General features: G+C 44.3%; 1 protein-coding gene and 2 long non-coding RNA genes across 3 annotated transcripts; 2 read left to right on the top strand and 1 right to left on the bottom strand.

Moving 5' to 3' along the window:
* On the top strand, window positions 9,846-10,255 carry LOC110430421 (skin secretory protein xP2-like). Its single transcript, XM_021448097.1, has 2 exons — window positions 9,846-9,883; window positions 9,973-10,255. Exons 1-2 carry the CDS (start codon window positions 9,846-9,848, stop codon window positions 10,253-10,255), a joined length of 321 nt encoding a protein of 106 aa, XP_021303772.1.
* LOC110430515 lies at window positions 33,572-34,993 on the bottom strand. Its single transcript, XR_002447859.1, has 2 exons — window positions 34,654-34,993; window positions 33,572-34,151 (listed from the first exon to the last, which is right to left on the bottom strand). It is a non-coding gene; the product is annotated as an uncharacterized LOC110430515 (long non-coding RNA).
* On the top strand, window positions 41,816-42,597 carry LOC110430138. The gene is made up of 2 exons (XR_002447403.1): window positions 41,816-42,078; window positions 42,346-42,597. It is a non-coding gene; the product is annotated as an uncharacterized LOC110430138 (long non-coding RNA).

Below are 72,089 nucleotides of genomic sequence, written 5' to 3'. Positions count from 1 at the left end.
TGGTCGACGGCAAGCACCTTTCGGTGGCTCCGCCGTGGGGAAAAGGGGGTCAATCGGTTCACTAGTGTCCTGGGATCACGTTGGTGTCCTAGGTTTGGTTGGAGACCTCGCCGTTGCGGAGAAATCACCGGCGAACTTCGTCTCTGTTGGATGGAAGACGAACCTGACATGTGGGTCCCTCTGTCAGCGACTCAAATTCCAGATTTTGTGCAATCTTGCAAAAATCATATCTTCTGTTTATGAGCTCCATTTTGTGACATTCCTTGAGATGGCTAGTTTTTAATAAAAATATAAAATGTGCCATGTTTTCTGTGAACAATAATTGTTATGAATTAATCTTGTTATTTCCAAGTAAATTCATATCTCTTGGTATACTGCTCCAATTGCTATGAAATTTTTATGCTATGCTTTGTGTGGTACTAGTATGCTTTGGTAAATATCTTATGATTTTCGAAGCAATGTATCACTGATATGTAATTTATGTTTGTATTATGGCTCTAATCTTTATTTAATTCATAGTAAATGTTGTATGCTTATGCTGATGCTCTTCTTTGGTGTTAATTGTGGTTATGGTAGTAGTATCATGTAAATAATCTGAAATCTGTTGTTTGACACTGTTTAACCCATGTTTCTTAATTTATGTAATAAGCACCTTGTCACATGTTAATTAGATATCTTAGGTTTAGCAAGTGGAATTGCTCTGAAAGTTTTATGGTGAGGTCCAGGTGCCTTGCTTGTGCTCTTGTAATTTTTATATATTTTTTTGAGAATCCTTGCTGATATCTCCTAATTATGCTCTTTTATGGAATTAAATTAATAAAGGCTTCATAATTAAGGATTTAGTAGCTAACATGTGGTTTTGTGGTAATCTTGTATCATGTTTGTTCTTATGAGTCGCTTGGTTGACAATAAATATGTAACACTCTTAGTGTTAGCTTGCATGTTAACCATGAGCATTGCATCAACATAAGCATCATCATGATCACTCATGAGCATCATACCATGATCACATGCCATTTGCTACATATACTATGTGATTGAATTGCTATATGACTTGCTATGGTTGATTGTAATGGGTGACCAATGCATACAAGTGTACATTGTCTTCCAATATACTTTAATCATGTTTAGAATAACATTTTGAACAAAGTTTGTGTTGGGGCTTTGTCCAAAAATACCCCTAAGTCATGGTTAGCCCTAGGTTGACCTAGTTGACCCCCTAGACCTCTTTTCAAAGATATTTTATGAAACTAATGTTAGAGATCTTGCATGTCCATGACATCTAAAACAAAGTTGTAGTAAATTTCATAAGCTACAAAAGTTACGTTGATAACTTTTTATGAAAAAGCTAGGAACACATTCAAAAGTTGCTCACAAGGCAAAAATTAGGGCTGATTTTACACTTAGCCAAATTTGCCTAAGTCTGTGACAACGCAGTTTCGAGGTAGGTCACTTGAGAGCTTTGTAGATTGAAATCCAGGCTGAGTTAGACTTTGATCCTGTAGACAAACTTGTAGATCTCATGTAGCTCTAACCAAAGAAACAAATTGGAGCCGAAACCGTCGAGTGGATCAAGAGTAAAACGTCGATGAACTTTAGGTTTCACACACGGTCGACGACGACTGAATCGCTCGATTCAGTTTCGTCAGTCACCGGCTGGCCGACGCGTGGACGACCCGTGGCGGCCGTACGTTGACGGCGACCCTGCCTGTCAGCCCCGACGCCTTCACTTGGACGCCACGACGCCACCCCGAGCCTCGGCCATCCTCATTTCGCCTCCCTAGAGCTCCTTCTCTCCTCCATTTCTCCTCGGCGAGCTCCGCCGCGAAACAGCAGCCTCGCCCGAGCTTCCCTCGCCATGTCCGGCCAAGCCAGCCTGCCAAACGCTTCGCCAAAGCTTCCTCTACCTCAGCGTCACCTCCTTGGCCACTGTCGAGCACGGGTAAGGCGGCATTGCCGAGCTCCCGGCATCGGCTGAGCACGCCGGTGTATCGCCCGCAGCACCGCCGAGCCGCCATTCACGCCGGCGAGCCCTCTAGAGCTCGGTAGAGTTAGGGTTTCGCACCTCGGCAAGTCCGCCTTGGTGAGAGGGTCACGTTGGTGCCCTCGGTTTCCCCGGAGACCTCGCCATCATCGAGCTTCGCCGGCGACGAGCGTCTCCCCTGTCTCTGTCTCTCTGTCACATGGGTCCCGTGTGTCAGCGGATCCCACCTGTCAGCCACTCACTCTCACATCCCTGGTTCACTGTGTAGCAGATCCTTTGCTGTTTTTGAAAAATTCATATCTTGAGTTTTACAGATCCAAATGATGTGGTTCCAATTTTGCTAGGTTCTTATGGTAATCTAGTTTTTATTAAAAATATGAAACATGCCATGTTTTTCAAAAATAAATAGATATAATTTAATCTTGATTTAATAGGATGTAATTATATCTTGAGATCTATTAATCTGGTGGCCATGCCAATTTAGGGTGTTGTCACTTATGACATGAATAGGCTCTGATAAATTTGTCATGAATTTGGGAGGTCTGATTGTGAAGTTATAAATATTTCTTGCTTAAATAGGAGTTTCTTGTGGTATTTTTAGTAAATAGATTATAGCTCCTTTTATGGTGATACTTGTAGATTGTTGTACTCATATGTAAACAAAAGCTAGGAAAAATCTGAAATCTATTGTTTGACACTTTTTGATAGGGTTTCACATTTATGCCTTGCATGCCCTTGCTAGCGTGTTATTTTAGTAGCTCACAATCTGCATGTGCAAGTGCCCGGAAAATTTTACAGTAACCTTATGATAGTATAGATAGCTTGCTGTAATTTTATTAGGATTTTTGGAGCACTTGTGGTGTATGCTCATTAAATCACCTTAATAATTAAATAAATAGAAAAGGTGATAATAGAAATGAGTCTAGAACTTGACAAGATGTTTTCTAGTGTTTCTTAGACATGTTCCATCTACTGGTGCATTTGGTTTGAACTAATGTTACATTCTTAATATGTGTAAAATATTATTTTTGCTATTTATGCCTTTCCTAGAGCAATTCTGTGTGGCTGATAGCAACTGTTTAAGAACTACTTGAAGATTATGTTTCCTGGAAAACTTGTCTATAACAAACTTGTAGCTAACTTACTTATCTACTTCATGCCCAAATTTCATGACATTTGGTAGAGTAGTTTAAAAGTTATGAGGTTTACTAGTAGCTGCTGCAAAGTGCTTGCTCACTGGATTTTCCAGAACAGCCAGCCAACTTTGTATGTTTTAGCATATTTCGGTTGGGAATCCTTCTGGGATGTCTAAAAGTGAATTGTAGATAATTTGCTAAGATTTCCAGAAAGTATCTACTTGCTAGGTTTGGTCACCTGATGCTTATGTTATAACGAAAACATGTGACTGGTTATCTGTATGTGACACCAGTTGCTATCTGGAAGTAGCTCAAGTTGATTGACTTGTCTAGTTAGCCTCTCTACCAGAGAAGAAGTATGCACTTACTGGTTATTCTGTGATTCAAGTAATTTTAGGAGTTTATGCTCATGTTTATACCTTGCCATGTGCTCCTTTGCTCAGCATCATGACATGTTGCATCCTATGTGCATTCCCTATGTTCATCACTTGTCATGCATACATAGGTGCACCCAGGGGAGTAACGGTCTTGGAGTACAAGCTGCCGGAGCCGGAAGAACAACAACAGGAGCCATCTCAAGGAGCTGAGGAGGAGGACTTGCCGGAGTGTCCCAACCACCGCCCATCCACCTACGTTGAAGGCAAGCCCCGGAGCATTGTAAGCCTCCTACTATTTTGTTATCATGTCCAGCTATCAATTGATTATGGTTATGTATTGTTGCATTAAGTGTTAGGCGTTGATATGACACCCTTGATGCATAATTAACTACCTTGTCCACCTCCTATATTACCTAAGTAGGTCCAGGATCGAAATGATGCTTAGTCATGCTTAGCTCGGTAGAAGCCGGGTGATTTCCTGTCACCTGCGAGAGATAGGTGGATGCTGATCACGGTTGGCTATATTTGCTATCGTGGAAATAACCATGTGCTAATAATGAACTTGAGACCGGGCGGGATGACGATAGTGCAGCAACAAGGCATGGAGGTCTTGGGTGTGAATCTATCCCCATCCGTGTCGTTTAAGGACCGAATCACTGTACGTCCCCATGTCATGTTGAACGCATGCCTATCACTTAGTTGGCCGGATAAGTCGTTCCGACCGCGAAGCCTACGAGTGCATCTCCGGTTGGATACCCCGTTCTATATGAGTGCGCACCCCGGTTGGTAGTAAGTATGTGCGGGGAGTCAATGGCGTAAGACCGAGGTGTCAGGTTAGAGTCCTGACCCTGGCAGATTGGCGGTCCCTGGGGGTGCGGCGCTGGGCGGACCCTCGAATTGGTCCGGAGTTGTGCTAAAGGTGATCTGAGCTGCCGTCATGAAGTATGCTTGGGTGAGTGTTAGGAATACCCGTCCAGCTAGATAGGAATCGATTCGAATCGCCGTCTCTCCCGGATAGTCAGAACTTGACTTGGGCAGCGGCAATGTAGAATTCACTAAATAAACTTGATGGTTATGATGAGAATTTTGATAGTTAAGTGATAATCCGGATATGGTTATTATTGTGAAGCTTAAGTACCCAAGTGTGGGCTTAGAACAGGTGCTAATCTAGTGAATAGTTGTTAAGTAATGACCTGCTGCTGAAATGCTATAAATATGTTACTTACAACTAATGCTTTTTATGCAAAAAAATGAGTCCAACCAGTCCACGAAAATGAGCCTTGCATACTCCTTGGTGTCACTTTATTTTTGGTTTATGACGGGTAAGTCTAGCTGAGTACATTCTTGTACTCAGGGTTTTATTTACCCCTGTTGCAGATGATGTCGTTTATCACGGCTATTGTGCTCACTGTCATCATCCGGCTGCGAACGATGAATAGATCATGGGCATGATCACCTCCTTTATCTTCGGTTGTGCTTTTGTGTGGGTTTGACTATGGAGCTGGCATGTAATTAAACTGGGTGCGTGATGTTTCAAAACTACTTTGCTTCCGCTACTAAACTGGGTTGTAATAACTTTGTTTAAACTCCGATGTGTTGTAAAACTATGTTCTATGATAAATGGATGTAATCTGTGATGGCGATGCTTGATCATGTACGATCTTGGTTGTATGTTGGTTGAATCGAGGTCTTTTGAGATTTCGTCGGACTACCGGGTTTATACGGGTTCAAGTCCATTGGCTGGACTACCTTGTGGTCGCTAATTCACTTGAATTTTTATAAATTGGACGGTTCTGTTACAGCTGGCATCGGAGCAAGATTAAGCATTTAACCATCATAGATGTATTTAAAAACAAATGAATTTGTTTTCTCAAACTAATTGACAAATTATATTATACATAGGGTTGTTTTAGAAATGTTTCAATAACATATACCATGCTAATGGTCATACCCTTTATGCCCATATAAGGACTTCTAGGTGGCTTAATATTACTAACATGGGGTGTTTTTTCCTTTCTCGTCCATATGGCGTGCAATAATATGGATGCACTTACTTAAGTGGTAATGAATGGATCACATACCTCTACGCCATAGTAAGCAATGTTTGTTTTCTTTCGTCGTCCATACGGCGTGAAATTGTATGGATGCCACTCACTTGAGTGGTAATGCATGGATCTATATACCTCTACGCTACGGTAAGTGTGAGCTGTGAGAGCATGACCATCCAACCGTCGGTCTAGGGGAGTGTTAGCTGTGGTTACTGGAATATTTACATGTTTCACATATGTATATATGAAGGTACTTAATTGCGGGTAGTAGGTGCAGCCATGTATACATGCTTGATGTATATATGGATGCATCCCAAATGTTGATGATTGGACATTCATTTCTGCATATATACTCTTGTGGGGTTGGGCCGAAATGAAATTTTCTGCAGGTACACTAACAACGAAACGTGTAGACCGTGTAGTGGCGTATAAAGAGTGCACGTATGTATGCCACCGACTATACCGATAGAACTTTCTTCTAGGAATGGAAAGGACGTATGGAACGTGCATGCATCATGAATCATTCATACCTTTCTCATGCACTACTCAATTCTTATGATTCAGAAACTATATCCAAATTATCTTCCCTTGTAATTAATTTCTCTTACTCAAGTTGTGGTCCTTCCTACAGATGGCAGCCCCACATGCAAGTGAGACTTTCATGGACATGTTTGGCACTCCTACTTTGTTGTGGAGGGTGCTAAGTTAAGTGGGATATGAGGAACCACCTAAGTACACTTGGACAGAGGCCGAGCATGCAGGATCTTTACCTTGGGTAGATGTCCAAATTACAGTTCTCCGTTGTCTAAATAACCCACAGTGGCTAGGATGGATAGTAGAGTCCGATGGTCAAACTCCCTGGGAGGGTGCCCAAGTAGCAGCTTTAGAAGTGCTGTTGGAGATATGCCAAGACTATGGGGATGAGCTGATTAATGGCCCAGCTGGATCAATTTCTAGAGTGAGTGTAACTGACACTTTTGTGTCCCAGATAGGAACTGAGCCTCTAGAAATGAGAGAAACCATGCTAGCATATAGCTCTAGCCCTGCCATGAGTGCTATGCTGGCGGTACTTAAGCTGTACTATATACGCCAGGACACCTACATAGAAGCTATGCTAGCACTCCAGCAAGCTCAAGTTGGGCAGCGCAAACTGCGCAAGCGTGTGCGTAAGCACCGCAAGGCCTTTAGCGATGCACAAGCTGAAATCCAAAACTATCACTGTCGACGAAAGCTGGTCGGCAGTCTACCTTGGGGTATACCCACGGTAGTAGTTTATCGGTAGACGGTGCGCAAACTACGAACTCGATGGTGACGCAAGACACAGTCAAGCTTTTTATCCAGGTTCGGCCGCCGAGTTGGCGTAATACCTACGTCCTGCGTCTGATTGTATTGATTTGTGTTGAGAGAATAATGTGTCCTAGGAGGGTCCCTTGCCTCTCCTTATATAGTCCGGAGGGCTGGGTTACAGATCTGGAAACTAATCCTAGTCGGTTACAATTGCCACAAATAGTTCGATATCAATCCCTATTCTAACCGACTAGAATCCTGCTTGATCTCCATGTCTTGTTTCCTTGCGCGAAACTCAAAGCTGTCGGATCAAACCTTGAGCTTGTCTCGTAATGGGCCAAGCCTCCTGGCCCAAGTCTAGCCGTAAGGGTATAGGGGTCTATACCCCCATAGCTAGTCCCCGAGCACCATGTATTGTGATGTAACACGTCGTCTTGAGCTTCTTCGATCAGTGAGGCTTGACGTCTTCAGTAAACAAAAGAATCACCCAAACAGTTGCAACGGTACTTTGACCAACTCAAAAGACAGTTGATCAATATTGACATCGAAGAAGCTGATTGTTCGAAGAATGCATGGTGCTCTAAATTAAAAAAGATTTCTTTCCTGGTGAAGTGTGCCCACTTTACTTTTAAGAAAAGTATAAACCTCAAAAAAGCAAGCATATTCACCGCAAGGTGAAGTGTGCCCACTTAGTCCCCGAGCCTGGTAGTAGGTGACGTAGGCACGTGGTGCCAGGGTCAAAAGAAAAGTCCTCAAAGAAAGTCTGGAACTGAGATGCATCGCCAGATGCATCGTACCGATGTAGTCCCCGAGCTTGCTGGAAGGCGAAGTATGAGCCTTGTAGCAAGGTCTAAAAAATTAAAATTGAATTTACTAGTTCATCAGCAATTAAATAGACTAATCTTCCAGTCCCCGAGTGTACAATTGTTTGACAGCCAATCCCCAAGCATCGAGCGCTCAGTGGTCGGTGCGATATATTAAAGTTCGGAGCTGATAGACTGGGCGACCAGTCCCCGAGCATCAAATGCTCGGTGGTCGGTGCAGTCCTTGGCGTCCGAGTTGATAGACTGGGCGACCAGTCCCCGAGCATCAAGTGCTCGGTGGTCGGTACAGTCCTTGGCATCCGAGTTGATAGACTGGGCGACCAGTCCCCGAGCATCAAGTGCTCGGTGGTCGGTGCAGTCCTTGGCGTCCGAGTTGATAGACTGATCGACCAGTCCCCGAGCATCAAGTGCTCGGTGGTCGGTGCAGTCCCCGGATTGTTGACTCTCTGCCATATTTGTCTTCTTGTTTTTGAAAAAATCTTTCCAGTTAAAGTTGACGTGACGAGACCTTCTGATGGTGTGTCAGATGGATGCATGAAAAGTTGCGCCTGGCAACTGTGCAGCCGCCCTTTGCGTGGTTTGAAAAAAGGAAACCATCAATTGGTACGAAAACTCCTCCGCATTAATTGTCTATAATCATTGAAAACCGAAACGCCGCATCCGCCGCATGGCCTGCCCACTTCCCGAGAATACAGGAAGTGGGAGGGGTGGAGCTGCGGGTTATAAGAGCTGGACAATTCCGCCTGCACTGCTTACCCTGCCATGGCCACCAGGCCTTCCTCTTTTGCCTCCTTCAATCACCTTCATCTTCGTAGCCCAAGTCCACTTCCTCACCTCCAATGGCGAAGAGCGACTCCAAGAAAAGGGCCGAATTGATGGCCAGGGAGTGGAAAAAGTCCCACAGCACCACCAAGTCCCTCGGTGACCTCGTCGAGATGGGACTCCTGCATAGCTCGGAGCTCGGAGGCTGGAGAGCGCCGGAAGGGGAGAGCTTCCCCGACCCTCGTGCCGGTGAGATCGTCGTGTTCGAGGATTTCATTAAGAGGGGCTTTGGGGTTCCTGTTCATCCCTTTCTTCAAGGTCTTCTTTTGTATTATGAGATCGGGATTTGCAATCTGCACCCGAACTCAATTCTCCTTATCTCCACTTTTATCCATCTGTGCGAGGCCTATGTTGGTATAGAGCCGCACTTCGATCTTTTTCGTTATCTTTTCTGCTTGAGGAAGAAGGGAGCGGTTGAAGGCTCCAAGGTTGCAGGTGGAGTATACCTCAACCTTCATGATGGAATGAAGAACCGCTACCTGCACTGTCCATGGAACACTTCCTTGACCGAATGGTATAGGAAGTGGTTTTACATCACGGAGGAACCGGGCAGCTGCGCGTTCTGCGACGTGGGATACATTCCTGAGAAGAGGGTAAGCTGGACCGACTGCCCGGAGTTCGACGGTCAAGTGGTGGATCTCATGAAGCTGATCGACTGGTCGCACCTGGACGGGCTTGGCGTGGTCGGCAACTTCATTTGTCATCGGGTGATGCCCTGCCAGAAGAGGGTGCACTCGGCGTACGAGTATGCCGGAAGCGTGGACCCGACCAGGATGCGACCGGAGATCTTGGAGAAGGCGGAGGTACAGCAGCTGTTGAACGAGCTGTTCAACTTCACGGATGGAGCCTTCATCCGTGGCAGTGATCGGGTGCAAGCCTTCAAGTTAGGACGACCAGCACCAAAGGTATGTTGCAGATTATTTTGTTTTAGCATTCGTATATTGTCTGCAGCTGACTCATCTTTGTTGCTTTTGCAGATCAGCGATGTCGACCGGTGCACAGTGTATATATCACTGGCACCGGGGATGGAGAATCCTGCGGGAGAAGTCCCGCCAGAGGAGGACGCTGCTCGGTGTACTCATTACACCAGCAGTGAGGAGGAACAAGCCCGCCCTGTCCCGACCACCGAGGAAAGGGTGGCGGGGAAAAGGCCAATGCCTGCGGATCCGTCGCCGGCGGCGACACTGCCGGCAGAGAGCAGCCAAGCGCCGAAGCGCCGTCGGCTCGTGCGGATTGTTGACGACGACGACGACGACGACGAGGAGGCCGCACCGTCGCTAGTTCGACGTCCTCGGAGCCGCCCAGATAGTGCACTGGCCACTACTGATCGGGTGGCCAGCGACCCTCCTGCACCGCGCGTTGTCGAGATGGGAGCGCAGGTGCCAGCTGGCCGGACGAGGAGGAGGTTCACCGCGACCCACCGTCGATCGGACCTGTAAGTGTTCGAATTACGTATTTTGGCATTTGTTTTTTATTATACTTTTGTTCTTTTAGCGCGGCGTCGGATGTCAACCCCGGCCATGCCGCCGGCCAGGGGATGGGTGAGCCTGCCTGCGCTGCTGAAGATGCGGCGCCGCAGACCACGGAGCAGCCTGCGGCTGCAGCTGTGCCTGTGAGCACCGAGGAGCCCCCTGCCGCGGCACCGACCACGGCGAGCAGCCCGGCCAGGGCTGAGGAGGCTACAGGGGCACCACCCCCAGCGAACACCACAGAAAGGGAGGGGAGAGCCCCAACCCCTCCTCCCGCCGAGCAGAGCGAAGTCCCCACGCCGCCCTGAGCAGGGGCCGCTTCGACTGCTGGATCCCCGGGTCTGGCCCGGGGGCCAGTAATGCCTTCGACTGCTACCGGGGGCAATACGACGGTTGAGGAGGAAACCCAGGTGACCTCCGACGACGAGGTGGAGGAGATTGAAGGTCGTCCCCGCGATGGCCGCCAACACGTGTATGTGTGGCGCCAATGCGGGGATCACTTCATCGGGCATGAGGAGCTCGCCGAGACCGAGGAGGCTGCCAGGGTCGAGCGCGCGGCCAAACGCCTCGTCGACGAAGTCAAGGTAAGCGGTTCTTTGCACTATTGTACATTCTGTGCGTTGTCTTGCTTGGTTGTCATATGTTCGTTTTGTAGGGCGCGATGAAAACGGCAAAGTACCGGAAACGGTGCTTCGACCAGATAGAAGGCGTTGTGGCCGAGAACAAGGCCCTGGCCGCGGAGGTGGACCGGCTGCGATCGGAGGTTGGGGAGAAAGTGGCCCAGATGAATACCCAAGAGGAGCATCGTCTCGAGCTTACGCGTCGCTTGGCCGACCAGTACCGTCAGCGAGAAGGTTAGTCACGTGCTCCGAGCACCTGCGTGTATCTGTGTAGTTTGCTTTGCTGACTAGGTTATGATTTATTTAGACCTGGAGGAGGAGGAGACGCGCCTCCGGCAGGAGAAGGAGCAGCTCAGCCAAGAGCTCGCTGGTGCGCTGGAGTCCGGGCGTCGAACAGGAGAGGAGTTGGGTCGTAAGGACCGGGAGTTATCTGGTAATACGCATCGCCTCGTTATCTGCCCCTTGTCACCCCATTTGTCTTTTGATATGTCGAAGATAACATCCTGCTTTGACTTGCAGTGCTCAAGGTGAATGCCAAGAAACACCTGGATGAGCTGGTCAAGGACCGGGACTCCTGGAAGGTCAACTGTTGTAAGATCTGGAAGGGAGTATCCCCGGTCCTTGATCTGATCAGTCCCGAGCTCCCGGAGAGCCAGCCCCGCGCGCCGAAGTTGACTCCGGTGGAGAAGGCACAACGGGCGTGGGACTGGCTCCAGCAATTTGTGAAGGACGCTGGGGAGTTCGCTGGCGCGCATGTCCTTAGCATGGTGCGCGCCCACTACCCCCTGGTCGACTTGTCCAGGCTGGAGAAGGGGTACCCCAAGGAGGTCGACCCGCAGGAGGCGGACGAGCTTCGGGGTGGTCTATTGGACTTGTCGTCGATGGTGATCGGCGACATCAATCTGTGCGGAACGGCCACTCCCCCCGACCAGCCAGGCTCAGACAGGTCGGCCAGGGAGCTGTCGGGCGCGTCCGTTGCGGGAGATGGGCGGTCGACGCCTGCAGTCTCGACCAGCCAGGCGCCGGTGGCCCCGACCCCTTCGTCCGGGCAGCAGGGCCAAACGGGTGATCAGCCCGAGCAGTTAGGCCGATAGGGTAGTCTGTAGGAATAGACTAGCGTCTGCCCGTCAGGGTATTTATTGTAAACTTTGTATGTAAAGTTTGTAATAAAGTTTGCTTTTGTCATGACTGTTATTTTGAGCGCTGTACAACTTTCTGAGTGACGTGTCACCATATTCGACTTTGTAGTCGCTAGGAGCTTCCATTGCAGAAGGTTTGCCAAGAGTTCTGCGTGCAACAAAGTATAGGCAAAAAATAGAAAACTTTATTATTGACAATTATAAGATATTTACAAGCGAAAGTTATTAGAACTTATGGGTAAAATCGTCGAAGTTTGTCTATATGCCAAGAGTTAGGCACGCGTGTCCCGTCTGGGTATGCCAATCTGTAGGACGTGGGTCGTGTGACTTCGGCGACCACGAAGGGTCCATCCCAGGGAGTGGAGAGCTTGTGCATTCCCTCTTGGCTTGTTCTCCACCTAAGTACCAGGTCGCCGACCACGAAGGAACGGTCCTTGACGTTCCTGTGGTGGTATTGCCTGACTGCTGCGAGGTACTTTGCTGTTCGGAGACAAGAATTCAAACACTTTTCCTCCATGCAGTTGATTTCGAGTTCTCTGGCGTTGTCGGCTGTCGCCTGGTCAAAGTGTTCGATCCTAGGAGATCCGAAGGTTATGTCAGACGGCAGGACTGCCTCAGAGCCATAGACCATGTAGTAGGGAGATACTCCTGTGTTTCGACTGGTCTGAGTTCGGAGGCCCCAGACCACGGCAGGTAACTCTTTCATCCATCGACCGGGTGCTCTGTCATTTTCGGTGTACAGCCTTTTCTTTAGGGCGTCAATGATCATTCCGTTTGCGCGTTCAACTTGACCATTGGCCCGTGGATGAGCCACTGATACATATTTTATGACTATGCCTCTGTCATCGCAGAAGTCCCAAAATGTGGTGCCAGTAAACTGAGTACCCAGGTCGGTGATTATGCTATTCGGGATATCGAATCTGTGTATGATTTGAATGAGGAACTCTGCAGCCTTCTCGGAGGTTGCTTTGACCAGAGGCATGTACTCAATCCACTTGGAGAACTTGTCAATTAATACGAAAACAAACTTGAAGTTGCCGGGAGCTGGTTTAAATGGCCCGATCATGTCAAGCCCCCAGCAAGCGAAGGGCCAGGACGACGGGATGGTTTGAATTTCGTGAGTAGGTACGTGGGTCCTCTTAGCGAAAAACTGACATCCTTCGCAGTGTCGGACCAATTTTTCTGCGTCGTTGACCGCGGTTGGCCAATAAAAACCTGCCCGGAAGGCTTTTCCGACCAACGTTCTGGATGCGGCATGATTGCCGCAGGATCCAGCATGTATGTCTTCTAGGAGCTTGATACCGTCATCCTAGGATATGCATTTGAGCAGTAACTCAGAGCTTGCGTTTTTTCACATAAGTTTGCCGTCGACCAGGATGTAGTTCTTTGACCGTCGAATGAGGCGCTCGTTCTCTGTCTTGTCCTGAAAGCCTGTCCCGTCCATTATATACTTGATGAACGGGGTACGCCAATCATGACCACCGGTTGTCGGAGTGGCATCGTCTATGAGCATTGCCTCAGTGGGTTGCTTGTCGACCAGGGAGGAGCCTACGCTGGGCTCGTGGATGTCCTGGACGAAAATACCCCGCGGGATCTAGGCCCGAGATGATCCTAACTTTGACAACGCATCTGCTGCCTGGTTCTTATCCCGGACCACATGGATGTACTCTATGCCGTAGAAGTTGGTTTCCCATTTGCGAATTTCTTTGCAGTAGAGATCCATCTTTTCGTGGGTTGCGTCCCATTCCTTGTTGAGCTGATTGATAACCAAAGCAGAGTCGCCATAGACATAGAGGCGTTTGACTCCTAGCTCAACGGCTAGCCTTATGCCGTGCAGGCACGCTTCGTATTCGGCGACATTGTTTGACGCCGGAAAGAGGATCCTAAGGACGTAACGCAGTTTGTCCTTGTTAGGCGACACGAACAGTATCCCAGCGTCGGCACCGTTGATGTTCAAGGACCCGTCAAAGAACATTGACCAGTGGTCGGAGACATCGGGAACGGGAGGCTCGTTGAGATCCGTCCACTCAGCAATGAAATCGACCAAGGCCTGAGACTTAACTGTGGTGCGGCTCTGAAACTCCAGGGAGAATGGGCATAACTCCATTGCCCATTTTACGATTCTGCCATTGGCATCTTTATTGCGCAGAATGTCCCCGAGAGGGAAACTGGTGGTCACCGAGACTCGATGGCCGTCGAAGTAATGTTTCAGCTTGCTTGACGTTATTAGGATAGCGTATATGAGCTTATGTATCTGTGGGTACCTGGCCTTGGACTCGTTTAAGACCTCACTTATGAAGTAAACGGGCCTCTGGACCTTATAGGCATGACCTGGTTCATCTCGCTCGACCACTATTGCTGTGGAAACAACCCTGTCGGTTGCAGCAATGTAAAGGAGTAGGTCTTCATCGGGCTGAGGCGCTGTAAGGACAGGTGGCGAAGTGAGAAAAGTCTTGAGCTGAGTGAATGCGGTGTCGGCTTCCTCTGTCCAAGAAAATTTTTCCGACGCTTTCAAGAGTTTGAAGAAAGGGAGGCCTTTTTCTCCTAGTCTTGAGATGAAGCGACTGAGGGCGGCCATACATCCGGTAAGCTTCTGAATATCCTTGACATTCTTCGGTGGCCGCATGTCGAGTACTGCTTTTACTTTTGAAGGGTTTGGTCGTATGCCGTCACGACTGACAACGTTGCCGAGTAGTAGACCAGAAGGAACACCAAAGATGCACTTTTTGGGGTTAAGCTTCCACTTGTACCGATTAAGCGCCTTGAAAGTTCGGTCTAAGTTGTCGATTAGGGTGCTTGCGTCCCTTGTTTTTACGACCACGTCGTCTACATAGGCCTCGACGAGGTCATCACGAATCTCGTCGTGGAGGCATTGCTGGATAGCCCGTTGATAAGTGGCTCCGGCGTTTTTGAGTCCGAAGGACATGGTCGTGTAGCAGTATGCGCCAAAAGGAGTAATGAAGGATGTTTTTATCTGATCGTGTTCCTTTAGCGAGATCTGGTGATAACCAGAGTAGCAATCTAGAAAAGAGAGGAGTTCGCATCTGGCCGTTGAATCGACCACCTCGTCGATGCGAGGGAGACCAAAAGGATCTTTAGGACAGTGTTTATTGAGATCAGTGTAATCAACGCACATTCTCCATTCATTATTCTTTTTGCGTACAAGAACCGGATTGGCGAGCCAATCGGGATGATACACTTCTTTTATGAATCCGGCTGCTAGAAGCCGTGTTATTTCTGTCCTAATAGCCTCCTTTTTGTCACGAGCAAACCGTCGCACTTTTGCTTGATTGGTCTTGCGGTCTTCGAGACATTTAAGGAGTGCTCGATCAGGTTTCGTGGGACGCCGGGCATGTCTGCGGGTTTCCATGCGAAAACGCTCACGTTGTCCCTTAGAAACCTGACGAGCGCATCTTCCTATTTTGGATCCAGATTGGCCCCGATGAGGGCCGTCTTTTCGGGGCTGCCGTTGACCAGCTGTACTTCCTTGTACTCCTTGGATTTTGAATTCTTCCTGGCTGTCTCCTGCTCTGGTAGTCGAAGCTGGTCGGGGGGTAGCTGCGCGGCTTGGGTTGCTGTTTCTGCCATGCGGATTGAGAGGTCTATTGCTTCGGTGATCTTGAAGCTCTCTTCTTCACAGGTATACGTGGTATAGACGTTGCCTCTGATGGTTAGGACACCCTTCTCCGTAGGCATCTTAAGTACCAGGTATGAGTAGTGCGGGACTGCCATGAACTTTGTCAGTGATGGTCGGCCCAGTATAGCGTGGTAGGTCCCGTCGAAGTCCGCGACCACGAAGTTGATAAACTCTGTCCAAAAGTGGTCGGGTGTGCCGAACTGGACAGGCAATGTTATCTGTCCGAGGGGCACTGAGCTCTGACCTGGCAAAACCCCCCAGAATTGGGCATCGTAGGGTTTTAGTTGTGCAGGAGATATCTTGAGAGCGGGCAGGCTGTTGCGGAAGAGGATGTCGATGGAGCTTCCCCCGTCCACGAGCACGCGCTCGAATCTGATGCTGTTGATGCAAGGGTCCAGGATCATAGGGAAACGACCTGGCTCTGGGATAGCGGCCCACTGGTCCTTCCTGCTGAATGAGATCTCCCTGTGCGACCACGGGGGAAATTTTGGATCTGCGATCAGCCCGTCCGTACTGTCTATGTTGAGGCAGGCTCTCTTTAATAGCTTTCTTTCTCGCTTAGATTCGATGGAGACCTTGCCCCCAAAGATGGAGTGGACCACGTCAGTGGGGCTGACGTATTGGTGTCGGGGGTCCCTATCTTGGTCCTCATCCTCGTCTTCGTGGTCGTGCCCGTCTCGCTTGCCATTTTTATTAGCGGAGTCGTCTTGGGCGGCCCGCCATGTATAGATGCTTTTGAGGACGCGGCACTCTTCCATGGTATGATTAGACTTTGGATGTAGTTGGCACGGTCCCTTTAACGTTTTGTTGTAGTCTTCTTGGTAGTCCCGCCGCCCGTTGGGACGCTTGACCGTATTTACTTCGTGGTCGTAGTCTCGCGGGCGCTTTCCTCTGAAATCGTCGCGGTTTTCGCGCCGCCGATCCCAACCTTCTCTGTGATCGCGGTTGTCGGGGCGGCGGTTGTTCCTGTTGTCGTATCGACCGCGACCGTCATCTCGCCGGAGAGGCTGGTCGGGACCTCTCGCATCGTCTTGGATTAGTTTCTCCGCGTCGTCGGCGTCGGCATAATTTTTGGCCGTGGCGAGGAGCTCCGCCACCGTTGTTGGCCGTTTACGCAACAACTTGTTCCTTAGCGCTTCATGGAAGCGCAGGCCCTTGATGAAGGCAGAGATGGCCTCGTCGTGGGAAATCTTCGGGATCTTAAGGCGCATATCCGAGAATCGTCGAATGTAATCGCGCAGAGGTTCGTTCTTCCTGTCCCTTATCCTTTCGAGGTCATACTTATTTCCAGGCTGCTCGCATGTGGCGATGAAGTTGTCGATGAAAGCCTGGCGTAGCTCTTCCCAAGAGTCGAAGGAGTCCTCGGGCAAGCCAAGAAGCCACTGATGACCAGCCTGGTCGAGGACTACGGGGAAGTAGTTGGCCATGACGTGCTCATCTCCCGCTGCTGATCGGACAGCGATTTCATAGAGAGTGATCCAGTTCTCTGGATTTTCTTTGCCATCGTATTTTTTAAGTTTTTCGAGCTTGAAGTTGCGGGGCCACATGACCTGGCGGAGGTGTGAGGAGAATTGCCTTAGGCCCGGGGGGCCGTGTGTTGCATCGTACTCAATACGGCGCAGGTTTTCGTAGGCTGCTCTCTCTGTGGCACGCCTGTTGATGCGGTCCCGGGCATCTTTGGGAGGGATGTTGTGCCGGAGATCCCTGTGTTGGTTTACTTCTTGACCGTGTCTGCGGTTCTGCTCATGGTGACCGTCAGTGTCCCGACCACCATCGTCGCGCCGTGAATCTTTTCGATGGTTGTCGGGAGAGCGGCTATGGCGACGCCTGCTTGGAGGTGGTGAGGTCCGGCTACGATTGGTCTGGTCGGAGGTGGCTTCCGTGTAAGAGACGTCCTGGGCTCTCTTGAGCAGAGTGGCTGTCTGTCCCATTGCGGCGATCAGGTGTGCTCGGATGCTGGTCCGGACTCCTTGGCATTCAGGGGTATCAGGGAGCCGATCTAGATTAGCCATGGCCACAGCCACATTGGCGCTTGGCGTCTTGTAGACTGGCTGGTCCCCGACCATGTCAAAAGCATCGTTGAGATTATGCGGTGGAATTTGTTGTTGCTCGTCCGCACGTCGTCGGGCGCGATCGGCGTTGCGCTGCTCGCGGAGTTGCCTCTGCTCGTCCGTTTCTCCATCGACGACCGGTTCGTCGGCGCTGACGTTGAAGACAATATCTCCTCGCCGAGGGGGGAATACCGGGAAACGAGGGAAACCCAGAGGGTGTGAGGGCAAATCCAGGTCGTAGTCCTCGTCTTCGGTGTTTATAACTTCGGTGGGGACGGAACCGGTGCTTGAGTTGGTGCTGGAAGCCTGGCCGTCCCGTGGTTCTTGGACTGTCACCATGTTGACGTAGTGACGATCGTTCCTTTTTGGCGACTGACCCGCTTTGCTGAAAACGGATTGGATGTGCCGCGAGTAGAGAGAGGCCGAGTTGTTCAGGCCGCAAGGATAGTCTCCCTTCTTGAGCTTGACGGATCGTCCTGAGGGAGTTGAGGTTATCGTCAGGGGCGTTCCCAGCCGTTCGTGTGTAAAGACACGAGTTGGCCAACGGGATTTGAAAAAATCTGTTGGAGCAGCTTGATCAGGCTGACGCAGGATTTCGTCCACTAGTTGGGAGGCTTCAAGTAGCTTGGAATCAGCGCGATCGAGCGCTTGGAGAAAGTCCGAGCAGCCGATCTTCTTTCCCTTATCGTGCGGGGGCGGTGGTCGGGCGCTCGGTGCCGCCACGCGAGTGGTCGGAGACAGCGTGGTCTCAGATCGGATTTGAGTTTCTTTCGAAACCGTGGTCGTGAGGCCGTCGCTGCACGTCGTCCACGTGATCTGGCCGACGGTGAACGTGAGGCCTTCAGGCACGGTCGCGGAAGCTGGGATCGTAACCATCTTGCTCGCCAGAGAAGTTGCACGCACACCCCCTACCTGGCGCGCCACTGTCGACGAAAGCTGGTCGGCAGTCTACCTTGGGGTATACCCACGGTAGTAGTTTATCGGTAGATGGTGCGCAAACTACGAACTCGATGGTGACGCAAGACACAGACAAGCTTTTTATCCAGGTTCGGCCGCCGAGTTGGCGTAATACCTACGTCCTGCGTCTGATTGTATTGATTTGTGTTGAGAGAATAATGTGTCCTAGGGGGGTCCCTTGCCTCTCCTTATATAGTCCGGAGGGCAGGGTTACAGATCTGGAAACTAATCCTAGTCGGTTACAATTGCCATAGATAGTTCGATATCAATCCCTATTCTAACCGACTAGAATCCTGCTTGATCTCCACGTCTTGTTTCCTTGCGCGAAACTCCAAGCTGTCGGATCAAACCTTGAGCTTGTCTCGTAATGGGCCAAGCCTCCTGGCCCAAGTCTAGCCATAAGGGTATAGGGGTCTATACCCCCACAATCACACTGCTTTGCAAGCTCGCCGCAACCAAGTTGAAAATGCAGTTAGAGAGCGCAATGAGGCACAAGCCCGCATGATGCAAATGACTAGAGAGCGAGATGAGGCTATGCGCTTGGCTGAAAATAGAGAAGCTGCTAGAGTTAGAGCTTTGTTCCATGCTGAGATTAGAGAGGAAGAGCTGATCACTAGGATTGCTGAGCTGCAGTTAGATGTCCATCGCCTAAATAATATCATAAATCCTATTCCACACCCTGTTCCCTTCAATCATGAAGAAGCTCCCAATGAGGAAGATCAGGATGATGGCATCATTTCTAATGGAGAATCCGAGGAGGATATGTAGCCTAGCAATGGTTTTTTTTGTTCATGTATCAGTTTCCATCTCTTTGTGTAATAGACATGTAATCGGAATTTTAGCTGGAACTCTCTGTATTTGGCCATGGTGCCCCTCCTGTAAGACTTAAGTTGTGGCAATGACTCTATGTAACCCTATGCACTTATTTGTGATGCTCCATGCTTATGTCGAGCTTAAATAATCTTCGGAAATGTCTTTAATCCTGGTGAATTGTGACTGTGAATGATCGCGAGGAAAATCAAGTGTTGTGGATGATATTCTCTTGTTGTACATGGATTATTGTGCCTTGTATTATGTGAATTTATTTTAGTAAATTCCGTATACCAGCAATTGAGATTCAGGGCAATTATATCTGTTATCCTAAACGGTCACTTGGTATGCCTTGTGCAGATGGCTCACAATACTCGCTCCGTCACAATGAGGTGCTGCCACCACCACCTCCTCCCCCGCCTACGCCTGCTGAGCTCCTGGCAACTCTTGCGGAGGGCCAGCGGATGCTCAATGAAGCTATGCAGACTATGGCACAGCAGAACTGGGGTGGTCGCCATGTCCGCCAAGGAGGAGAAGTGAATCAGCACAACAACTTCAAGGATTTCCAAGACACGAAAACACTGGTTTTCAAGGAGGCTGTTGAACCTCTAGAAGCTGATGAATGGCTCAACACTCTCGAGCAGAAGTTCCGCTTGATGAGGGTGACTGAAGAGTTAAAGGTGGAATATGCAGCCCACCAGTTGGAGGGCAAAGCAGGTGTCTGGTGGAGTCATTACAGGACCAGCTTGTCTGCCAATGCTGTTGTAACCTGGGATCAGTTCAAAACTACTTTCAGGAACACTTATATTCCACAAGGCTTAATGACTATCAAGCACACCGAGTTCATGAACCTGACTCAGGGCACTAAAAGCTTGACTGAGTATCTTCATGCTTTCAATAACTTGTCTCGCTATGCTCCGGAAATTGTTGATACTGAGGCCAAGAAGCTTGCAAGTTTCAAGAGAGGATTGGGACCCAAGTTGTCCAAGAACATGGACGGTAACAAGAGTACCTCCGTCAATGAGTTTGTGAGTGATGCGTTGACTCAGGAGAACTCCAACACCGTGTATGCTGCGTCCCAGAACCGCAAAAGGGCTTATGAGGCAGGTGCTTCACAGTCCAAGGCTCCAGTGACAAGCAAACCGGCCTATCGCCCGCCCAATGTTGTGACAAGGTACAAGTCGCTGCAGAAGAAGTCAAATGTGAAGACGGGAGTTCGCAAGTCCTTCACAGTTGCCCTTCCTAGGGGTGCTACAGGTCAAGGAAGTCCCAAGACTTCCCCTGACAACCGCCCTTGCTTCAACTGCAAACAAGTTGGTCACTGGGCGAGAGATTGCCCTTTTCCCAAGAGGAATTCTGTAGCTGGGGGTAATAACCGTACTGACCAAGTGCACTATACCACCATTGAAGAAATCCCCGAAGGTGAATTGGTCACGGCTGGTATGTTTCTTGTAAATCAACACCCTGCAGTTGTCTTGTTTGATTCTAGAGCTTCGCATTCATTTATGATTCAAGCATTCGCATCTAAGCATGGGCAACATGTAATTGATCTTGACAGTGGGAAATTTTGCATTAGTGCTGCTGGTAATCAGATCTCCACAAACCAATGAGTGAGGGATGTACATATTGCCATTGAAGGGCATAGTTATTCAGCAAATCTTGTAATCTTACCGGGCTTGGGAATAGATGTTATCCTAGGAATGAAATAGATGAGTGACCATGGAGTGTTAATAAACACCTCGACTAGGGTAATCATGTTGAGGGAGCTTTCTTAGTCCAACTCCCTAGAAGCGACGACATCCGTCACACTGCTAATGCTATCAGATCACTCATAGTGGCAGAGATTCCTGTAGTGTGTGAGTTTCCGGATGTCTTCCCAGAGGATCTACCTGGGTTGCCACCAGACAGAGATATAGAGTTTAAGATTGATCTAATTCCGGGTACCGCACTTATCTCTAGAAGGCTATATCGGATGCCACCCAATGAATTGGCAGAATTGAAGAAACAATTGCAAGAACTCCTAGAGAAAGGTCTTATTTGGCCTAGTTCTTCTCCATGGGGTTGTCCGGCTCTCTTTGTCAAGAAGAAGGACAAGTCTCTACGTATGTGTGTAGACTATCGTCCGCTGAATGTCGTGACTATCAAAAACAAGTATCCACTGCCTCGCATTGATATCCTATTTGATCAATTAGCTAAGGCTAAGGTATTCTCCAAGATTGATCTGAGATCTGGGTATCATCAAATCAAGATCCGACCCGATGACATTCCTAAAACGGCTTTCTCTACCAGGTATGGGTTGTATGAGTATCTAGTCATGTCCTTTGGTCTGACTAATGCCCCTGCTCATTTCATGTACCTGATGAATTCAGTGTTCATGCTTGAACTGGATAAGTTTGTGGTAGTGTTCATCGATGACATATTGGTGTACTCTGAAAATGCCCAAGAACATGAGAAGCACCTTCGGATTGTACTCACTAGATTGCGAGAACATCTGCTCTATGCCAAGTTCAGCAAGTGTGAGTTTTGGCTGAAGAAAGTGCCTTTCCTAGGCCATATTTTATCTAAAGAGGGTATTTTTGTTGACCCGTCAAAAGTGCAGGAGGTTCTAGACTGGAAGGCCCCGACTTGGTACATGAGGTTCGGAGTTTTCTCGGTCTAGCGGGATATTATCGTCGTTTTATTCCAGACTTCTCCAAAATAGCCAAACCTATGACTAGGCTACCACAAAAAGATGTGAAGTTTGTGTGGTCCCAGGAGTGTGAAGTCACTTTCAGCACTTTACGCCATTTACTGACCACCGCTCCTGTTTTGGCACAGCCTGACATTGAAAAGTCATTTGATGTCTTTTGTGACGCATCAGGCACCGGCCAAGGTTGTGTACTTATGCAAGAAGGCCGAGTTATTGCCTACGCCTCTCGGTAGTTGAGGAGGCACGAAGCCAACTACCGGACTCATGATCTAGAGTTAGCAGCAGTTGTGCATGCGTTGAAACTTTGGAGGCATTATCTGTTGGGTAACCTATGTCACATTTATACTGACCATAAGAGTCTCAAATATATATTCACTCAGCCTGAGTTAAACATGAGGCAAAGGAGATGGTTCGAATTGATAAAGGACTATAACCTTAAAGTACTCTATCATCCAGGCAAAGCCAATGTTGTAGACGATGCTCTCAGCCGAAAACAACATGTTGGACCTCTCTTAGAGGAAGGGTTCAATTTATTGCATCCTATGGTCCTACACAACATCATGGTTAGTTGCTCGTTACAAAGTCAAATCATAGAGCTCCAAAAGACTGACCCTGGTATCTTCCACATCAAGAGAAAAATGAAAGAGCAAGACACCAAGCATTTCAGGGTAGATGAAAAAGGTGTGCTATGGTTCGATGATCGGCTGGTTGTACCTAAAGACCGTGACCTACGCAACAAAATTTTAGATGAAGCTCATTCTTCCAAGTTGTCCATTCATCCCGGTAGTAGCAAAATATACCAAGACTTGAAACCTCATTTCTGGTGGACCAAGATGAAGAAGGAGATAACCGCTTATGTTGCTAGGTGTGATACTTGCTGTAGGGTAAAGGCAGTTCACCTCAAACCTACAGGTTTATTGCAACCTTTGTCGGTTCCGGGTTGGGAGTGGGAAGAAATCAGCATGGATTTCATTGTTGGACTTCCCCTTACCCAAAAGGGACACAATTCCATATGGGTGATTGTTGACCGTTTGAACAAGTCAGCTCATTTTATTCCCGTACATTCTACATACCGACCATCCGACTACGCTTAGTTGTACTTCTCTCAGATTATTAGATTGCACGGAGTGCCTCGCACTATTATTTCTGATAGAGGTCCTCAGTTCACTGCTCGCTTTTGGGAGCATCTGCATTCACTCCTTGGTACAAAGTTGGTTCACAGTTCAACCTACCACCCTCAAACCTCCGGTCAGACTGAGCGTGTGAATCAAATTTTAGAGGATATGTTGAGGGCATGTGTTATATCTTCCAAGGGTGCATGGGAGAAGTGGCTACCCTTAGCTGAATTCTCTTACAACAATAGTTATCAAGAGAGTATCCAAATGGCTCCTTTCGAGGCTTTATATGGCCGCAAGTGTAGAACTCCTTTAAACTGGGTCGAACCTGGTGAAAGAAGGTACTACGGAATTGACTTTGTTAAAGAAGCCGAAAAGCAAGTCCTCATTATCCAGAAACACATGGAAGCCGCCCAAGCCAGATAGAAAAGCTATGTCGACCGAAGAAGAAAGCCACTTGAGTTCGAAGTAGGTGACTTTGTGTACCTGAAGGTATCACCCATGAAAGGAGTGAACCGCTTTGGTGTAAAAAGAAAGCTTGCCCCTAGGTATGTGGGTCCCTACCAAATCATTGAGAAGAGTGGCAAAGTGGCTTACAAAGTACAACTACCTCCTGAGATGAGAGCTATTTTCCCTGTATTCCACATGTCTCAACTCAAGAAGTGTTTTCGAGTGCCCGAAGAGAGAGTTGAAACAAGAGATCTCAAGTTGCAGTCCGATCTATCCTATGAAGAGAAGCCGGTACAAGTTCTTGATGTCAAGGAACGAGTTACTCAGGGGAGAGTGATCAAGCTTTTTAGAGTTTTGTGGAACCGTCAAAGTGAAAGAGATGCCACTTGGGAAAGGGAAGACTATTTACAAATAACTTACCCCTCCTTCTATGAAAACTGGTACATCTTTCAAATCTCGGGACGAGATTTTTGTAAGGGGGGAGGGCTGTAACACTCCTAGTGTTAGCTTGCATGTTAACCATGAGCATTGCATCAACATAAGCATCATGATGATCACTCATGAGCATCATACCATGATCACATGTCATTTGCTACATATACTATGTGATTGAATTACTATATGATTTGCTATGGTTGATTGTATTGGGTGACCAATGCATACAAGTGTACATTGTCTTCCAATATACTTTAATCATGTTTAGAATAACATTTTGAACAAAGTTTGTGTTGGGGGCTTTGTCCAAAAATAACCCTAAGTCATGGTTAGCCCTAGGTTGACCTAGTTGACCCCCTAGACCTCATTTCAAAGATATTTTATGAAACTAATGTTAGATATCTTGCATGTCCATGACATCTAAAACAAAGTTGTAGTAAATTTCATAAGGTACAAAAGTTATGTTGATAACTTTTTATGAAAAAGCTTGGAACACATTCAAAAGTTGCTCACAAGGAAAAAATCACGGCTGATTTTACACTTAGCCAAATTTGCCTAAGCCTGTGACAACACAGTTTCGAGGTAGGTCACTTGAGAGCTTTGTAGATTGAAATCTAGACTGAGTTAGACTTTGATCCTGTAGACAAACTTGTAGATCTCATATAGCTCTAACCAAAGAAACAAATTGGAGCCGAATCCGTCGAGTGGATCAAGAGTAAAACTGTTGACACCATTTTTGGACACGTACCCGGGGACTAGTAGAGTATAGATCGGCAGGTGGAGCAACGGTAACTAGTCTGCAGAAGAGTTGCCGATGAGGATAGTTGTCGATGAAGAGACTATTGAATGTGGCTAAGTCCAGGGGTGGTGACGTGTTCTTACCGATGATCAATATTGGTGTTTGCCGATTGCCATAACAGGAAAACTGCCGATGACCCTGAAGGAAGGCGTGGAGATTGCTGATTGATCTATGGCGGTGTCCTGGTTGGTTACAAGGGGGTAGTTTTTTGTTTTCCTTAGTTATTTAAATTCGTTTTGTATACGGATTCTGTTTGATTTGGAATTTGAGTCCTAGTCATGTCTGATTGTATCTCTTTGAGCAGGGTATAAATGTAGACCCTAGGGCCTTGTAATGAGATATCTATCAATCAATCAAACACAAGTTTTTACTCATATTCCTGTACCTACTTTTCGATGACTTCGTCATACTTTTCCTTTTTATTACGTGTTCTTAGGAATTCGTCGACTTAAGCTCGACGTATTCTCGAGTTCCGCATGAATACCTCTTCGCCGTGACATCCGGGCGCATCGCTCTTGTCGGGACCAAAGTGTTCGAGTTATCACCTTTGCCGATAGTAAGGTCAAATCGGCTGGCATGCCTTAACGTTTGAATCGGGTATTAGCCCTTTGTGTTTGCAGATCAGTTTTGCATCAACACATCTTTTGGCACGCCCGGTGGGACAAGATTCAAGATCAAGATCAACATGTCGACTACTAAGTTCTACTTGGAGAATGTCATCCCCATGACGGAGGCCAATCTTAGAGATGAGCAGAAGTAAGCTATTGCAAAGGCCATGGAGGATTACAAGAAACAGTGTTTGAAGTCCTTCAGCATCAACAGGAGTGGTGATGTAATCCAGAAAGAAGCACTGTCGGCTCCTCGACAGGTTACTTTTGAAGCCAATCCTGGTAAACTTCAAGACATGGTTGATAGTGCTATTAACCGTGCCTTGATCAATCAAGCTGGTGTGCTGTCCAATACGGTTTTTAATGCCATAGCTAGAACTTTCAAAGAAGGACAATTGCCACCAAACTATGTGGTCCCTGTCTATCATCAGCCAGGATCAACAGTGGTCACAGCTCCATCGGCTGCTACAGCCGCTGCGGGTACAGAAACTACCGTTCCTCCAAGCACGTTAGGAGTCTCTAACGCGCAATCTACGCCGATGACGAGCAATCCATCAACATCAGACGAGTCAATCAAGCTTGCCACAGATCTATTGGCATCGGCAATGTCGGGATCAGTTCCTCCTAATTGGTGGGGTTATGGTATGCCTCCAGAGATGACGGTGAAGACTCTTGGCACATCTCAAACGGCTGATATGAGAGGCAAAGCTCCTATGGCATCGGCTCCTCCAAATTTGTCGATGAATCAGAGTCCCCAGTATACTACAACTACTACTGCAAGACCTTACACTGGGAATTCTCAAGCTCCAATGTTCCAGATGAATGATGATGCCAGGGTTTGGCAATTCAATGATGATGCCCAATCTTCAGCCATCAGCAGGGTTCATGCCGATGAATGCTAACAGTTGATGGACGAGGCAGCCAGTCTTTCCACAGATGCCTCAACAGAATCATCAGGCTATAGGGTTTCAACAAGGCCAGATCCAACCTGGGTTCCACAATCAAGGGTTGGCCTATCAGCCTATGAATCTTGGTCAACCGTTTGGTGGTCAGACAATCAACCCCATGTTCCATGCATATCGTGCGCCTCAGCGACACGTGGAAGTGTATCAGCAGGCGCCAGATCCACAACCACCCCATCGGCAAGATGTCGATGCTTATTGGGCCGATAAGATTGCTGAAGTAATGAGGGGCAATTTGGGATAAAACCCAAAGTCAACACTTACTCTTATCGGACACCGTATCCTCCTGCATATGATTTAATCCCGCTTCCAAATCGGTACAAGCACTACAAGGATTCATGTCTAATGCCACACCATACAATTGCAACACTACTAATTTGGTTGCCATAAGGGGGTCGTATTGTAACCTTTCCATAAAATGGTTGCAATATGTGGCTATAATGCAACAGACCAAATGTGTTGCAATATGTCTTGTTTGTCGCTGCAATAGACTTGGGATGCTGCAACCAATTTAGAATTGTGTTGCAATTAGGTGGCTCTATTGCTATGGTACTTTGGAGTTGCATTAGTATTGTTTTTTGTTGCAATTACTTCGTGTTATTGCAACTATATTGAATTTGGTTGCTTTTACTCGTAACTATTGCTATGGTTGTTCGGGGTTGCAATAATCTTTAGTGGTGTTGCAATTGCTAGGCAGTTGTTGCAACAAAATGTGTGGATAGATGCAATAGAATGTTCCTATTACCACAGTTTTTTAGTGTTGTAATAGTCTTCTATGGCGTTGCGATTGTTAGGTAATTATTGCAACTAAAATACTAAATGGATGCAATACCATGTTAATATTGCAACGACTTTTTGCGTTGCTATAGACTATTTTATTTTGTAGGCCTTTGTTTGTCTAGAGGACTTAGCAGCATACGTGATGTCATATGTATATAGTGACAAACTAACTCAAGGTCTTTCATAAATATGATAAAAAATACATGTTGTGTTATATAAAATATTGTCACACTAAATCCGGATGCAACATTTATATAAAAAATAATTAAAAATTTCTGATAACTTTTTTTTTGAAAGCAAAAAATTCTTATAACTTCATATTTGATTTCAAGTAAAAGTTACTGCCAATATTACTGAAGAAAGACATGCATGCTAAGCGTCCCTTTTTTGGGCTCACCGTGTTTGGCCTTTGGACTTTGGCGTACTTGCTTTTTGGGCCAAAATAATAATATTTAGTATTCTAAATAGTCTAGTTTCTAATACTATACTAGTACGTATATTAGAGTAGGCTTAGTACGTGAAGGCCTGGTAGTTGCCTCGTTTTCTCTGATTCTAAAAAAGGCCTGGTAGTTACGTGGAGGCCTGGTAGTCCTCGCTCATCTGCCACACACATAAGGAAATCATATGTGCTCGCGACGTCGCCGTGAAATCCGCGGCCTCTTGCCCAGCGAAACCACAACCATCTTCCTCAGCACGACATCTCCGACTGCCGCCCTAGCCACCGTGGAACCCTCTTAGACCCAGCCGCGACGCCGTGGAACCTCTCCAACCCAGCCACGACTCCGCGCCGCCTCCTGTTGCAACGATCCCGTGGGTTCCAACCCAGCCGCGACGTCGTGCAGCCACCGTGCAGCCCGACGCCCCAGCCACCGTGCAGCTGCGTGAGTCCGCTCCGTGCCGCCTATTGTTGCAGCGATCCCCTAGGTTGCCCTCCTTCCCCGGCGAGGTGTCTGCGTTTCAAGGACTGCAGGGCGTGCCGGATTACCCTACAGCCTCGACCTCGGACATCGTCCTACACACACCCGCCAACAACAGCAAAGCGTAACAGCAAACTGGGTTACGGTTACCTGCCGAGTTGAAGGATTCCTCGCATTCTCCTGTGGATGCGATCTGTAATTCAGTTCAGGTGCGTTACTCACAGTTCTCTCCCTTTTTTTTTGGAAAGCAGTCAGTATTTCGATTAAGAGTTCTCTCCCTTTTTAATTTAGATATTAGACTATGAGTATATTTCTGTTAACATATATCACGTCTACAGTTTATATACTGAAAAAATTCCTCTCCTTTCTTGGGTTGCTTCTTTCTTTCTTCTTGGTTTTTTTCTGAATAAAGGAGGAGAGGTTGCATTGCCACTGATAAGAATCTGTACAACGATAGGAGGAGATGTAGGATTTTTTTTTTTGTTTTATGAGAACAAGGATCTAATGTAAGACAAACCAAAAAAAATTTTGAGCTTGCAACTTCTGGTGGTTTATGCCACTGTAACATCTCCTGCAATTCTTGTATCTGCATTGTTCTTAACAATCTGAAAACAAGAAGATGAGCAGTGCAGAAGCTGAATCCAGTAAACTTTAGCATGTGCCATCGTTCAGCTTTCCCTTAGTACCGCAGGTGGAAGATTTACTGTTTAATGATTAGGTTAACAAGTAATAATAATTGACAAAACTTCGGTACAAATATAGGAGTAAACTGCCATTATTTGTAACTTTTTATGAATGCAGAGCAGCTACTGTTTCGATACAGACATAGGGAGAGTTGGAAAATATCTTTTGTTTAGGTTGGTTCATGAGATACGCATTGGTACCTGCCTACTGCACTGCATTCTTAATATATATGTGATTCTGCTGGCATATTCTTAACAACCACGCCTCACATAATGTTAGGCTACAATTTTTCATACAAATCTGAACCTACCATGTCATGAGCCTTGTTGATATGCTGCTGCATTGTAAGTGTATTCTACTGATTCAGTTTGCATCAACGACACTTCACCATAGGCACATGCACCAATTTATCTTTCTGTACAGGTTGGTAATTATGGATTTCTGAACTTGAGAAAAAACACGATGTCTGAAAATGAAAGCAAAATTGAAACTCAGGCAGTAAAAGCTGGAAGGTTCATGAATTTGACATATATAATATTCTTACAGTAGTTCATTCTAGAGTTCTGCTGCCTATATAACACATAGGTCACACTGAATTTGAGACTTTTTAGTGGATAATCTTTATATCAAGTTCTCAACTAGGTAATTTACTAACGTTTTATATGTATCTATATTCAGTGGATATATATCTCTACATGCATAATGCTAGCTCATGCCTCTGTCTATGTGTATTTTTATTTTTAAAGATATCTGATAGAATTCTAATTATTTTTTGTTTGATGTGATCATCGTCATGCAGAATATATAATGTCACGTGAAGATAGGAGTTGGATGAGCTTGTCTCGTACTTCAACTGAGTGGCAGCAGAAATTTCGATAATTTTTGGACATCACATTTGGTGGCACATCAAGAGGTGGAACTGCTCCTTGTCCATGTCCTAGATGTGTGTGCATGTCATACAGACCACAGTCTGAGGTTCAATGTCATGTTCTTACTAGAGGGTTTGATAAAGACTTTATCATGGAAGGAGAAGTTTCAGATGTGGAATTACACAACCAAGATGCACGTCCAGCTGATGTAGAAGTACACAATGATGCACCACCACCAATTGATGTACAAGTAGCCAATGAAGTCACATCACAAGAAATTGGAGATGACAATAATGAACAAGGCGCACCGAGTGAAGAACTTGGTGCCACTAATATGGTTAGATCCCTAATCAGAGCTGCTATATGTGGCGAGATCACTGATGACAATGAACAGCCAAATGAACATGCCAAGATCTTCTTGAAATTATTACAGGAGGCAGAAAAGCAATTGTATCCGGGTTGCACAAAAGCTACTAAGGTCTCTTTTATTGTTGAACTTTTTCAGATTAAGTGCTCGACTGGCATGAGTAACCGTGCATTGGAGGCGATACTTAATATATTCTCAAGGATTCTGCCTAAAGGCCACTGTGTACCAGACACAATGGAGAAAGTGCAAAAGGTGGTTCGAGATCTAGGTTTGAACTATGTAAAGATAGATGCCTGTGAGAACAATTGTGTGCTATTTAGGAAGGAAAATGAAAATTTGGATACATGTCCCAAATGTGGCGAGTCTAGGTGGAAAACGCCTGATGATGGTGCTAATGATCAGAGGGGCAATGCGGATGGTGGTGTTGATAGAACAAATAAGAAGCGTGTCCCACGTAAAATACTACATTACTTTCCTCTTACTCCTCGTCTACAAAGATTATATATGACAGCGAGCACATCATCACAGATGCGATGGCATAAGGAAGAATTGGTTAGTGATGGCAAAATGCGCCACCCTGCTGACTCAAAGGCATGGAAGCATGTGGATATGGAGTATTGCTGGTTTGCAGAGGATGCTCGTAATATTAGGTTGGGTCTTGCTTCTGATGGCTTCAATCCCTTTGGCATGCAAAATGTTACGTACACTTGTTGGCCCGTTATCCTAATCCCTTACAATTTGCCTCCCTGGTTGTTTGAGAAACAACTATATTGGATGATGTCAATGTTGATACCTGGTAAAAAATCTCCTGGAATAAATATTGATGTATATTTGAGACCCCTCATTGATGAGCTGAAGGATCTATGGGAAAATGGCATTGATACATGGTATGATAAGGTAAAGAAGAATTTTCAGTTACATGCTATTCTACTTTGGACAATTAATGATTTTCCTGCATATGCGATACTTTCTGGTTGGAGCACAAAAGGCAAATTTGCATGTCCATACTGCCACAAGGATACAGATTATTTATGGTTGAAATTTGGGAACAAGCATTGCTACATGGGACATCGTCGTTTTTTGCCCTCGGACCATCCATGGCGCATGAACAAGGTCAGCTTCAACAATGAGGTGGAGACTAGGGAGGCTCCAGTACCACTGTCTGGTCAACAGGTATTGGAGCAGTATGAAACTTTTGATCAAGTGAGTTTTGGAAAGACGGGATCAAAAAAGAGGAAGCGTGACGAAGATGAAAGATGGCACAATTGGAGGAAGAAGAGTATTTTTTTTAGCTCCCTTACTGGTCTTCTTTGCTCATAAGGCATAATTTGGATGTGATGCACATTGAGAAAAACATATGCGATAGCATATTAGGTACTTTGCTTGAAATTGAAGGTAAATGTAAGGACAATGAGAAGGCCTGACTTGACATGGAACAGCTAGAGATAAGGCAAGATCAGCACCCGGTAATTGACAATGATAGGTATACCTTGCCACCAGCCTTGTACTTTTTAGATAAAGATGACAAGAAAAATTTATGCCAATTTCTACAAGGAGTAAAGATGCCTGATGGGTTTAGCTCTAATATAAGGAGATGTGTGGATGTCAATTCATGCAAGGTATCCGGACTCAAAAGTCATGACTACCATATTATTCTACAAAAATTGTTACCCTTAGTCGTTAGAAGAATTTTGCCAGAAGATGTTGCGCCATTGATTCAGCTCAGTAGGTTCTTCACTGCACTTTGTTCAAAGGAGCTAGTGGAGGATGATCTTGACAAACTTAGTACTTCAATTAAAGAGACTCTTTGTCAGCTAGAGATGGTTTTCTCACCTGCATTTTTTGATATCATGATTCATTTACCGGTTCATCTAGCTGAGGAGGCCAAACTTGGAGGGCCCGTGTGTTATAGATGGATGTATCCAGTTGAGAGGTATCTACGTACTATTAAAGGCTATGTGAGGAACAAGGCACACCCAGAGGGTTCAATAGCCGAGGCATATATAGCCGAAGAGTGCCTTACATTTTGCTCTAGATTCTTCGATGTTGACACCAAGCTGAATCACGTTGATCGTCATGAAAGTACAACTGTGAATGAGCCGTCATCTGGTCTGAGCATATTTGGTGAAATGGATTATAAGAGGAGAGGACAGACTTGTGTGACATTTAGTGGAGATGCAGTTAGGAAGATGAGGCACTACATAATTAGTAACTGCGCTGAAGCGAGACACTGGGTCGAGTAAGTTGCAAAATATCAGTATTAATTATTGTACTATTTATTTGTGGTGTCAACTAATTAATTGGCTATTTTGATGTAGGGAGCATATGGAAGAACTCAAAAAAAATAGTACAAGGAATCTTAATAAACGACATGAACAACACTTTGTAAGGTGGTTTGAGGAGAAGGTTAGTTTTATTTTTTAATTCCATGTGATAGTTAGAACAATGTACTAATTAACAGATACATGTGTTTTCAAACTGAGTTTTCAGATCACCAAACTATACGATAAAGGGGAAGCAAGTTAACTGATGTATGCCCTTTCTCAAGGACCGGACCCTCGAGCTCATGTGTTCAATAGATGCTATATCAATAACTGGCTATTTCGAACGACTGCCGTTGAAAGAAACCTCATCACACAAAACTGTGGTGTGCTTGTGAGGGGTGACGTTACTACAGGCAACATGACCTGGTATGGAGTGATTAGAAGAATTATCTCACTCGAATTCAATACCGAAAAAGAAGTTGTATTATTTCAGTGTGATTGGTACGATGTGCCAGCTGCCAGTACGAGCAGAAGTAGATGATACAGTAGGGATAAATATGGTGTTATTGATATCGATACTTCTAGGTTCCGATATTCAAATGAACCTTACATTCTGGCGACACAGGCTGAACCGGTGTTTTTTGTAAACATCGTGAACAAGTCAGGATGGTCCAGTGTTGTTGAGACCAGGAAATTTGTTTGCCATGCCAGAAATAGAAAATGAGGGTGACATGGAAGCCGGTCTACTTGATGTGGGAATCCAAGATATGAATTTAGTAGGCCCAAATGAGGATTTGTCAAATTGGACAAGGGCAGACAAGGAAGCCACAACCGGTGATGCTTCCATTATTAATCAAGTGCGTGCTAAAGCAGTTCCTGAACCAGATGATGCGATATTAATTGATGATGAGGATGATGATAATAAAGATGACACCTACATTGATGATGGAGTTGTTGCACCAGTTGTGGTAGAAAGCGAAGAAGATGATTTCTTTGTTTAAATACTTATTTTTTGTTCAACTGTGACACATACTGTAGTTGATTCCTTATGTATTCTTGCTGAATATTGATGTCCAGACCCCATGGAAAGCCACAGCTGGACTCTTTCAGGCTAATTGGTTCCTGTCGTAACTGATAAGCATAAATATCAGCAAGTTGGATAATTTTTGTTTTCTGAAAGGCTTAGCTCCAGTAATATTCAAATGGCAACATGCCTTTTATATTGCTCCATCCAGACGTATCTTACTCTAAATTCCTAACTCCAATTCCCTTCTTATCATCTTCTCAAATTTGTCACTGAGTTTTGTTTTTAAAGTAAAATACCCATAGATTTTTTGTTTTAATAAGACCAGAAAGAGAGCTTTTAGACATAATACAATGTACAACCCAGGCTGCAGCAGCACAGCAAACCAGGACAAAGATACGACTTAGACAGGTCTCAAGCACAACCAAAGCAAACAAAGTAGTGATATCATCTTCATCCCACAAAATAGTGTTTCCATCTTCATTCAAATAACCTTGTATACAAATTTCAGATAAATGATCAACTCTTACAGAGCAATTTTGGAACAAAAGCCATTGTCTCAAGTAGACTAAAAAAATTGTACAACAGTCTATTTGGGTCCTTTGAAACTTCTGTGAGGTATCCATCAACATAAGTTGTTCACAACAGGCTGATGCTTCTTCAAATGGCTTGCGAAGCTCATTCGTGCACATCTGTCCACACTTCAGCAAATTATTGTTGCTTTGAACATCGGCACCAGCAATACGAAACGAGTGGTCCTAGTCGTGAACATCAGCACCAACGCCTTGGTGTCCCCCACTAGCGACGGCATCGACTCCAGCGTCACTAGGAGGAGACTGGAACCGCAACTGCCCGGCCATGGCTGACGATCTGGGTTGTCGGAGGCTGCCTGTGTTGATGGTCGTGGAGAGAGACGAGCCACCCATGGAAGTTGTGGCAGCAGTGACGGTGGCGGAGGATTAACTGCCCATGGAGATTGCGAAGGGTGCAGCTCAGTCACCCGTAGCGGTGGCGGTGACGCCCTTTGCTGAAAGTAAAGACATTCATGTAAATTTGCTCACAGTGGCAAAATAATATAAGTAATAAGTTCATTTTCAAGACGGTCAAGTCATCTGTGATCAGTGAACTAAAAGCTCCATCAGGAACTTTTTTTTTTATAAACAAGCAAATGTTGTCAACTATACGTGAATGAGTCTGAGTCCACATGTCTGCACACTGCTATTGTATACGCCCTGCTTCCTAAAATCAACAATACTTACAGTCTCACAGTTTCCAATCAAACCAAATTTGTTTGTTGGTAAAAAAGATCAGATTCGAGCCACCAAATTCCTAGCAAGTTTCTCCCAAACTTCGTCACAAAATCATGATTGTCATGGAACAGACTACAGATGTTGCCCAAGGATTGGCTCAAGTCATTGATTGGCGCTGCTCTAGCATTCAATCAAAAACACAGAGGAGCTAAGCTACCCCTACTGAAGGGGAAAAGGGCGAGGGAGATGGGTGGAGGCGGTGCGGAGCAGAGCACTGACCGGAGGCTGGAACTGTGAATAGAGCTGTTGAGGTGGGCATGAAGTGGCGGTCGAGCAGTGAGTCAACGGCGAAGGCGACGACGACTGCGACAGAGCGGGGAGAGATAAGGCGCGCCACGTGGAGGAAGAAGCCGCGCCGCGGGGCTGCTGCGCCACTGCAGGGAGGGAGGAGCCGCGACGGGAGTACGTAGTGGCGGCTTGGCGGCGGCGAGCTGGGGAGGAGGCCGCGGGTTGACCCTAGGTTCGATTGGGTCGAGAACCTTTCGCTTCGTCCTTTGTGTTGGGGTTGAACCAGTTGGATCCTTTGGCTAAAACTAGGAGCGAGTTGTGTTTCCAAGCAGGATGAACCACACCCTTTGCAGACTAGATGCAACATACTGCTCCCCAGCCATAGCCCAATGCACTTAAGAAAAATCACCTACGCCAGTCTACAAGTAAAATAAAGGCCGTCCTTTGACCAATAGACTTCTTTAGCTCAGTGGTAGAACAGGCTTTGCGTGATCTTTGCCTCCTAGGTTCGAACCAGTGTTGAGCATTTTTTATTAATTTTTGTTCTATACTTCCCAAAATTCTTTGATATTATTGCTTTTTGCTACTTTAACGAAAATATTTTTTTGATGTTTTTATTGCTTTTTTGCCTTCCCTATTAAATTAATGTTAAGAAACCTTTTACTACTACCAGTAGAATTTATTCATCATGGAACTATTTTGTTAATTTTTATTCTATACTTCCCAAAATTCTTTGACATTATTGCTTTTTGCTACTTTGATGAAAAATATTTTTTTTGATTTTTTTATTGCTTTTTTCTCCCTTCCCTATGAAATTAATGTTAAGAAACCTTTTACTACTACCAGTAAAATTTATTCATCATGGAACTATCTGTATGGGTAGATGTTGGCCATCAACGGTTTATTTGGCTCTCCCGCTCCTTTTTTTGTCATGTATTATGACTATTTCCATATCTTTTTTTTATGTAATGAGCCTATCCTCTATCCTCTCTTTTTTGTTTGTATTTCTATATACCCAAACTTATACCCAAATCTATCATGGTCAGCAAAGTTATTTCTTTATTTGTGTTTGCTCCGTTAGTTAATAATTTAAATTTCATTAAGAAAATAAACTAAATAAATGAAAAATAAAAATTGATAGAATTCCTTTTATTTTTTATTGAAATCCAAAATATCCGATGTGGGCCAAGAACCACAACATGGGCCCGTATATACTCAATGGGCCACCACTGGGGTGCTTGCACATTCTTCATGGGCGGCACTATGTTCTGCGCCACACCACAGGCCACCTCGTTGCCCATACACACGTAAAGGGATGACATAGACGAGTACACCTGGATGTTCTTGCGGAACCATGATGCTAAATCCATAGGGGAAGTATTGGTAGGTGCAAAGACCAAATGGCGAGCGGCTATACATGCCTAGGTTTCGATTTGGGTTATAGGCCCAGGCCAGGTACAGGTAACTGAGATGCCGTTGGGCTATACATGCCCGCCCAGGAGGGCTTGTGACACCAACATCGTCATATTAATGTGGTTGTGCCCACCGCTAGGGCGGCATGCACATTCGTCATGGGCGGCGCCATGTTGTGCGCCACGCCATCGCCCACCTCGTTGCCCACGCACACATAAATGGATGACATGAACCGGTACACTCGTATGTTCTTTGCAGACCCATGACTCTGTAGCCATGTGAAAAGGATGCCGGAGTGCAAAGGCCGAATGGCAAGTGGCACACGCTCTACTTGTATGGAGACATGAAGTTCATGGATAGCTAGCAATCAAATTGTGAGAGGCATCTAATGTTCCTGATTTTAAAATATGACATTTCAAGTGACCATGTTTTTTTTAAAAAAAACATCTGGCCATAACGGCAAAAGAAATAGATATGTCGTAGGGCTCTTGATTCACCTTTTTTTAATGGAGCTAACATTTTATTTATTTCAATATTTGTTAAACTTGTTCAAACATCATCAAATCATTAATGTACCACATACGTGATCAGACGACAACCAGCTTACATATGTTTGAAAATGGAGACCTACACCACTGTCACAGATCTCACCAAACTTTCTAAATAAAACTCAGTGGCATCATTCTTTGCAGCCAAAATTCTAGCGCCAAAAATCCCCGAGCCCCCAAAGCAAAAAAAAAGAGCACAAAAAATCCCGCGCCCACAACTGGCCTCACGTCTTTCCCTCCCCACATTACGTGACTATTCATCTCCCTTCCTAATACTCTGTTCTATTCACGTGGGAGAGCAGATAGCCGCAGCCGCCGGGCGCCAGTTAGGGTTTTGGGCTTCGACCAGCGAGAAGAAGATGGCAACCCCTCCGGAGGCACCAGCGAGAGCAGCAACGAGGACACCTGCGTCGTCGTCGATGGCCACACCTGCTGCGGCGACGGTACCTTCGTGCTACACGGGAACCCCTATGTCAGCACGTCGACCTGCCTCAACGACATCTAGACCCATGGCGACAATGTCGCTGTTTCGGACACCTTTGTCCAGGACGGCTACACCTCCTGCCGATGAAGATGGAGGTGACGGCAGTCAAGGATGAGAAAGGCATCGGCGTTCCTCTCAGACTGATGACAGGTAAGGGCACATGTATCTATCTACCTATTCTGTAATCCTAGAGTGTAAACCCCTTCTCATCCCTTCCTGATGTGTGAAACCGAGCACCCTACCCTAAGCTAATTCCCTATCTATATTCTGATCTCATCTAATTACATGAAAATAGTATCCCATGCAGATATAATCATTCGTACATGTGCACAACCATCTGTTTTCCACTTCTGAAACTTTAGTAGTTTCCTTTTCCTAAAACATTCAGATTTATTTGCTTTCATTCAGTCAAGGAACTTAGTTGGGGGAAAGAAAAGTAGTAGCAGAAACCTGAATTCATATGTTTTTTTTGGGTGAAAGACGACTATAACTTTAGTACATCTTTTATCTGAATAAAAGTTTCAGGTTACTCTTTTTTTGAAATCAGTCATCTTTTATCTGAGAACACAGTACAGACTTTTGTTGTTTACAGGTACCTACGTGAACCATGAATTCACCAAACTATCCTGCCCCTAGAGACACTTCCTGATTTTTTTTCTCAAAGTACAATTCACATAATCTAATATGATTGCTTTCCACTGAAAGTGTTGCAAAGGCCACCTTCTAAACAGCCCACTCTATTCCTTTCAAGTAAAATGGTTTTGTAGTTTATTGCTAAAAAAGATTTTAGAGTTTATGTAACCATGTTGCTGGAAATTGGAAAGGTGAAATGCAAACTAACACAATCATTTTTGCTGACAAGCTCAGGTGGCTGTTTCTATTACAGCATAGTTGTTATCTCGAGTATATTTTAATTCTGGTTGTGGCTTTTAGATTGTGTATGCACTGGGCTTCAACAATCAATTTGATGACGACTGCCATATGTTATTACCTGAATCAAGAAAAGTCTTTTCCTTTGCATCTAATGTGTTCCATTATCTGAGCTTAATTTGCTCAGGTGTGTTGTCCAGTTCAAGGTTGCCTCAGAATTGAGTGTCAGACTTCCATGCACTGGAGTCTAAATTTGAAAATTTATTATCTATAATCATTGATTTGCCTACTCCCTGTGATATAGCCCTGTTGGATGTAGTATTACAGATATTATTTTAAATATGAAGAGTACAATAACTTTGGTTGCTTGATCTAGACTTAATGCACAACTGTGTTCTCACTGTAGATATTATACGAGTCCCGAAAAGATGTTAATCCTCCCCGAAGCCTTTCTCAAGTTGTTCCTTCTTTAAATTTTGTTTCATCACCTGTGCTTATATTTCTCATTTTATTTTGTGACAGCTCGGAACAAACATGGACTATGTATTTCACTTGTAAGGGGGCAATAGGAGGACAATAATTTGCTCAGTACATGATAGACAGGGACGAGGTCACATTTGGTAACTTAATAACAATGAAATCAAATTTGGGGTATGGTGCCAGGGACTACTTGTACTATAAGAGGAGATGTGGTAATGCTTTAGCAACACTAAATGAGATTGAATATGATGACGATACCAATGCAATGTATCAAGTAATGCAGAGGAGAGGGAGGTCAGACTATTATTGTCAAGGGATCAAATAACAGAGCGAAATGTAGAGATAACACCAATTAAATTGCCAAAAATGGCATCGGTTAGTGAAGATTCTATAGATGAGTCATCAATTGATGATTACAAGGTGTGGCTTAACAAAATGCATGAAGAGAGAAAATTCATGGGTAAGTTATGTTGTTGCTTTATTTTAATTGGTTATATTATAATATAATGCAATGGCCACGTCACCGATATCAACATGTTTTTGCAGAATTTAAAGATATATACAGGGACGACACAGTCGAGACTTACAAAGAATGGTTAAGGGTGCAAGGACAACTTGATGATATTTGTAACATAACAACTTTTGCCAAAATTTAAACCAAATTATGATTAGTTGTTCGCAAACCATTTACAACTTACACATGTGACCTATATATTGTCTGCAGCTGCGTATGACACCCATAGGAATCAGGTTGATTTACTAAATTCAAGTCAAGATAGAAATCTAACAGCACATGTGCACCACCCATCTCATGCTCGACGTGAGAAAACACAAGGAAATAGTAAGTAATGCTTATTGTGAATTTAGTTTGAGGTTAGTTCAGTTATCCCTAGTAAACAATTTTGTTTAATTTCTTGCATTGTATATTGTTTCCATTTACAAGACTCCCAAACGAGAAAGGCACGAGGTACCCTGAAAGGATTGGCAGCCTCCCATAAGAGATCTAAGCAAGGCAGTCAGAAGCTTAAAGTCGAATTCTCTAGAATTGGAGGAGTTGCCGGTGAGAACACACGCACATTTATTGATGAAATAGTATTGTTTACAAGGAAAAAAGCACCACTCATTGGAGTGAGAACATGGAGAGATATCCATGAAGATGTAAAAAAGTCAATAGCATCTAATATTATGGTAAGTTCTGATTTATTTTTGGTTGCATACACATTTACCAAATTATTTAGGAAGTGGCCTAGTATTTATATTTTTGTTCAACAGAATAAGTGGGACATTGAGAATGATGAGGAAAATAGGAAAAAGATATGGACCATCGCAAATGAGCGTTACAAAGGATGGCGATCGACATTAAGTGCTACGTACAGGGCATACACCACCTATGAAGAGAGAATGAGACACAAGCTAGAAGAGTTGGACATTGTTGAATGGCACTATCTGGTGATGTATTTTGATAGCGAAGAATTTCAGGTTTCATTACATTTATTTTATTCTTTCCAACTATACCTGCTTAATTAAAGGATACGTTTCGAGCAATTCACTATTTTTAAAAAATAATTCATTGTGCAGAGGATTAGCATCAAGAATTCTCGTAATCGGCACAATAGAAAGATAAACCATGTGACCGGATCAAAGTCTTTTTCTCAGTTCAGCTATGAGAAGGTAATAACTTCATAAGCATATGTACATGCTTCCTTACATGATGAAATGTCACTAATTGTTACATTCTTTTCACACTAGAGGGATCCACTAACTGGTGATGAGCCAAATGATTTGGACCTTTTTATGATGACACACACTAAGAATGGGGACTGGACAAGCCAAGAATCTAGGGATGTCTACGTGAGTGTAGAACATTTTGTACAATCCTTATTTAGTGATACGAAGTGAATTCCTACCATTTCTTTTTTAGTTAACTACTTTTATTGTCCTCTCTTTGTTAGGATAATGCAAGCAACAAACTTTCACAGAGGGAAACAAATGGAGATATAAACATCATCTCAGACGTGGAGCAAAACCATATTTTCCAAGTAGCCTACAAGGAAACAACAAACTGCAAATCAACTAAGATCCATGCTAATGGATACATGGCAAAGTACCCCACTAGAAGGCAGCTACTGTCTGAGGAATACCAGTACCGTGTCCGTCAGGATGCGACACTGATGGATGCGTTTGCAAAGCTACAAGAACGAATTGAAACTAAAGAGGCTGAAAGGGAAGCCGAAAGGGAAGAACATAGGCGTCAAATGGAAGAAATGGAGAAGACAAGGGAGGCTGATAGAGAAGCACTTAAGCAAGAGTTTATGTCGATGATGCAAGCAATACAAGCACAAACATCATTACAACAGGTAATATTAGTGTAAAATCTTAATGTGGCATAATCACATCATGTGATGCTCCTTGCTTAGTTTAAGTTGAATATTTTGCTGAGCTAGTATAAGAGTGGTTGATCTTTGAATATATCCTATGTGTGTGCTCCCATGTTAACTAAATTAGTGAAGAACTCTCCTATGTTTATGCTGAAATGGCTGCATCTACAGCTTTTGTTATGCAATTATTTTGGTGATGTAAATGATGTTTTCAATGATCATGGTAAATACAAAACTTGTAGATAACTTCATCATGTTAATTGTGTTAAAGTTTCATGACCATAGGACTGATGGTTTAGGAGTTGCAGATTTTACGAGTTTGCTATCAGGTTTTGCATGTCCTCTGGACAGACCTGAATAATTATCTTGTTTGAATTATTTAAACATGGAATCATGCTTGGAGATAATATAAGAATTATAGGGTTTTTCTTAAGCTTTCTAAATTGTTTTGGATCACTACTTTTGGTGGTCTAAAACTCTAGTTATAGTTGTTCAAAGTGGGGTGGCAGATTCTCTCCAAATCTGGACAGGGATGCCTTGTTTGTGTTCTTTAATCCCTTTAGCTATGGAATCCAATTTAGATGATAATGATAAAGTTGTAGCTAACTTAAAAATCTTTCGATGATAGCTGGCTACAGACCTTGCTTGTAGTAGTTAAGTTCTTACTAAAGGTGTTGTTTTGGTGTAGGCATTATGCATATTTGCTGAAATTTAAACGTGTAAACATCATTTTTTTACTTCCAAACTCAAACATGATTTTTCTGAGCAAACTTTAAATGCAGGGTAACAAAGATGGGGGACAGATTGCCGAGGTTGGTGCAGAAACAAACATGTTTGAAGGAAATGTAACAACAAGAGAAAATAAAGAAATACCACATCAGCAGGTAGTTTAAGGATAGATGAGTGTTTAATGTTGTATGTTACAGTCCATAGTATGGGCCTAATTTTCCCTCCATCTATTGATTCGTAGGATAACCCACATAGCAGCCCACTGCAAACACAACTTGCAGGTGGGATAAATACTGGTCGTACAAGCAGCATGCTGAAAACACAACTCGCATCTACAACACCTGCAACTACTGCTAATACTCGCATAACTAGGAGTGCTGTGAATAAGTCACAAACAGCCCAAAACAAAGGAGGGAATCTAGCAGTTTCTTATACTACTACAAAAGCACTGAAGGATGATGCGGCTAAGAAACGAGCATTAGGCAAAGGGAAAGAACCAGCAGGCAATGCACAGGTGATTTTTTTGTAACTCCACTACCCTTGGAATATTTTTGAATCAGATTTACGTCACTGAGTATTTTATGTATATACCTTATTGACTTGTAGGTTTGACATATAGCGTTTACATGAAATATTTTACTTTTGAATAATCCTGCAAACCTGGTAATCTTTAGTTTAAGATTATGAATTGCTTTCTTTATCAACTCCAAACTATTTTTGCCAAAATAATATAATTTTAGTTTACCTGATGCATATACTAATTGTTAATGATTCTTTTTAGGAGGAATATGGAGTTTGAATGGAGCACACGGTTGATGGAATGATCAACATCAAGGCAACCATACCATTGTTGTAGTGCTCCATAGCTCATTACAATTTGATGTGATCAAACTAGATAGTGATTTGTGTTGGATACCTTATATGTTTCATTTGTGTGTGTGTTATCAACTAAGGTTGACATTGGATGGTTTTGGTTTCATTTATATTTTGTATGAACAGACCATATATTGGTTTAATGGATGTCTAAATATTTCATATATCTTATATTGTTCTGCGTGCAATTATTTTTTGAATCTACTAAACAAAGTATTGCAATATGGACTATTGGCATAATCATTTGATTATGCAATATATGCTATAGCAACAAACAATTGGTGTGGCAAATACCACATACCAATGAAACAGTGGGTGTGGTAATAGAGTTACATCTATACCAACCAAAGCATTTACCGAGGCAATAGATGGTTCTACATATAGCAACCACAATACTTTGTGTGGCAATAAGGAGACCTGTCTAGCAACCAAAACATTTGTCGTGGCAATAGAGGGCTCCAACTATAGCAACCGCATAGACAAGTGTGGCAATAGAGGAGGCACCTTTAGCAACCAAAATAGTTCTCATGGCAATAGAGGGTTCTACCTATAGCAACCACATATACAAGTGTTGCAATAGGGAGACCACCTGTAGCAACCAAATATCTATTGTGGCAATAGAGAGTATACCTACAGCAACCACAAAGATAGCGTAGCAATAAGACGTCCATTTATCGCAATGCTATTGATGTGTAGCAATAGGGTCTATGGCAACACTCATTTTCGTTGCTAGTGTACCTATTGCTACTCTTTCGGTATGTGGCAACAAATATCTTTGGCAACACCTAGTGTGTTGTAATAGTTACTATTGCAACACCCATGGTGGTTGTTTGTACTATGAATCACAACACTTCATGGTGTTGCAAGAACATTCCATTGTGTTGCAATAGAGAAAAGTCTATGACAACACCAAAATAATGTGTTGCATAATCCTATTGCTACCGTAACAGTGGCAACACCTCCCAACCATTTTTTGTGTTGCAATTTTGTCTATTGCAACACTTTTTGGCCTATTGCAATACTTTTAGGCCGTTGCATCGGGGGGGAAACCTTGTAGTGAAGGTACCGGATTTCACTAAATTTTCTAGGCAGGATGATACATCGACCATGGAGCATGTCAATAGGTTTATCATCCAGTGTGGAGAAGCTACTAATAGAGATGAGTTAAGGGTTCGCTTGTTCTCGTCATCTTTATCTGGATCGGCTTTCACTTGGTTTATTTCGTTACCTCCTAACTCAGTAATCACTTGGGCCGATCTAGAAAAGCAGTTTCACAAGTACTTTTTCTCGGGAGTTCACGAGAAGAAACTCACCGATTTAGTTAGATTGAAGCAACGCAATGATGAATCAATTGAAAGCTTTGTACAGAGGTTGCGGGAAGTCAAGAATAAATGCTATAGTCTGGTTTTAGATGATCGACAGCTAGCCGATTTGGCTTTCCAGGGTTTGTTGCCACACATCAGGGACAAATATGCTTCTCAAGAGTTTGAGAACCTGAGTCACTTGGTCCAGTGGATTTCCGACCAGGATATCAAACCATTTAAACCTAAGAGAGCTTGGAATAAAAAGGTGTCATTTGTCGATGAAGCAGCAAGCTCGAATTCTGATGAAGAGCCGGTCATCGGCTTGGCAGAGTGGGTGAAAAATAAAAAGCTGATGTCTTGCCCTTTTGGACATAAGGAGCCACAGAAGTTCGCATTTGATATCACCAAAGCCGATAGGATATTTGACTTTCTACTTCAGGAAGGCCAGATTAAGCTGTCACCCAATCATGTGATTCCATCGGCTGAAGAATTAAAGAAGATGAAATACTGCAAGTGGCACAATGCAACTTCTCACAGCACCAATGAATGCAAGATTTTTAGGCAACAGCTGCAATCGGCTATAGAATCTGGGAGAATCAAATTTGATTCCAAAGCTCAGAAGCCGATGAAGATCGACCAACATCCTTTTCCAACAAATATGTTGGATGCTAAGGGAAAGACCAAGGTCTTGACGTCGAAAGCAGCTGAAAGGAGTGCATCGGTAGATCCTCAGCATCAGATTACTGCTGCCGATGCCAAAGGAAAAGGCTTGATTCAGGAAGGAAATAGCTCAGGAAGGCCTCCTCGATCTGGTATTGTGATAACTCATAGAAGGCCTCGGGAGACTTGGCAGCAACACGAAGATCGGTATCGGCGCCAGCAAGAAGACTATCGTCGGGAAGAAGAAAGACATCGTCAAGAGTGGAATCGGCACAAGGACCACTGGAACTGCCCATTCTTTATCCATTGCTGGGAGCAGAACATCAAATTGCCCACTGTTAGAGATTGCCCTGAATGCAATGGTTATGATCGGTATGACAGATCCGATCGGCGCTATCACGATGATGATCAGCGATTTAATGGGCCGATTAGGGGGAGAGTGTCAGTTTATGATCGGCTGGGGGCAGGCTCAGTGTACACGATAGGCTTGGTGATCGTGTTGGATATTTTCCCAGGAACCAGGAAGAGCTTGAAGAGATGGCTAATGCACGAGTTCCCTATGAGTTCATATTTTGCAGGGACGCTAATACTCATCGGATGGAGTCAAGGGAACATCGTCGTCCATCGACAAGGCAGTCACCACTTCCCCCATGGTGTCCAGAAGGGTTAACTAAGACACAGAAAAGGAGACTGTAGCGCGAAAGACGAGAAGAGCTAAGCAAGGGCGAGAACTCTGGCCAGTCTGGGGATCAGCAACAACCAGATCCTAAAGGGAAATGGCCATCGGCAGATGTTAACATGGTATATATGTTGCCGATGGAATTCCTTGCGCCAACCAGTGATGATGAGGAGTTGGAGTTTTCCGACCAGATAACTCAGTTGGCTCTGGATCCGATGACAGCTATCTTTGATAAACCTGCCAACAATGAAAGGCAGCATCTTAAAGCTTTGTTTGTTAAAGGAAGGGTTGATGGTCAGCCAATGACAAAGATATAAATTGATGGTGGAGCTGCTATCAACATCATGCCGTACGCAGTATATCGGAAGCTTGGGAAAGGAGATCAAGATTTGACCAAGACTGATATGATGCTGAAGGACTTGAGGGGAATGTGTCTTCAGTTAAAGGGGCAATATGCATCGAGTTGACCATAGGCAGCAAAACCTTGCTGACAACCTTCTTTGTGATCAGTGGAAAAGGTGCCTATAATCTGCTGCTAGGGAGAGATTGGATTCATGCCAATTGTTGCATCCCGTCTACGATGCACCAATGCTTGGTTCAGTGGGTAGGTGACAAGATTGAGATTGTCCCAGGAGATTCTTCTTATATCATTGCATCGGCAGAAGTAGACACCTATGAAAGAACTAGGTGTATCTCGGGAGAGATTTGGGAGAAGGATTTCCTCAAAGTTGCCGATTATGAAATTCCACCGATCCAAGCAGTCGGTTCTAATGAGGAGTTTTAATGGATAGATTCGCCGATGATGGAAAATTAGGCCAGAGATTCACATCGGCCGATGGTTTGGTAGAAGTAGATATAGGTAGTGGTGACAAACCTAGACCTACTTTTATTAGTGCTAAGTTAAATTCTGAGTGTAAGCAGCAGTTAACCGATTTGTTAAGGGAATATAAAGATTGCTTTGCTTGGGATTATACTGAGATGCCTGGTTTGGACCGATCAATTGTTGAAAATCGGTTACCTATCAAGTCTGGATTTCGGCCACATCAACAGCCAGCTCGCCGATGTAATCCAAATATTCTTCCTAATATTAAGGCTGAAATAACCAAACTTATTGAAGCTAAATTTATTCGGTAGTGTCGGTATGCCGAGTGGATTTCCAATGTTGTTCCAGTCTACAAGAAAAATGGGAAGCTTCGGGTTTGCATTGATTTGAGGAATCTCAATAAAGCTACACCGATGGATGGCTACCCAATGCCAGTTGCCGATCTGCTAGTTGATGCTGCGGCTGGGCATCGGATCATCAGCTTTATGGATGGCAATGCGGGGTACAATCAGATATTCATGGCTGAAGAAGATATTTCAAAGACTGCATTTAGATGTCCTGATCATGTTGGGTTGTTTGAATGGGTAGTCATTGTTGGGTATTTTAAACGCAAACAAAAAAATCCGCAAGCGCACGGATACCGATGTAGCCTTCACCCGGGAGTATTCCAGAGTATCGATTTTCCACAGAGAATGTGAGTGTACTAATTAAGATCCAAGATCGTCCAAGGAGAACTATATGAATATTTTTGGTGGGAAGAGAGGAAGTTTCCTGAGAGTTCTCTAGATGATCTAAGAATCAAGAATTACTTCAAGATTATCTATATCGGGACATCAGAGCACTAACCATAGAAAGAGATGAGAAGGGGGCTAGGAAGGTCTGACTACGGTCCAACAAACACCGATCCGAACATGGTGGAATACGTCGACCGTTAGGGCTGTCACTACCCTAAGGCTACCACAACAATCCGTAGGATTGGGTGCAATTCCAGGTAATCGCAAGACTAAACACCACGTCTAATCTATTAATTACTACTCTAGCATTATAAAGACTAGAGCACTTGATGCAAGCGGGAATCCAATAAATAACTTGAATGTAAATAAAATTAATTAAAGAACTCAGGAATTATGAGTTGAAGCACTTGGAGAACGATGAAGAACGAACCAGTTGCTGTAAAAGTACAATGTTGAGGAAGATCCGACAGATCCGGCTCCTCCTCCGCTCTCCTCTTCTCTCTCCCTATTTTCTAGATTACAACTAGAACTAACTAGAACTAGAACTAGAGGAACTAGAACTAGAACTAAATGAACTAGAACTAGATCTAGATGAACTAGAGGTAGAACTAGAAGAACTAGAGGGATCCTCTCTACTTGGATGAAGAATTGAAACCCTAACTTTGATTCTGTAGAAGAGGTATGATCTCCAGGGGCCAGGGGGCCTTGCTTATATAGTCTTTTCAGATGAATCTGGGCCGTCGGATCAAACCAACATTGATTGAATGGTTATCCTTGATCCTTTAGGTCGATGGAGTGTTGTCCCCGAATTGGACTCTGTTTGGTGGAAAAAGGTGGGCGGGCGCCCTCAGGACTAGGGCGGGCGCCCTGTCCCTGAGCCCTCTCGGCCTCCGCTTCCTTCCCGTGGCTTCTGGAGTCTTCTAGATGATAGAAAATTGCGCGGCACGTTAATATCTCTATGTAATCCTGACGTGTGGGCCTTTCTTCCATATTTCCTGATAACCCCCTACAGAAATAGACAAACACCAAAACTCGTGGAATTCTGTCAGATAAAACTCTAAGTCTATGTGTTGATTGCATATAAGTCTTTTTCCATGATTAGTTGATGGTTAAATGTGAGCATTAAGGACTGTCAACAGTCATGACCTTTGGTTTGAAAAATGCTGGTGCTACTTATCAGAGGTCTATGAATTTTATTTTTCATGAGTTCATCGGCAAGCTGGTGGAAATTTATATTGATGATGTGGTGGTTGAATCTGGAGATTTCACAAAGCATCTTGCCGATTTGCGAAAGGTGTTGGAATGCACAAGGAAGCATGATTTAAAGATGAACCCTAACAAGTGTGCATTTGGCGTATCGGCAGGACAATTCCTTGGTTTCATGGTGCATCAGAGGGGGATTAAAATTAGTAGGAGATCCATTGATGCTATCAACAAAATAGTTGCTCCTACCAACAGAACTGAGCTTTAGTCCTTGATTGGCAAGGTAAATTTTATCAGGAGATTTATATCTAACTTGTCTGGTAAAATTCGTACTTTCAGTCCTTTACTTAAGCTGAAAGCCGATCAAGAATTTATATGGGGGAAAGAGCAACAGTTGGCTTTAGATGAAATCAACAATTACTTGGTAAACCCTCCAGTTCTGATCCCACCTCAGTAAGGAAAGCCCTTCAGATTATATTTATCTACCGATGGGATGGTCATGTGTTCAGCTTTGATTCAAGAATTTGAAGGGAACAAGCGTGTGATTTACTATTTAAGCAGAAGGTTGATTGATGCTGAAACTAGGTATTCGGCCATTGAAAAGTTATGTTTGTGTCTATATTTCTCATGTATTAAGTTAAGGCACTATTTGTTATTGGCTGAATGCACTGTTATACGCAAAGATGATGTGTTCCGATATATGCTATCTATGCCGATCATGAGTGGCAGGATCGGTATGTGGATTTTGGCACTGTCGGAATTCGATCTGCATTACGAATCGGCTAAAGCGGTTAAAGGACATATTATGGCCGATTTTGTGACTCAACATTGCGGTGCGCTCGAGACTTTGGAAATTGTACCTTGGACGCTTTTCTTTGATGGATCCACGTGTGACCGGGGGGCAGGAATCGGCATAGTGTTAATTTCCCCTCGGGGAAGGAAGTATGAGTTCTCTTTGCCGATTGTTGCCACGTCAACGAATAATCAAGCCGAGTATCAAGCTTTGATAAAGGGGTTAGAATTGTTAAGGGAAGTCCATGCTGATGCTGTTGAAGTCTTCGGGGACTCTATGCTGGTTATAAATCAATTAGCTGGGAGCTATGAATGCCGAAGCGAAGTCCTGATAGCTTATTATGAAAAAAGTATGCAACTATTAAAGGAATTCAAATATTCCCGATTAGAGCATGTTCCTCAATTACATAATGAGGAGGCTAATCGGTTAGCTCAGCATGCTTCAGGGTATCAACCTATGGTTAACATGTTATCGGCAATCGGTGCCGATGATTGGACAAAAGAAATCATTGATTATTTAAAGGATTCATCCAAGAAAGTTGAGAGGCATGTTCGGTTTCAAGCCACTAAGTATGTGCTCCTTGAAGATGAACTGTATTATCGAACAATTGATGGAGTTCTTCTCAAGTGCTTAGGTGATGATGAGGCTAAAAGTTTGATGGGAGAAATCCATGAAGGAGTGTGTGGAGCACATCAGTCGGCATTTAAGATGAAGTGGATGATCAGGAGAAATGGGTATTATTGGCCGACTATACTTGAGGATTGTTTCAAGTATTTCAAAGGGTGTCAAGGATGTCAGAAATTTGGCAATGTTCAAAGAGCACCTGCATCGGCCATGAATCCCAATATTAAACCTTGGCCGTTCCGGGGGTGGGCTATTGATCTAATCGGTCAGATTTATCCACCATCTAGCAAAGGGCATAAGTTTATCTTGGTTGCCACCGATTATTTTACCAAGTGGGTTGAAGCTATGCCTTTGAAGAAGGTCACATCGGCCAACATGATTGATTTTGTGAAAGAGCATATTATTTACCGATTTGGTATTCCTCAAACAATTACTACCGATCAGGGTACTATGTTTACATCGGGGGAGTTCGATGAGTTTGCAATCGGTATGGGAATTAAGGTGTTGAATTATTCTCCTTATTATGCTCAAGCTAATGGGCAGACCGAGGCGTCTAACAAAGGAATTATCAAACTTATTAAACGGAAGATTGAGGAAAATCCTAGAAGGTGGCATACATTGTTGAATGAAGCTTTATGGTCATATTGGAAGGCTTGTCATGGGTTGACCAAAGTTTCGCCTTATCAGCTGGTGTATGGACATGACGCAGTGCTGCCTTGGGAAATTAAGACTGGATCTAGGCGACTATCTTTTCAAGACCAATTGGCTGCCGATGATTTTGCTACTTTGATGACAGACGAGTTGGATGATTTAGCAGAGCATCGGCTAAGAGCTTTAGTAAGTATAGAGGAGAATAAGAAGAGAGTTGCCAGATGGAATGATAAGAAGGTAAAGGCTAAAGAGTTTGCCGGTGGAGACTTAGTGTTGAAACTAATCTTACCGATCGGGACTAAGAGTTCGAAATTTGGGAAGTGGTCTCCCAATTGGGAGGGTCCTTATCGGATAAGTCGATCTGCTCCTGGCAATGCTTATATTTTAGAAACTCTCGAAGGAGTTGAATTTCCCAGGGCATTGAATGGCAAATATTTAAAGAAGTATTATCTTAGCATATGGGTCGATGCATAAAAGATTAAATGCCGATAACATTCCTATCGGCTGGATCAAAGTGTATCTAGGGCCGGACTTAGTGTTTTAAAAGGTGCCGATAACAGTCCTATCGGCTAGACCAAAATGTCAGGAGTATTTTAAAGAAAAGAGCAGAGTATGCCGCCGATGAAGAGTTCACATGTTTAACAGAGCCTGGATCGTCGATATGGCGCGCAGACGGATCTGATTGGCTTCTTCTATCTCCTTCATGTCATCATCGGCAGAGCCTTCCACTGGCTTTAGTTTCTTCTTCATCTGCAGTGCTTTACGGGCCTGGATGTTTTGCTCTTGTTCAAGGGTCTTGATTGCTTCAGGCAGCTGGCTTTCTTCCTGTTGAGCTTGGGACAAAGCTTCTTCCACTTGTCTGAGTTCAGCCAACAGAGCTTCCCTTCTCGCCGATAGATCAGAGATCTTTTGCTTCAGTACATCTCCTGAGGACTTCAGAATGCCGATGCTCTTATGCTTCTCATCGGCAGGGAGCTTCACTTTCATCATCTCCTCTGAGAGTTGAGCGTGAGTAGCTCTATCGGCAAGACACTGAGCAGCCTTTTGATACTGTAGCTGACGACTCTCTAAGTGTGCAGCCTGAAAAAGTACCTCCTCGGCATAGGCAGGGATTTGACCTCTGAAAGCCTTGAACAGAACTTTGGCTGGATCAGAGTCATCGACCAATTGTGCTGTATCTTGATGGAGAAGGGCTGATAGATCCGCCAGCTTTGCTCTAATCTCTGCTGATGAGATTCCAACTGCTCGAGAAGAACTTGCTTCCTCGCCTTCATCCTCAGAGATCTCGATGGCGAAGGAGAACAGGCTGTCGAGAGAATCCTGTTCCTGAAAAAGAAGACAGAATAAGTTATTTTGTGATCAAGTACTGATAACAATAAAGATAAAGATCGGGTAACTTACTTGCTTCAGAGCTATCTCTCGCCTATAACTAGTTGAAGCCGATGGAACCACAGGCTGATCGGCTGGGATTACCGATGAGACTATGTCAGCTGAAAGATTAACAAAGGTAATTACAAATTGGAAAAAGTGGGTTCATCGGCAATAAATAGAAAGTATGTTACCTTGAGGAGATGCAGTACTAGTCTGAATCGAGGAAACTACCGATGCTATGATTAAGCTTGCTAGATCGGCAGTCTGCTCGTGCACATCAGCCGATGTTTCTTCTGGCTGAGGTTCTTCTGGCTGAGGTTCTTCTGGCTAGAGTTCTTCTGTTTGGGGTTCTTCTTGTGGCTGAGGAGGAGACGGTACTTGTTGTGTCTGGATTTCTGGAGAAGAGGGGGACGATTCTACCGGGATCGGTGATCTTGGAGGAGGAGAAGGTGTTGCTGTTCTCTGACGCTTTGGTTGGGACTTGATACCCTTAGAGCCCTTTCTCTTTGGCTGGCTGGACTGGGGGGCATCGACAGTCATATTTCTGGTCTTTGCCGATGTGCCAGTATGCTGATACAACAATGAGAAGTTTATGAGTACAAGTGTAATAGGTATAAGAATGAAATTGGTATGAGTGAAAGAATTCGAAAATTTACCTTGAAGGCTTGTGCTAGGGTAGAGGCAGCTACCAATGGGGATGTCTTCATCCGCTTGGTGGTAACTTTCTTGAAACGCACACCCCGATGCATTATAGCAGCCAAGGTTGGAGCGTTTATGCCGATCAAAGAGATCGGGCCCGATGGAAGGAGCTCAATCGGCTTACCGCTCCTGCTGACCAATAGTGGTGTGTCGTCGACCTGCGTATGAAAAAGAAAGTGAAATTCCGATTGAAAAAGACAGTAAAGGGATTGAAGCATCGGTATTAAAGTACTGGGGGTCGATCATGCCACAGTACGTGAGAGCCGATCTGCAGAATAGGTGTTCTTTCCATTCTTCCCATCACTGTTTGTATGCCTGAGTGATGAAGAGAGCTGGAATCCAAGCCGATAGATCAACATTTGTATCCGCATTTGGTGGAAGTTGGGCTACTCTGATCCATTCCAGATTGCTGGTGATAATCTCCCTCGGCTTTATCACATCGGCGTAGCAAAGTGCGATCGGCAGTTGGCCGAAAGCCAGTTGGTGAGCTAGTGCTGATGGGTTATAAAATTCATAGGTCAGATTGGAGGTTTTCCCACTACCAAAGAAGTTCACTGGTATGGCTCTTGGGGTGATAATTGCCATCATCATGTCATGATCCTTGTTGAGAGCATCATTGAAGGGGTGGAAGATCAAAGGAAATCTGGTGTGTGGATCTTCATAAGGCATCCATGCTCGCTGTTCTCTGGTCAGGCCCTCATACAGAGTCTAAAAGAATCGGCTAACCTGGTCTGCGTTACCACCTGTGCCAGGCAAAACTATGGCAGCTTCGCCGAAGTTTAGAGGGGGACGAGTTGCTGATTCTTCTTCATCCAGTTCATAATCCTCGGCTATATCCCTAGGGAAGCGTTGTGCGAAGAGGTCGAACTCAAGGTGCTTGTGCATGTGGAGACTAAGCCACATATTGATGAACCACCAGGGACCCCCTAAGTTCCCGATAGGTTGGCCGAGCAGAAGTTTCCTGGCTATTTGGTGGAGGAAGTGATAAGCCGAGACAAGCAAGTATCGGCCAAGGGGAAATCGGCCGCCATTTGCTAATCTTTCTGCTGCTGATACGTAAACAGAAGTTGGTCCTGCTGATCTGCCGCAAAATACAAATTTATCCAGCCACATGTTTAGAAAAGTGGTCAGTTCCTTTGCATTGACGGGACCTGTTCTACGGTACTTCTGAATGTACCCAGACCAACAGCCGATAGCGCGAGTTTCCACCTTAGCGCTAGGTTTGGAGGCAAATATGTGACTATTATCGGCAGTGGATATGTCTAAGCCGGTGAGCATGAGTACATCGGCAAGTGTGGGAGAAGCAGGGCCATGGCCAAACACAAAAGCATTGAGCGTGTCTGACCAGAAATATGATGCAGCAATCAACAGCGATTCATTCCTCTCCATATCGACAAGAGACAACCTAATGCACTGGTCCAATTTTCGCTCGCCCCATTGAACCTCGTTTGAATGACTGGCCCTCAAGAACCAATCCTTCCATCCCTTGGTGGGACTGGGCCAAGAACGGAAGGTATCTTTCCATAGATCTAGAGAAAACTTTTCGGCTCTAAAAGGAATTTTGTTTGTCTCTGCGTTTATCAAATCGGTGGGATCTGGGTTCCCTAGCGGGCCAAGACATTGGAGGTGTGGTTGATCGGTAGGGATAACGATCTCATTGGACAAATCCTAGAAATTTTTGAGGATAAAATGAAGAACAAAAGAAAAACAAGGAGTATTTAGTAAGATGAATTGCGGATGAACAAGGGTACGGTAAAAGTACAGGAGAAAGGGCTGTAAGCTGACCTCAGGAACAATGAAGTTGATGGCCATCTCCTCGCAGGGATGAAGGTTGAAGACTTGGGGAATGGTGAAGGAGACCTTCGATGAAGTTCTTGGAGTTCTCGGGTAGTGCCGCCGCCAAGAAAGTAGATTTTGGGCTAAAGAATAACAAGATGGAGAAGGAGTACCCGAGAAGGAAGTATTTATAGGACAAAACGGGCAGGGGCAAATCTGACTTATCTCTTTGCCGCATCCGTGAAATCCGAGGGGGTTCAGGTGGATATGGTAACTGTTCGCACGATAATCAAGGGATTGCATAGGTGATTTGACAGCAAGCGGTCGTGATTTTGGAGATATTTCACTGTGCGGGATTTCTTGGTCGGTCCATCGGTAGTTCCCTCTAACGGTAATATTGCCGATGGGCGCATAAAGTGGAGAGATCCGGTTTGGAGGGTTGAGGAGTTCGAGGAATCTGCAGGAGAATCGGGCCAAGGTTGTTCAGATTTAAACGGTCAGTTACCAAATTGGGAGAATTAATTGCGGGAAGGCATCGTTACTGCAGAGAATTTTGGAGCATTAATGATTTTATACTCCGAAATTGGGGGCATGTGTTGACGCCGTTTTTGGACACGTACCCGGGGACTAGTAGAGTATAGATCGGCAGGTGGAGCAACAGTAACTAGTCTGCAGAAGAGTTGCCGATGAGGATAGTTGCCGATGAAGAGACGATTGAATGTGGCTAAGTCTAGGGGTGGTGACGTGTTCTTACCGATGATCAATATTGGTGTTTGCCGATGGCCATAACAGGAAAACTGCCGATGACTCTGAAGGAAGGCGTGGAGACTGCCGATTGATCTGTGGCGGTGTCCCAGTTGGTTAAAGGGGGTAGTTTTATGTTTTCCTTAGTTATTTAAATTCGTTTTGTATACGGATTCTGTTTGATTTGGAATTCGAGTCCTAGTCGTGTCTGATTGTAGCTCTTTGAGCAGGGTATAAATGTAGACCCTAGGGCCTTGTAATGAGATATCTATCAATTAATCAAACACAAGTTTTTACTCATATTCCAGTACCTACTTTTCGATGACTTCGTTATACTTTTCCTTTTTATTATGAGTTCTTAGGAATTCGTCGACTTAAGCTCGGCATATTCTCGAGTTCCGCGTGAATACCTCTTGGCCGTGACATCTGGGCGCATCGCTGTTGTCGGGACCAAAGTGTTCGAGTTATCACCTTTGCCGATAGTAAGGTCAAATCGGCTGGCACGCCTTAATGTTTGAATCGGGTATTAGCCCTCTGTGTTTGCAGATCAGTTTTGCATCAACAAAATCATCGATGAACTTTAGGTTTCAGACACGGTCGACGACGACTGAATAGCTCGATTCAGTTTCGTCAGTCGTGGGCCGGCCGACGCGTGGACAACCCGTGGCGGCCGTACGTCGACAGCGACCCCGCCTGTCAGCCCCGATGCCTTCACTTGGATGCCACGACGCCACCCCGAGCCTTGGCCGTCCTCATTTCGCCTCGCCAGCGCTCCTTCTGTCCTCCATTTCGCCTCGGCGAGCTCCGCCGTGAAACAGCAGCCTCGCCCGAGCTTCCCTCGCCGTCTCCGGCCAAGCCAGCTACCCAAACGCTTCGCCAAAGCTTCCTCTACCTCGGCGTCACCTCCTTGGCCACTGTCGAGCACGGGTAAGGCGGCATTGCCAAGCTCCGGGCCGTTCTTCCTTGCCGGAGTTCCGCCCGAGCTCACCGGCGACGTGGCCAGGCCACCCTACTCCACCATTTCTCTCCGTTTTTGTTCCTAGCGCTTCCCCTTGACTCACTGATGCTCGTCCTGAACCTCAACCGAGACGGCATCGGCTGAGCACGCCGGCGTATCGCCCGCAGCACCGCCAAGCCGCCATTCACGCCGGTGAGCCCTCTAGAGTTAGGGTTTTGCACCTCGGCAAGTCCGCCTTGGTGAGAGGGTCACGTTGGTGCCCTCGGTTTCCCCGGAGACCTCCCGACAACGAGCGTCTCCCCTGTCTCTGTCTCTCTGTCACGTGGGTCCCGTGTGTCAGCGGATCCCACCTGTCAGCCACTCACTCTCACATCCCTGCTTCACTGTGTAGCAGATCCTTTGCCTTTTTTTTGAAAAAATCATATCTTGAGTTTTACAGATCCAAATGATGTCGTTCAAATTTTGCTAGGTTCTTATGGTAATCTAGTTTTTATTAAAAATATGAAACATGACATGTTTTTGCAAAAATAAATAGATATAATTTAATCTTGATTTAGTAGGATGTAATTATATCTTGAGATCCGTAGATCTGGTGGCAATGCAAATTTAGGGTGTTGTCACTTATGACATGAATAGGCTCTGATAAATTTGTCATGTTTTTTTGAGGTCTGATTGTGAAGTTATAAATATTTCTTGCTTAAATAGGAGTTTCTTGTGGTATTTTTATTAAATAGATTATAGCTCCTTTTATGGTGAAACTTGTTGAGTGTTGTACTCATATGTAAACAAAGCTAGGAAAAATCTGAAATCTGTTGTTTGACACTTTTTGATAGTGTTTCACATTTATGCCTTGCATGCCCTTGCTAGCTTGTTATTTTTGTAGCTCACAATCAGCATGTACAAGTGCCCTGAAAATTTTACAGTGACCTTACGATAGTATAGATAGCTTTCTATAATTTTCTTAGGATTTTTGAAGCACTTGTGGTGTATGCTCATTAAATCACCTTTATAATTAAATAAATAGAAAAGGTGATAATAGAAATGAGTATAGAACTTGCCATGATGTTTTCTAGTGTTCCTTAGACAAGTTCCATCTACTGGTGCATTTGGTTTGAACTAATGTTACATTCTTAATATGTGTAAAATATTATTTTTGCTATTTATGCCTTTGCTAGAGCAATTCTGTGTGGCTGATAGCAACTGTTTAAGAACTACTTGAAGATGATGTTTCCTGGAAAACTTGTCTATAACAAACTTGTAGCTAACTTACTTATCTACTTCATGTCCAAATTTTATGACATTTGGTTGAGTAGTTTAAAAGTTATGAGTGTTGCTAGTAGCTGCTGCAAAGTGCTTGCTCTCTGGATTTTCCAGGACAGCCAGCCAACGTTGTATGTTTTAGCATATTTCGGTTGGGAATCCTTCTGGGATGTCTAAAAGTGAATTGTAGATAATTTGCTAAGCTTTCGAGAAAGTATCTACTTCCTAGGTTTGGTCACCTGATGCTTATGTTATAACGAAAACATGTGACTGGTAATCTGTATGTGACACCAGTTGCTATCTGGAAGTAGCTCAAGTTGATTGACTTGTCTAGTTAGCCTCTCTACCAGAGAAGAAGTATGCACTTACTGGTTATTCTGTGATTCAAGTAATTTTAGGAGTTTATGCTCATGTTTATACCTTGCCATGTGCTCATTTGCTCAGCATCATGACATGTTGCATCCTATGTGCATTCCCTATGTTCATCACTTGTCATGCATACATAGGTGCACCCATGGGAGTAACGGTCTTGGAGTACGAGCTGCCGGAGCCGGAAGAACAACAAGAGGAGCCACCTCAAGGAGCTGAGGAGGAGGACTTGCCGGAGTGTCCCGACCACCGCCCGTCCACCTACGTTGAAGGCAAGCCCCGGAGCATTATAAGCCTCCTACTATTTTGTTATCATGTCCAGCTATCAATTGATTATGGTTATGTATTGTTGCATTAAGTGTTAGGCGTTGATATGACACCCTTACTGCATAATTAACTACCTTGTCCACCTCCTATCTTACCTAAGTAGGTCCAGGATTGAAATGATGCTTAGCCATGCTTAGCTCGGTAGAAGCCGGGTGATTTTCCTGTCACCTGCGAGAGATAGGTGGATGCTGATCACGGTTGGCTATATTTGCTATCGTGGAAATAACCATGTGCTAATAATGAACTTGAGACCGGGCGGGATGACGATAGTGCAGCAACAAGGCATGGAGGTCTTGGGTGTGAATCTATCCCCGTCCGTGTCGTTTAAGGACCGAATCGCTGTACGTCCCCGTGTCATGTTGAACGCATGCCTATCACTTAGTTGGCCGGATAAGTCGTTCCGACCGCGAAGCCTACGAGTGCATCTCCAGCCGTATACCCCGTTCTGTATGAGTGCGCACCCCGGTTGGTAGCAAGTATGTGCGGGGAGTCAATGGCGTAAGACCGAGGCGTCAGGTTAGAGTCCTGACCCTGGCAGATTGGCGGTCCCTGGGGGTGCGGCGCTGGGTGGACCCGCGAATTGGTCCGGAGTTGTGCTAAAGGTGATCCGAGATGCCGTCATGAAGTATGCTTGGGTGAGTGTTAGGAATACCCCTCCAGCTGGATAGGAATCGATTCGAATCGCCGTCTCTCCCGGATAGTGAGAACATGACTTGGGCAGCGGCAATGTAGAATTCACTAAATAAACTTGATAGTTATGATGAGAATGTTGATAGCTAAGTGATAATCCAGATATGGTTATTATTGTGATGCTTAAGTACTCAAGTGTGTGCTTAGAACAGGTGCTAATCTAGTGAATAGTTGTTAAGTAATGAACCTGCTGCTGAAATGCTATAAATATGTTACTTACAACTAATGCTTTTTATGCAAAAAAATGAGTCCATCCAGTCCACAAATATGAGCCTTACATACTCCTTGGTGTCACTTTATTTTTGGTTTATGATGGGTAAGTCTAGCTGAGTACATTCTCGTACTCAGGGTTTTATTTACCCCTGTTGCAGATGATGTCGTTTATCATGGCTACTGTGCTAACTGTCATCATCCGGCTGCGGACGATGAATAGATCATGGGCATGATCACCTCCTTTATCTTCGGTTGTGCTTTTGTGTGGGTTTGACTATGGAGCTGGCATGTAATTAAACTGGGTGCGTGATGTTTCAAAACTACTTTGCTTCCACTACTAAACTGGGTTGTAATAACTTTGTTTAAACTCCGATGTGTTGTAAAACTATGTTCTGTGATAAATGGATGTAATCTGTGACGGCGATGCTTGGTCATGTACGATCTTGGTTGTATGTTGGTTGAATCGAGGTCTTTTGAAATTTCGTCGGACTACCGGGTTTATATGGGTTCAAGTCCATTGGATTGACTGCCTTGTGGTCACTAATTCACTTGAATTCTTATAAATTGGACGGTTCTGTTACAAAATATGCTTTTCCTGTGTTGACAAATAATTAATTAAAGGTTAAATAGCTGTTCTGGACAGCAATGGAGAAATTTGATTATTTCCTGATGTTAGCTTCGTTTTCTGGAAGACTTGTCTATACCAAAGTTGTCGTAAACTTTGTGTTGTAGCTGTAGTTAAAATTTGGGGTCATTTGGCCCAGTAGTTTAAGAGCTATAGCTTTTCCAAGTGAAGTTCTAGAACTAGGTGCTCTCTGTTTTTCTTGGACAGAACCTGGAACTTTGTTTAATTGGCTTGTTTAACTTATGAATCTTGCTGAGATGTCTAAAGATGAAATGTAAAAAATTTCATAAGATTTCCAGAATTTCTTAATTCATATCTGTGGGATTTATATATCTCCAATTATGATTTGTTCTTTGTACTGTCCTGTTGTGTGTAGTTGCTGACTGTTGGTGTTGATTAGTTGCATCTTTGTTAAGTTTTGGTGGGACTCTTGTGTAAACTTGTCTTAAGTTTACTCTGTAAATGAGTGTCCAGTGAGGTGTGGTGACCTCGATCATGTCAAGCATCCATTACCTCCTCGTATGCAAACATTCCTCACCCATTGCGTGCATGCAATAGGTGCACTGGAGATTGCAGTGTCGTTCGAGCTCGAGAGGGTGAATCCAGAAGGCCCGGAGGTCACTCAGGAGACGGAGGTCCAGGTAGCAGGACCCGAGGAGCCTGAAGAGGAGGTCGAGTGCCCTAGACATGAGCCTACGTCGTTCGTGTAAGGCAAGCCCCGGAGCATCTTAAGTCTCCCACTTTAATTTCAAAGCATGCTTGATTATGTTATATCTATTGTTGTAACAAGTATAGGAGTTGTTATGGAATCCTTGCTGCATTATACCTTTCCTTATCCAGATATCTCACCTTACCCTAGTATAGAGTCAGGATCGAGTAGTAGCTTAGTCATGCTTTAATAGGGTCTGTTGTTGGATCACGGTGAAAGTCTGGTGAAATCCTGTCACCTGCGCGAAATAGGGTCTGTTGTTGGATCAAGGTTGGCTATATTTTGCTATCATGGGAAAGGAACCTGGTTTAAATGATTTTTAGCCGAGCGGAGTTTTGCAAGGTGGTAGTAACTCCATATGTGGCAGCTAAGGACCGATCGTTGTACGTCCTCTTGTCATGTTGAACGCATGTCTGACAGTTAGTTGGCCGGATAACTCGTTCCGACCGCGAAGCCTAGTAGTATGACTCAGGCCGGAAGAACGGCAAGTATAAAGTGCGCACTACCGGATAAAGTGTGGTGTGCGGGGGGCCATTGGCGTAAGACCAAGGGCAGGTGATTTAAAAGTCCTGATCTTCCTGGCAGAGTGGCAGCCCGAAGAGTGCGCGCTGATTGGAGCATACGAAAGGTGACCCACTTGCTGAGTCATACGAAAGGTGACCCACTTGCTCTCCGACAGGGGATGCATGGGTGAGTGCTAGGAATAATCCTCCAGCTGGATAGGAATCGATTCGAATTGTTGTCTCTCCCGGATAGTGAGAACTTGACAGAGCAGCGGCAAACGTAGCATTCACTAAGTACTTAATGGTTCTTTAATGATGTTGGGGATAGTAAGAAAGAACAAATTCTAAAAGTTGATATGGTTATTATTATTTGTTAATAATCAAGTGAAGTGCTTATGCTAGGTGCTAATCTAGTGGTAGGTTAGTGATAATTGAAATGGTGCTAATAAGAACGGTTTACTATCCCACTTAAGTTTTTTCGCAAGTATATGAGTCAAGCCAGCTCCACTTTATACTTAGCCTTGCATGATCCTTGGTGTCTTTTATGTGTGGTTAGATAGGTAAGTCTAGCTGAGTACATCCTTGTACTCAGGGTTTATTCCCGCTTGTTGCAGATGACATCTTTTATGATGGTTTCTACAAGACCTGTCTTCACCCCGCTGGGGATGATGACTAAACCGTTGGGCACAGTTCTCTAATGACTTCGTACCTATGTTGCTTTTGGTGGATGTGATGAAAACTATGTTGCTTCTACTACTTGAACTTGTGTTGTAATAACTTAAGTAAACTCCGATGTGGTGTCGCTTTGTCGACAGTGAATGAACTATGTAACAACCGATGTGTTGTGCTGAACCATTACGATCTTGGTTCGTTGTGAAGTTGGTTTGAAATCCTTCATGGTTTCAGTTGACTACCGGGATTATATGGGCTCAAGTTTGGAAACCTGATTGTCAGCACGATCGTTTCTACGTTTGGACTCTTATAATTTGGTCAGTTCTATGACAATTTCCGCAAGCGCACAAACCATTGTAGCATTTTATCAGGAGTATTCCAGGTATCGGTATTTATATTTTACCACTAGGAAACATTGGATAGAGATATTGATAGTTCACCATCATGTATCTACTAACTAATACACCAATTAGACTAAAGTAGGGGTAAATAATAGATGATATGAATTATGCATAGATGACACACCGGAGAATTCTATGATAAAAGAGTAGATAGCTAAAGTGAGAGGACAACGGGAGAGTTTAAGGTTCCTAAATACTTCTCTATTACTAGGGTTCTATAATAACTAATTCATGGTAGGTAAAGCAATCAGACAATAACACTTCGGGACATCAGAGCACTTAGCCACAGACAGATGAGAAGGGGGCCAGGACGGTCTGACTACGGTCCTACAACACTAATCCAAACATGGTGGAATACGTCGGCCGTCAGGGCTGTCACCACCTGGGGCTACCACAACTATCCGTAGAACTGGGTGCAATCTCAGGTAACCTATAGTCTAGACACCACATGTCTCTACTACAAATTACTACTCTAGTCACAATTAATAACTAGAGCACCCGATGCGGGCGGAGATCCTATGCTAAATTATAACAACTATACCAACCAACAAAATGTAATGCATAAAAGTAAATAGACAAGATAAAATATATTAAAGCATAAGTGTTACAAGAAAAGATATAAAGATATACTAGAACTCTGACGACTCGTCCGAAGACTCCTCTAGAACCCGGGCGTAGCGCCGCTCTTCCTAACTCAACTAGAACTAATATACTACATTGGAATGTCTAGCCCTAATTCTCTAGAGGTAAGAGGTCATCCATTCGAGGGATACCTCTACATCTCTATAATATAAGGTGCCCCTAGGGAGGGGGGTCTGCCTCATTATTTATAGCCTAGAAAAGCCTCCCACATCTTCTGGACAGGCGATGTGGGACTAATTCTTCCACCGTTTGTTCTGTTGGGCTATTATACATCAACTTAGGCCTTCTAATAATCCTCATGTGAGCCCACTCAAGGGAGAAGCTTGGGGCGCCTCTCTTGGGCCTCTATCATGGCATATGAGCCTCTTCTCACGTCATGGGCCTTGCTTGGGCGTGGGTCCCATTAGTGGTAATTATCCTTTATTTGTAAAATTAATATCTTTCCACTCCGGACTCCAAATATAGCAAATGATATATCCGTTTTGATCGTCTCGATGAGCCTGTCACAATGGTGTAGTTCAAATCATCATTTGACATACTTTTATTTGATAGAAAATTGCATATTCCTACAAAACAAGTGTGAACACCAAAACTCGTGGAACTCGTTACAATCAAACCCTACAACTATGCTTTATGGTTGATATCATGTTATATTGAGCAATAGTTGATGGTATAAAATAGGCATTGGGGACCGTCAACACTCCCGCTCAGTCGAGTGAACATAGTGCAACTCCCACGCATGACGCCTATTGTGGGACACACATAGTGCAGTATCCCTCTCACGAGTTACCTGCAATAAGTGCTCTTGCAATGCATCCTTCTCCCTAGACAACTAACTCATCTGAACTTGCTTATGAGCTCTCTCACAAGTGGCCTTCACCAACTGCTACATACGATACTCCGCAATGTCCTCCCAGTCACTGCTGTCCTTTTGGGCTTGCTCCAGGAGTCTAGCTTGCTTGCGAAACATGCAAGCACGCTTTTCAGCCTTCTGTTGCATCTCCTGGGCATGACGAACAATCCTCATCACCTTCACATAGGTGTCCTCTCGCTGACTAAACAGCTTGAGCACTGCCATAATAACACTCATAGCAGGACTGGAGCTCTCAGCTTACTCTTCTCGACCTTGGACCAATGCACAACGTTCAGCTTGCTTCCACTCTGCCGCTGCTGGGTCAGCATGGGGAATGGAGGCCGCAAGCCCTCCTATCAGCTCGTCACCAAACCTCTGACAGATGTTGAGCAGAATAGTGTGGTTTGCAACTAGTGCTGCCTCCCACGGAGTCTGCTCGTCCTCATTGCAGTTCCAACCTATCCATGTGGGTCTACCCCAATGTGGAGGGACAACTCCCTATACGACGAACCACTGCAAGCCTCCTGACATATCCACCTCCCACCAGGAGTACTGAGGTGGCTACATATACCCCACTGACTGCAACACTCTCTACAGCAGGGTAGGAGTACCAAACTCGCTCAGAAAGGTGTCACTAGGGAGAGGTGAAGCGGGCACATCCATCTGTGGAAAGGAATAGCTATGGGTGAGAGAGGGTTATTTAAGAGATGCTAATTAAATAAAAAGAGACAACATTGTAGGGGAAGGAGTAGATAGAATGTAAGTATGAATGCGACATGATGCATGCACGTTCCGTGTGTCCTCACAAACTTAGAAAATCATCATTCTAACGGATATACGGTGGCATACATTCGTTTCTCAATATGCTAACTAACGATTTACGCGTGCGTTATTAGAGTACCTGCACAAAACTTCATTACAGCCGAGACAAGTCTCAATATTTCACTCAAGAAAGCAGTAAACTAAGTGCACATCGCTTGCACATACCTGGACATGCGCAAACAACGACACCACATCTACCTGAGAAATTGACTACTCCCCAATTAAGTTTCTTTCATGGTTACATGGTTAGACACGCAACCACTCTAGAAAACAACCGTGAACACTCCCCTAGACCGCCGATTGGACAATCATGCCCTCATAGCTCACACTTACCTAGGCGTAGGTGCGACATTGTATAATTTAAATATAGCGAAACATGTGGCTAATTCACATTATGCATAGTGCGGTCGTCACACATCCATACCTGAGTACTACTGTAGATGCAAAAAGAAACCCCCCAAGTCAGTACTTACATAGCCACCTAAAGTCCTTATATGGGCAAAGAGGATTTGACCACTAGCACACTTTAGGTGTTGATTTTTCACAATTTTATTTCAAATTTCTTTTATTTTAAATACACAAATGATGTATTTAATGCTGAACTTGCTCCAATGCCAGCTGTCACAGAAATGACCAAATTATAAGAGATCAAGTGTCGAAACGATCGTCGAAGCAATCAAGTTTCCAAACTTGAGCCCATATAATCCCGGTAGTCAACCAAAATCTCAAAGGATTTCAAACCAACTCAGCAACAAACCAAGATCATAATGTGTCCAACACAACACATCGATTGTTACAACAGTTCACACGTGGTCGTCGAAGCGACACACATTGGAGTTTACTTAAGTTATTACAACAAAAGTTCAAGTAGCAGAAGCAACATAGTTTTCACACACACATCACAGGTTCATTGTTACAGCCAGGGTCTCATCACATCCACCAGAAGCAAAAGAGATACGAAGTCTTAGAGAACTGTTGAAAGCCCAAGTTTGGTTTTGGTAATTAATGACACCAAGTTGCTAATGCCTTGTGTTTAAGTGATGTGAGTTAGGCATAGCAACACATGTTATGAAGGTGCATGGTGGCATGGAAAGGTGGCCACATGACTATAATGAGATGAAGCTTGATGTGGAGATCATGATGATAGACGAGGAGCAAAGTTATCAAGGCAAAGGTATAAACATAGGATTTTACTTTTGTCGGTCTAAGATGAGTAGAGAAGTGATTGACCGGGTTTAGAATAGATAGCTGACTATTAAGAGGGGAAATCACGGTCATCTCTTGAATCAAGTGCTACTAGGTCCACTTCTTGAGCATATGCATTAGGATCTAGTAAAGTGCTAACTTAACTCCTTTGGTGAAAATGTTTGTGAAAAGCTAACACACATGCACCTTGGTGGTGGACACTTGTTGGTGTTAGCACATTTGCAAAGGAGGTGGAGTTCCTAGGGTTGAGAGGGGTTTGGGTTCCTCAAGCTCGGCGGGATTCGGTGCTTTTGAGAAAATTAAGTGTATATTTTCTATTGCGCCGGTGGGAAATTTGGAGAAGTCGCGGAAGTGTTTCTCAGTTGGAAACACTCACCGGACGCTCAGTGCGGAGGCACCGGACGCTGGCCCGAGCGTCTGGTGTGCTGTCAGAGCTTGACTCTACTAGGGTTGAGCACCGGACGCACTCTGGTAGCGTCCGGTGGTTAGCGTCCAGTGTGAGGGGTTTTTGCAACCCTCTCTGCGCACGAGTCCGGTGAGCACCGGACCGTCCGTTGCCCAGCGTCCGGTGAGGTCGCGAGTTTGACAAACTCTCTGCGCATGAGTCCGGTGTGGACTTGCAGAGCGTCCGGTGTGTTGCAGGTAGCCGTTAGAAACTAACACGTGAGATTCAAAGAGAACACGTGGCCTATCCCTGAGCACCGGACGCTGGGGGTCGAGCGTCCGGTGCCCCCGTTTTCAGCCCAGTGAAAACAGCCAATGACTAGTTTCTTTGAGGGGCTTATAAATAGTTGGTGGCCGGCTTTGGGAGGTACACTCTTGCACATTTGATTACTTGGGACATATATTGAGCTAGAGAACACTCCCTCCACTCTTCTCCTTGCTTGATTGCTCATCCTAGTGAGATTGAGTGAGATTCAAGTGCATTGCTTTGAGAGTTGCATTTAGTGGCACTTAATTCTTGAGTTTGCTGTGGATTTCTTGTTACTCTTGGGTGTTTCCCGATGCCCTAGACAGCTTGGAGCAGTGGTGGTGTTGAGCTCATGATTGGAGATTGTTTCGAGCCTCACCAAGTGATTTGTGAGGGGTTCTTGAGCCTTCCCCGCGAGAGATCGCAATTGGCTACTCTAGTGGATTACTCGTGGCTTGGAGGATCCCCATCTTGTGAGTGGATGTGCGGCACCCACTGAGGGTTTGGCTTTGGATTGCCAATTAGCTCGTGATCCATCAAGTGGGTGTATCACCACAACGAGGAGTAGCTTGCCGTGAAGCAACTGAACCTCGGTAAAAAATCTTATGTCATCTCTTGCCGAGGATTCTCTTGTGATTGTGAGTGATTGGTTGGTTATATCTCTACTCTACAATGTCGGTATAACAATCACTCTCCACTCCTTTACTTACTTGTATACCTTGCTAGTTGTTTAGCTTGTTTAGTTTAGTCTTCTTGTTTAGGAGTGTAACTAGCCTTCTCTTGTTGTTGTGCTTTAGTGTTTAGCCTTGTACTAGACTTGTATTGGTGGCTTGCATAGCTTAGTTGTGCTAGTGCTAAAATAGCTTCGCCTTTTGTTTTACTAACTCACTTGCTTAGTGAAGTTTGTAGAAATTTTAAATAGGCTATTCACCCCCCCTCTAGCCATTTGGACATTTCAAGTGGTATCGGAGCAAAGGCACCGTTTATTTGAGGCTTAACAACCTACGGTGAAGAAATGGCTCTTAGTTGGCATATCAACAACACTAAGAAGGCACCTTACTTTGATGGCACAGATTATGCGTATTGGAAGGTCAAGATGACCGCCCATCTCAAGTCAATCAATAGAGAAGTTTGGAAGGTGACCGAAACAAAGTTTGAGGTTGCAAATGAGAATGCACCAACACCGGTTGAAGAAAAGAAGCTTCAATGCAATGACATTGCAATTAGTGCACTTCATGAAGCTCTTGATGACAAGACCTTTGAGCAAATCAAGAACATTGAGGTTGCTCATGATGCATGGGCAAAATTAGAAGAAACATTTGAAGGCACCAAAGGTACCAATACCGCCAAGGCACACATCCTCCAAGAAAAGTTCTCAAGCTTCAAGATGCAATAAGATGAAAGTGTGCCGGAGATGTTTCACCAGTTGCAAGTCATTGTGAATGAACTCAAGGCACTTGGGGAAGAAGTAAAAGATAGTCAATTCTCTATGAAGTTCTTGAGAAGCTTGCCCAAGAGATTTGACACGTTGATCACCGTGCTAGTCAAGACAACACTTAGTGAATCAACTCCCCAACAAGTTTTCCAAGAAGTAATGACCGATGATGCTTATAAAGAAGATGATGAGAAGGATGAGTTGATCAAGAAAAAGAAGAAGGATGGTGAGAAGAAGGATGAGGAAAAGAAGAAGAGTGTGGCATTCATGGCCTCCACATCCAAGGGCAAAGCCAAGCAAGAATCATCAAGTGAAGAAGAAGCATGCTCTTGTGATAGTGATGAAGATGAGGAGATGGCTCTTCTTGTCAAAAGATTTGGCAAGTTTATGAAGAAGAAGGGCTATCGGGCAAGAAGAAAGAAGAGCTCCTCCAAGAAGAATGACCATTCCATGAGGTGCTTTAGATGCCATAGCAAGGATCATCTCATCGCCAAGTGTCCTTATGATAGTGATGATGAAGATGCTATCAAGAAGGAAAGAAAAAAGCAAAAGTAGAAGCAAGAAAAGAAGGAAGGCTCAAACAAGAAGATGGGTGATGCCCATGTTGCAACTTGGGATAGTGATGACTCCTCAAGTGATGATGAGAGCACAAAGAAGAAGGCGCATGCTAGCATTGCAATTCAAGGAAAGAGCTCCATCTTCGACACTCCATCATGCTTCATGGCTAAGGCCACTAAGGTATCATCCGATGATGAGAGTGACCATGCTAGTGATAGTGATAGAGATAGTGATGATGATGAACCAACTAAAGATGAACTAATCACTATGCTAGAAGATTGCACTCATCACTATAAAGAAACTAGAAAGGAGTGCAAGGCTTTGCTTAAGGATAAGAAAACCCTTGAGCAAGAACTTGATGAGCTTAGAGCATCTTATGAGAGTCTAAAGGAAGACCATAAGAAGCTTCAAAAGGCTCACACTAAGCTTGAAGAAGCTCATTCCTCTCTAGTTAACAAGTGTGAAAATGAGCCTATTAAAATGGTGAAAGCTAAAACTTGCAACATAGGCCTAACATGTGATATCTTAAGTAAGCCTATTGTTGTTGCTTCTACTAACCCTTCATGTAGCACATCTACATCATCCTCATCTAGTGGTGATGGTTTCACTTGTGACACCACAATAAAAGTTGAGAATGAAATTCTCAAGAAGGAGGTGAAAGAGCTCAATCACACCTTAGCCAAGGCTTATGGTGGTGAGGACCGCTTGCTTATGTGCTTGGGTAGCCAAAGAGCTTATCTCTATAAAGAGGGATTGGGCTATAACCCCAAGAAAGGCAAAGCCACCTTTGCTCCTCACAAGACTAGTTTTGTGAAGAACAATGGTCGGTATTGCAAAGCTTGCAAGCAAGTTGGTCACTTAGAGCAACAATGCATGAACAAGAAACCCAAAGCTAATGTATCCTCAATTAAGCTTAATTCTTTATATGTACTTACCAAGGATACAAAAGGTGTTCATGATAAGTTCATTGGTGCACCATGGATGGGCTCAAAGAAGAAAGCCATTTGGGTACCAAAGAGCTTAGTTGCTAACCTTGGAGGACCCAATCAAGTTTGGGTACCTAAAAAGAATTGATCTTGTCTTGTAGGTCAATTACAAAGCTGGAGGAAGGCATTGGGTGCTTGATAGTGGGTGCACTCAACATATGACTGGGGAGTCTTGTATGTTCAAATCAATTGATACTAGTCAAAATGGTGGCTTTGATTCTACCACTTTCGGCAACAACAAGAAAGGCAAGGTCAAGGGGCTTGGTAAAATTGCTATCTCAAATGACATGAGCATATCAAATGTGTTGCTAGTTGAGAGCCTTGATTTCAATCTCTTGTCAATTGCACAACTTTGTGACCTTGATTTCAAGTGCATCATTGGAAGTGATGATGTTGAGGTGGTTAGTGTTGATGGATTAAACTTGGTATTCAAAGGATTTAGGCATGGTAGCTTATACTTGGTTGATTTCAATGATAGTGACACTCAATTGACATCTTTCCTAATTAGCAAATCAAGTTTGGGTTGGTTGTGGCATAGAAGGCTTGGTCATGTTGGAATGAAACAATTGAACAAACTATTGAGGCATGACTTAGTTAGAGGCTTGAAGGATGTCACCTTTGAGAAGGATAAACCATGTAGTGCTTGTCAAGCCGGAAAGCAAGTTGGAAATGCACATCCCAAGAAAAGTGAAATGAGCACATCAAAGGCATTTCAGCTATTGAACATGGATTTGTTTGGGCCAACAACATACACTAGCAATGGTGGCAACAAGTATGGATTTGTGATAGTAGATGACTACACTAGATACACTTGGGTGTTCTTCCTCTATGACAAGAGTGATGTTTGTGATCTATTCAAGTCTTTTGTCAAGAGGGTGCAAAATGAGTTTGAGACCACTATCAAGAAGATTAGAAGAGACAATGGTAGTGAATTCAAGAACACAAGAATTGAGGAATTGTGTGATGATCTTGGCATTGGACATCAATTCTCTCCAACATACAGTCCTCAATCCAATGGTGTAGTTGAAAGGAAGAATAGAACATTGATTGATATGGCTAGATCAATGCTTAGTGAATACAATGTTAGCCATTCATTTTGGAGTGAAGCTATCAACACGGCTTGCTATTATAGCAATCGTCTCTATTGCCATGGGAAGCTTGGGAAGACACCATATGAACTATTGAATGGAAGAAAGCCCAACATTGCATACTTTAGAGTGTTTGGTTGTAAATGCTACATTCTCAAGAAAGGCACTAGATTGAGCAAGTTTGAGAAGAAATGTGATGAAGGGTTCTTACTTGGTTATTCCACTACAAGCAAGGCATATAGAGTTTGGAACTTGGCAAGTGGCACATTGGAAGAAGTCCATGATGTTGAGTTTGATGAAACCGAGGGATCTCAAAATGAAGCTCAAAATCTTGATGACGTGAGAGGAGATCAATTGGCAAATGCAATGAAGAACATGGATGTTGGTGACATAAGGCCAATGCAAATTGATGATAATGACATTCACATGATAAATCAAGAAGTGCAAATTGACACAAATCAAGCAAGTACTAGTGGCTCTCATGGTGATGATCAAAATCAAAATAAAGCAAGTGGAAGCAATCAACTCCCAATACTCCAATCTACAAGCATAGCAAGGGATCATCCATTGGATCAAGTCATTGGAGGAATTCAAAGTGGTGTACAAACAAGATCAAGGCTAGCATCCTTTTGTGAGCACTATTCATTTGTCTCATTTGAAGAACCAAAGAGAATAGAAGATGCATTGAGAGATTCCGATTGGGTAAATGCCATGCATGAAGAATTGAACAACTTCACAAGAAACCAAGTGTGGGAGCTTGTTGAGAGGCCAAAGAACTACAATGTGATTGGTACCAAGTGGGTCTTTAGAAACAAGCAAGATCAAGATGGTGTAGTTGTGAGAAACAAAGCAAGATTAGTAGCACAAGGCTACACTCAAGTTGAAGGTCTTGACTTTGGAGAAACATATGCACCAGTTGCAAGATTGGAGGCAATTAGAATATTATTAGCCTATGCTTGTGCCCACAACATCAAGCTCTATCAAATGGATGTGAAGAGTGCATTTCTCAATGGATTCATAAATGAGTTGGTTTACGTTGAACAACCTCCCGGTTTTGAAGATGACAAGAAACCCAACCATGTGTACAAGCTCAAGAAGGCATTGTATGGTTTGAAGCAAGCACCTAGAGCATGGTATCAGAGATTGAGAGATTTCCTTCTCTCTAAAGGGTTCAAGATGGGAAAGGTTGACACTACCCTCTTCACCAAGAAGCTAGGCAATGACTTGTTTGTGTTGCAAATCTATGCTGATGATATCATCTTTGGATCAACAAATCAAGATTTTTGTGAAGAGTTTGGAAGAATGATGGCAAATGAGTTTGAGATGTCCATGATTGGAGAGCTTAGTTACTTCCTTGGACTTCAAATCAAGCAAATGAAGGATGGCACTTTTGTAAGTCAAGGAAAGTACATCAAGGACATGATCAAGAAGTTTGGGTTGCAAGAAGCTAAACAAATGAGCACACCTATGGGCACAAATGATCAATTAGGTAGTGATGCAAGTGGCAACATGGTAGATCAAAAGCTATACCGGTCCATGATTGGAAGTTTGCTCTATGTCACCGCATCAAGGCCGGATGTGATGTTTAGTGTGTGCAAGTGTGCAAGATACCAAGCTTCATCTAGGGAAAGCCACTTGAAGGCAGCCAAAAGAATATTGAGGTATCTTAAGGGCACTCATGATGTTGGATTATGGTATCCCAAGGGGTCTAACTTTGAATTGATTGGATATTCGGACTCCGACTATGGTGGATGCAATATTGATAGAATGAGCACAAGTGGCACTTGTCAATTGCTAGGAAGGTCTCTAGTTTCATGGTCATCAAAGAAACAAAATAGTGTTGCACTATCAACCGCCGAGGCTGAATACATTAGTGCCGGTAGTTGTTGTGCACAATTGCTTTGGATGAAAGCTACCTTGAATGACTTTGGAATCAAATTCAAGAATATGCCTTTGCTATGTGACAATGAGAGTGCAATCAAGATGACACAAAATCCGGTTCAACATTCAAGAACCAAGCACATTGACATAAGGCACCATTTCATAACAGACCATCAACAAAAGGGTGATATTAGCATTGAAAGCATTGGCACCAAAGATCAACTAGCCGACATCTTCACAAAGCCACTTGATGAGAAGAGATTTTGCAAGTTGAGAAATGAATTGAACATACTTGACTTCTCCAACTTGAGATGAGTACACCCCTACATCTATATTTGACATGCCTCTCCTCCAACAAAGCAAGGTAAAGTTGGTTGACATAGCATTCATACTTGCTAAGGACATGATTAGAATATATAGACATGTTTGCATGAAAATAGGCTCATTCATGAAAATCAAAAGAATTTGATGTATGTATGGTACCACTATTGTTTCTATGATTGATTGATCTAGTGGTAGCATATGACATGTTGGTGAGCTTGCAAGCCTAGTGTTGAATCTAGAATATGAGCTTATGATATGTAATTCAACATGGTCAAGATAACCCTTATACTTCATGAGGTGTGAAAAAGCTTGTCCTTGGATCAAACCGAATTACATGATCTAGGCAAGTGATCTAGGTTGAACCATATTTTGACCCTC

Source organism: Sorghum bicolor, chromosome 9 (genome assembly GCF_000003195.3).
Source record: "Sorghum bicolor cultivar BTx623 chromosome 9, Sorghum_bicolor_NCBIv3, whole genome shotgun sequence".
In the NCBI taxonomy this organism is placed as follows: Eukaryota; Viridiplantae; Streptophyta; class Magnoliopsida; order Poales; family Poaceae; genus Sorghum; species Sorghum bicolor.
The sequence above is the reverse complement of the archived record's forward strand: the minus strand, read 5'-3'. Positions and strand labels throughout refer to the sequence as shown.

Bases quoted from the DNA above. Each gene is read 5' to 3' on its own strand.
- LOC110430421 (XM_021448097.1), top strand. From the start codon at position 9,846: ATGGGAGCGCAGGTGCCAGCTGGCCGGACGAGGAGGAG. The intron at 9,884-9,972 runs GTTCACCGCGAC...TTGTTCTTTTAG, and splicing joins GCTGGCCGGACGAGGAGGAG to CGCGGCGTCGGATGTCAACC.